At 39.5% G+C, this 72,089-nt stretch overlaps 4 protein-coding genes across 5 annotated transcripts in view; all 4 read left to right on the plus strand.

Moving 5' to 3' along the window:
* Positions 1 to 11,536: 11,536 nt before the first annotated feature.
* LOC122035179 (ethylene-responsive transcription factor 8-like) lies at positions 11,537 to 13,045 on the plus strand. The gene has a single exon (XM_042594584.1). The coding sequence runs from the start codon at positions 12,182 to 12,184 to the stop codon at positions 12,863 to 12,865; it is 684 nt and encodes a 227-aa protein (XP_042450518.1). The 5' UTR covers positions 11,537 to 12,181; the 3' UTR covers positions 12,866 to 13,045.
* A 45,343-nt stretch (positions 13,046 to 58,388) lies between these two features.
* LOC122033460 (elongation factor 1-gamma-like) lies at positions 58,389 to 64,837 on the plus strand. 2 transcript variants are annotated; one of them, XM_042592482.1, is made up of 8 exons: positions 58,389 to 58,489; positions 58,627 to 58,676; positions 60,115 to 60,261; positions 60,345 to 60,405; positions 63,091 to 63,143; positions 63,218 to 63,319; positions 63,407 to 63,914; positions 64,285 to 64,837. In XM_042592482.1, the coding sequence occupies exons 2-8, from the start codon at positions 58,668 to 58,670 to the stop codon at positions 64,662 to 64,664; spliced, it is 1,260 nt and encodes a 419-aa protein (XP_042448416.1). In that variant the 5' UTR covers positions 58,389 to 58,489; positions 58,627 to 58,667; the 3' UTR covers positions 64,665 to 64,837. The 2 variants fall into 2 exon arrangements, with proteins under 2 accessions (XP_042448416.1, XP_042448418.1); XM_042592484.1 differs by having other exon boundaries at positions 58,408 to 58,489; positions 58,630 to 58,676.
* Positions 64,838 to 66,006: 1,169 nt separating this feature from the next.
* LOC122034670 (uncharacterized protein PHLOEM PROTEIN 2-LIKE A4-like) lies at positions 66,007 to 67,129 on the plus strand. The gene is made up of 3 exons (XM_042593990.1): positions 66,007 to 66,182; positions 66,290 to 66,408; positions 66,519 to 67,129. The coding sequence occupies exons 1-3, from the start codon at positions 66,045 to 66,047 to the stop codon at positions 66,883 to 66,885; spliced, it is 624 nt and encodes a 207-aa protein (XP_042449924.1). The 5' UTR covers positions 66,007 to 66,044; the 3' UTR covers positions 66,886 to 67,129.
* A 4,904-nt stretch (positions 67,130 to 72,033) lies between these two features.
* LOC122035229 overlaps positions 72,034 to 72,089 on the plus strand; it is a 1,209-nt gene continuing 1,153 nt past the window's right edge. Inside the window, exon 1 of the mRNA XM_042594648.1 lies at positions 72,034 to 72,089. This exon is cut by the window's right edge and continues 77 nt beyond it. Coding sequence (XP_042450582.1) covers positions 72,041 to 72,089 — 49 coding nt within the window. The 5' untranslated portion in view covers positions 72,034 to 72,040.

Raw genomic sequence — 72,089 nt, forward strand, 5'->3', positions numbered from 1 at the left:
TACCCGACTGGGTAACCAAACTTAATCTACCCGGAATGGGTAAACAAGAATAGTCTACCCGGCAGGGTAATTAAGGTTAGATAAAATGGACTAGGTTTAACTTGAGTCACGGTACTGGTGAAGTTTTTGGATGATAGTACGTTAGGGAAGCTTGGGCATCGCATGTCTAGGAAGATATGGCTTCGACCTGGTGCATTTGGCCAAGTGGAACTGACCGAAGCTACCCTTAAATGGATCCTAACTAGTTAGACCAAGGTTTAGTATTAAGTTTAATGGGTATGACTATTTGGAAAACCTCGAAGGCATGGTTACTTTAATGAGTTCCTTGTGACTCACCATAGCCCAGAAGTTTATCCAAAGAATGCTTACTTGTTGAACCCAAAGCTAAACCTGAATCTAACACAAAGTTAAACATAATTCTAAAATTGAACCTCAATTCATCTCACAAAAATTATAGGAGTCCCTGATTGAAAATTTAGATCGGGTGAGATGACTAAGGAATTCATTAATTCAAAATTAAATATTTTTCAAAATTAACTTAAATATTTTTTCAAAAATTAACTTAAATATTTTTCAGAATTAACTTAAATATTTTTCAAAATTAACTTAAATTAACTTAAATATTTTTTCAAAAATTAACTTTAATATTTTTTCAAAAATTAACTTAAATATTTTTTCAAAAATTAACTTTAATATTTTTTAAAAAATTAACTTAAATATTTTTCAAAATTAACTTAAATATTTTTTCAAAATTAACTTTAATATTTTTTCAAAAATTAACTTTAATATTTTTCAAAATTAACTTAAATTAACTTAAATATTTTTCATAATTAACTTAAATTAACTATTTTTTCAAAAATTAACTTAAATATTTTTTCAAAAAAAAAATTAACTTAAATATTTTTCTTAAATATTTTTTCAAAAAATTAACTTAAATATTTTTTCAAATTAAAATTAACCTAAATGCTTTTCATTAAAAATTAACTTAAAATATTCTCCAAACTTAACATTTTTCAAAAATACTTCAATCAAACTGTCTTTTGATCCATCAACTACTTTATGTGTAGGAATTAGATCAATGAATGTTGGACAGTGGATGCTCCAGACATATGACTGGAGATAGGTTAAAGTTTACTAAGCTAAAACTAAAGAACCTAGGATCAGTTGCATTCGGCAACGATGGAAAACTGAAAATAATCGGAAAAGGTAATATCGAACTTAATTCCGACTTTATTATTCGAAAAGTATTATTAGTTGAAAATTTTAATTTCAATTTATTAAGTATAAGCCAATTATGCGATACTGGTTATTCAGTTAATTTTACCAAATCCGAATGTATAGTCAAACATATTGACAATCCAAAAATCATACTTAAGGGCACTAGGAAAGATAATGTCTACACCATTTATCTACCAACACCCTCAATAAAGTATTTTCTAACACAACAAGAGGAAACTGAGTTGTGGCACAGGAGATTGGGTCGCACTCACACAAGACTCATTTCAAAAATGAGTCAAAATGGACTAGTTAGAGGATTGCCCAAATTAAAAGTTATTGAAAATTCAGTCTGTAATGCGTGTCAACAAGGAAAACAAACCAAGTCAACCTACAAGTCAACCAATCTAGCTAGAACTACTTGTTTACTTGAGCTCCTTCACCTAGACCTATTTGATTCACACAGAGCCAAGTCACTAAGCAAGAACCAGTATTGCTTAGTTATAATAGATGACTTCTCCAGGTTCACCTGGGTAAAATTTCTAAAAACAAAAGATGAAACCTTTGAAATATTTAGTAATTTTTGTAAATTAACAAAAAATGAAAAAGACACTAAAATTAAAAGAATAAGAAGTGACCATGGAGGAGAATTTGAGAATCACAACTTTACTGAATTTTATGAAATAAATGGATACAAACATGAATACTCCTGCCCTAGAACCCCTCAACAAAATGGTTTAGTAGAACGCAAAAACAGAACCCTACAAGAAGCTGCTAGAACCATGTTAAACGAATATAAACTATCTAATCAATTCTGGGCTGAAGCAGTTAGTACAGCATGTTACATTCAAAATAGGATTTTAATTAACAAAATTCAAAATAAAACACCCTATGAAATTTATTATAATAAAATTCCCAACTTAAACTATTTAAAAGTATTTGGATGTAAAGTCTTCATTTTGAACACTAAAGGTTACTTAGGGAAATTTACATCAAAAATAACCCCGGGAATATTTTTAGGATATTCAACAACTAGTAGAGCATATAGAGTGTATAACAAAAATACCCTAAAGGTAGAAGAAACAATAAATATAATATTTGATGAAGAAAATAAGTTACCCAACACAATAAATGAAACTGAAAAGATAGAAAATATTAACCCAATAAACAGAGAAGATGACGAAATTCAATCTGAACCTATTGAATCTGAAGAACAAATCACTAACTCAAATGATATGCGACCAACTAGAACAAGCATAAATCACCCATCTGACCAAATTTTGGGTGACCCAACTGTAGGAGTCAGAACTAGATCATCTTATAGAAACCAAAGCCAAATAGCTTTGATTTCAAAAATTGAACCCAAAACCATAGAAGAAGCCCTACCAGACCCAGATTGGACTCTAGCAATGCAAGAAGAATTGGCCCAATTTGAAAGAAATCAGGTCTGGAAATTAGTGCCGAAACCCGTTAACAAATCCATAATTGACACTAAATGGGTTTTTAGAAACAAATTAAACGATCAAGGTGAAATAGTTAGAAACAAAGCTAGGTTAGTAGCTAAAGGATTCAGTCAAGTAGAAGGGTTAGATTATGACGAGACCTATGCTCCAGTAGCAAGACTTGAATCCATTAGGATGTTGCTAGCCTATGCAGCACATAAAGGATTCAAGCTATTTCAAATGGACGTAAAATCAGCATTTTTAAACGGATTTATTAAAGAAGTGTATGTAGGGCAACCCCCAGGATTTGAAGATTTAGAACAACCAAATTATGTCTTTAAATTAAAAAAGGCCCTATATGGACTAAAACAAGCACCTAGGGCTTGGTATGAATGTCTGTCCAATTACTTAATATCAAAAGGATTTAACCAAGGTCAAATAGACCCAACCCTTTTCGTAAAGACCTTAGAAAATGATATTTTTATAGCCCAAATTTACGTTGACGATATTATTTTCGGTTCCACAAACTCTAAATTTCTAAAAGAATTCACCCAACTTATGGAAAATGAATTCGAAATGAGTCTGTTAGGAGAACTTAATTTCTTCTTAGGTTTACAGATTAAGCAAACTAAAGATGGAATTTACATTTATCAAACTAAATATGCTAAGGAATTAATTAGAAAATTTGGCATGAAAAACTCAAAAATAATCAATACACCAATGGCTACAAATGCTAAAATTGACTCAGACTTAGAAGGTAAATCAGTAGACTTGAAATACTATCAGAGTGCGATAGGAAGTCTACTGTACCTAACTGCAAGTCGACCAGACATTATTTTTGCAGTAGGTATATGTGCATGATACCAATCTTGTGCAAAAGAGTCTCACTTAACCCTTGTTAAAAGAATCCTTAGGTATGTTAAGGGAACCCTAAATGTAGAACTATGGTACCTTAGATCTGGCACCCTTGACCTAAACGGCTACTCTGACTCAGACTATGCCGGATGCAAGCTAGATAGTAAAAGCACAAGTGGTAGCTGTCAATTTCTAGGGCAATGCCTAGTAAGTTGGTCAAGTAGAAAGCAACACTGTGTTGCTTTATCTACCACTGAAGCTGAATATATAGCCTTAGGTGAATGCACATCTCAGTTGCTGTGGATGATGCATACCCTTAAAGACTATCAACTGGAGTATCATAAAACTAAAATCTCAATTGATAATATAAGCTCAATAAATCTAACAAAAAACTCAATTCATCACTCAAGGACTAAACATATAGAAGTGAAACACCACTTTGTAAGGGATCACGTAGCTAAGGGTGATATTGAACTCAACTATGTTGAGTCAAAATCAAACATAGTTGATATCTCCACAAAGCCCTTACCTGAACTTGAGTTCAGCTCACTTAGAAGGCAAATAGGAATGTGCTGGGTAGAATATATATTAATTTTTCAAAACTCACTGTCTTACTTCAAAACTCGTTCTTTTATTCTTTTCAAAACCTAGGAAAAATAATGATTTTAAAATCTCATTTTCTTAGAATTTTCAAAAATATGACATAGCCTAGGATCTACCGGTACCTAGAAATCTTGTTCCCCTAGATTTTAGCTAGAGCATCTCACAAACACCTAGGTATACGTTGCTTGTGTTTGTAAAAATAGAATGATGTGAGATGCATAGGGTACAACCTGGACTCAAGAATACTTATTACTGTGCATCAATATGAGTCTGGGCGTTAAATACTTTATTAACAGTAATTAAGTCAAGTCTTCCAGCCTTAGTCAAATCTAACTGGACTAAATGACTTTACTTGACTAATCAAGTGAAAGCTGTTGCCCTCTAGGCAATCAGCAAGTAGCTAACGGTTAGACAGTTGGTGAAGGAAATGTTAAGCTTAAGTTTGCTTACACTTTAGGGCTCTGATACCTGACCAAAATAATTTAAATAATTTAACAACTATTTAACATGACTCATGCTTAGACTATAAGACCCTAAGAATTTATTAAGACATTAATCAAGGGGGAGTGAATTTTTCTTTTCAAGCTTGTTTTCCTTTAAAATAAAAATTACCTTTGACTTGGTTTTAAAAATTATTTTTGACTTGCTATAAAAATTATGTTTGACTCAGCCTTAAAATAGAACTAACAGTATTTTTAAAGGCTTGGATTTTTAGATAATCAATTTTCAAAACTAAGCACTAAAATTATCCAAATCCTTTACTAAGTTCTTTTCAAAAAACAGTTTCTCAAAGCTAAGTACTTAAGTTAAGCTTTTATGAAAATCCTTTTAAAGTTAAGCAAAGTTTTTACCTTTAAGTGTTTGTCAAAATTAGTTTTTGCTGAAAATGAGTTATGTATTTTCAAAACAATTTCAAATTGAGCTAAGTGTTTTTCAAAGTAATGATTTTCAAAATACTAAATTTTGCTAAGTTTTTGTTGGAAACTACTTAGTGTTTTCAAGGCATTTCCTAACTTATGCAAAATAATTCTTTTTGAAACACTAAGACACTAAATAAATGGCTACTCTTCAGGGGGAGCTTAAAATAATTATTCTTTTCTCTTCCTGATATTCTTTTTGATTTATGTCAAAGGGGGAGAGAAAAGTCAAAGTTAAAGAATAGTTAAAGAAATTAACAATTAAGAATTTAAACATAAAGAGCAGCGTAAGTTTCAAATTGTCATACATTCATGTTTAAATTTCTTAATAATTTTGTCATACTTTTACTTAACTTTGAACTGTGTTGTCATAATAAAAAATGGGGAGATTGTTGGTGCAGGAAGCATCCGACGATCGAACCGATGTTTTGATTATGTCAAAGAGTTCAAGTTAAGTTGTTTTGTTATCTAATGAGCTTAAACAAGTGTGCAGGAAAGTCCTAACTGCGGTTAGGCAGGTGGAAAATCCTAAGGGGCGGTAACCTTAGGTCCTAGGGGGTGGTAACCCTAGGTGGAGGAAAACCCTAAAGGGCGGAAACCTTAGGTCCTAGGGGGTGGTAATCCTAGGTGGAGAAAAACCCTAGGCGGAAAGTCCAGTCGGTCTGGAGGACCGGACTGACATCAGGTAAATCTCCTGAGTGGAGTAGGTGAGGATGCGTTCCCCGTAGAGGGAACAGTAGGCGTCGGGTCGATCTAGGGTTTCTGGTTGGATGCCCGAAGTCAAATTCGGTCAGTCCGATGACTGACAATTTTATTTATCATATTATCTTTTTGTGTTCTAACTCTGTTTTGCAGGTAACTAACAGTTTTATGCAGGGTTAGAACTGACCAGGATCGGTCGACCGAACCTTGGGATCGGTCGACCGAACCTCCAAGCTACCAGATCAGATCTCCAGAAGTTGGACCAGACTCGACCAGGGATCGGTCGACCGAACCTTGGGATCGGTCGACCGAACCTTGGGATCGGTCGACCGAACCTGGGATAGGTGTCGACTGGATCAAGCTGAGGTGTGCGGGTCAGAGGAGACTGATCGGTCGACCGAACCTTGGGATCGGTCGACCGAACCCAGGGATAAAGTTTGACCAGATCGAAGCGGAGCGACGGATGGACGAATTAGATGCGGTGGAGGTCATCTGATCGGTCGACCGAACGTGTGGATCGGTCGACCGATCCGCTTCAGGTCAAAGCTGATCCCGAGACTTGGGGATCTGGATCAGACCTTGCAGAGCTATAAAAGGAGGCCTTGAGGTGCAGCTCAGATCATCGAATTCCGAACGAGAAAACTGAGCTCTTCTGTGTACTGCTGCTAACGCCTCAACAACGCTCTGCTACTCCAACGAATCAACTCCAAAGTTCACTATTCTTCTTGTTCGTTGGTATAGTTTCTTTATTGTACTCCAGTTTGTAATCATTCCGATATTATAGTTGTTGCCCACCGAAAGCGGTCAAGGACCGCGGGCCTTCGAGTAGGAGTCGCTATAGGCTCCGAACGAAGTAAAACACTTGCGTCTCTGTGTGTTTGCTTTAACTTTCCGCTGCATTTCAACTCTGTATTTAAATCGCGAAAAATAGCCACGAGCGCTATTCACCCCCCTCCCCCTCTAGCGCTTTCGATCCATCAAAGAATTCCATACCAACCCCCCAGAAGGTATAACAATCATCTACGAAGCTGAATTCAGCAATAAACTAAGTTGTCAGAAACTCACCAAAAACTGTGTTGACTCAATTAGATATGGATGTCAATGCCAACTACTATATTCTTTCAAAAAAGCCAACATTGACTTTGAAAAATATGTCCCAACAAACTATAGCGGATGACTTATTACCCCATTTACTTTAATGGATTATGAACTTCTATCTAGACTCTTGGGTACGTGACCCAGACTCCGTTACAGATTTCCCAAAGAAATTGGGTGACATAATAGCTCAAGTACTCGAAAAAGAGAAAACATTTGTGATATGCACTTTTGAAAGTTCGCCACTAGAATGGCTAAATTTGAAGATAGAACCAGCCAAATACTTGATCAAGATAGATGTTCATGACATAATTGGTCTTCAGGTAGACCTTGAAGAATATCCTTCTGATCCTGATCTGGAATGGGCAGCACATTCAACACCAGCAGATCAATTTAAACACTGGCGAGCTTCTATTCACGGACCTCCTTTCTTTTCACGGAACTAACAACTCATATCCTCTTTCATTCTCCATGAAGTAACCTTCTAGCCTCTTCCTTCACATCCTCTTTCTATAAATACCTACTTCATGCCTCCAGCAAGATGCAAGAAGAAGCAAGTGTGATAGTGTGCGCTAGTGTGATTTAGTGTAAGTGTACTGTAAGTATCTCCTATAAATTTCCTATGTAAGTTTATACCTTTTTTATATAATTTCCTTATGTAAGTCTATAACTAGCTAAATATGCTTTCAATTTCTTAGTTTGTATATTTTTCTAAAAAATTTCTAAGATAATTTAATAAAAAGGCTTTGTTTTCATCTTATTGTCTTCAAGAGTTAGGATTTATCTCGTGATTTATACTTGTAAAACCTGTGCTGACTAAGTTGGGTAGCAAGAGCTACTGAAAGCTCATTATAAGAGCTACAGAAGTCGAGATGAAGCTTGAACAATAAAACATAATTGATGAGAAGCAATAATAAAAATATTCTTCCAAAATACCTAGATTTAGAAATCCTTGCTTGAAATTGCTGTTAACTTTTTTACTATTCACAAATCTTAAAAATCTTTGAAAAACATAACTTTGACACAAAGCACGTAAAAATCTGGTAACACTAAATATGGGATGACTGGTGCAACTCTATAAAAAAAAATTTCATTGAAGGTTAAATTAGAAAGTACTCATAGTGAATAATCCCGCATAATTACATGTCCCATTTGATATAAATTTTTTTACAAATACACTGTACTTTAATCGAACCACGGTGAGCAATTAGCAATTCTAAAAACATGCAATCGGCTGGGCTTAATTAGCCCACTAAGTTTTTTTTTCCAAAATTTTTACAAAAACTTGAATTTGGTTCAATTTGCTGATAGGTAGGGGTGTAATCGAGCCGAGCTGAGCCGAATTCTTGAATGTTTGAGCTTGACTTTTTTATAATCGAGTCAAGCTCAAGCTTTATTTAACGAATATATTCATGACTCACGAGCTTATTCGAGCTTTTATCGAGCCTAAATGAGTTTAATAAATATAAAATTTAAATTTAAATATTTATTAAAAACTAAATTATATATTTAGAGAAAATTATAATATTCTTATTAAAATTTATAATTTTATTCTAATAAATAAGTTTAATATATTTATCTATATTTTTCAATAGAGAGTAAAATCTATAAATTCAATATCAAAACTATTATCTTTTTATTTAAAAGTTGATTCATGAGCTTAATAAACGTGTTCACGAGCTAACGAACCGAGTATTGCAAAACTTGAGCTTGGTTTATTTATCTGAATGAGCTTCATTAAACGAGCTCAAACAAGCTTTTATCAAATCGAACTTCGAATAGCTCACTAACGGCTTGGTTCATTTACACCTCTACTAATAGGTCGAAAAATAGAAGCAAATGTAAAATATTTAAAGACGAGGACAAAATCCTCGCGACTTAGAGCATCCACATCAACTACCTTATCGAAAAATTTTATCCTAAATTTTAGATATGGTAGCTAAAAAATCTTTACATCAGCTACCCTATCTATTTTCTAAATTTAGATTTGATGAATAGTAATTTTCTAAATTTAGGGAATGAAATCTCTATCCTAAAAATAAAATAATATTTTTTTAATCTCTCTTCTTTCACTCAATATTTTCAATCTCTTTCCTTCTACTCATTCCATAAATATAATAATAAAAAATAGAAGAAAGAGAAGAAAATAATAAAAAAGATTAAGAATAATAAAAATTTTAGGATAATTGATAAAATATGTAGTGAAAAATGACTTTCTAAATTTAATAAAATAGGTCATTTATCTTAAATTTTAAATATAGTAATAAGAAAACTGAAGTTGATGCTCTTTACTACCTCGTCCTCTGGTCTCCTCTTTCCGGGATCCGTCGTCTTCTTTAGCAAGTCCGGTGTGTCTCTTCCCAAGGGCGGAATCAGGTTATGGTTTATCCGGGCTGTAGCCCGGAGGCCGACGATGCCGAATCTCAAATTTACAGGGGAAAACAAATGGAAAACACGAGAAAAAGATGAATTAGTCTGGGGCGACGGCGTTGGAATTGGCAGCCATTGCGCACAACCTGGAATCAGCCCGGGTAGATCACCCGGGCTGGCTCCGCCATTGTCTCTTCCTTTGTGCGCTTGCCTTTCTCTTAGCTTCTTTTGCTGCAGTTTGAGGATTTGTGTGTAGGTCTAAAGCAGTGTGACCCTGACGGAGTGCAGGCGAAAGTTCTGGAGGAGGTGGTCGCGGGGATTCATGTCATGAAGCGCGGCAAGTACATTATGTGGATTATGCCTTCTCTTTGATTGACGTAGCTCAGTTTGTTGTTGAATTTGGTGTGTGAATTAGGTCGCTGTAATTTGCTACGTTGTTCTGTTCAATTGTTTTTGTTTCAATTTCAATTTATTGTTTTAGTTTAACCTAGTTTGTTCGCTTGGTTTTGAAGTGATTAACTTTATCTGTTTGATGAAATGTGTGTAAGAAATATAATTTTGAGCATTGTTATGGAATTGTTAATTATTTTCACAAAATGTATTGCCAGCTGTTATGTTTGTTAATTTCTCAACTCTCGTTTTTGAGTCTGCAATTGTTTTCTTAAACAACTGGTCTTTATGATCTCTGCAGCCTGGAGGAGTTCAATTCTTGGTTTTATTTCTCTTTTCTTTTCCTTGTTTGTAAATACAATGATACTAGTACTTTATGGATTGGTTAGTGAAATTTAAAAGGTCTAATTTCCTGATTGAAGTGCTGTTTTATATATGAAAAGAAGAATCTGTTCTGCCTGCATCGTTGCTGAAAGGAATTTTTTCCAGTTCATTACATTGAATCATCTTTTCGCATTTGGTCCTAGCATGCCAATCATATGAAGACGTCTATATGAGAAAAATTACACTAGATATCATTTAGATTTTTCTTCATAATTAACAATGCACTAGTGCTATGCTGGAACCCTTAATCGAGCTTGATATTCTAGAGGTAATGAAGCCATCTGAAACAGCCGAAGTCATAGAAAGTTCGTCTGTCCAGCCTCACTTCTTGTCATGGTAGGAATCCTTTTGACTTCCAGTACCTGTTCTTTCACCTTTTACATATCATACATGTTAATATTGTTCCTGTATCAGGTGGGAGATTGAGTTTTCACTGATGTGGTATATGGGAACAGACATGGTTTTCTTACCATTTTAACTGAGCCACTTAGCCTTTCTGGAGAGCCTTTTATGGTTAAGCAGGTTTTTCTACTGAACGTTTTGTTTCGATTAATGTTAGGCTTAAGGGAAAAGTTAATGGATAGGTTTTTCTACTGAAGGTTTTGTTGTCAAATTTCCCATGTAATTAAATCTAGCTTTTAATTCCAATTCTTTGTCATTGTAAGTGTGAGGTGCATGTCTTAACAATGACTACTGTAAATGATATGACTCAACTATTTGAGATAGACTCTGTAATCTAATCTTGCAATTGGCTTCTTTTTAACATTATCTTGAGTACTAGCCAAATCATCTAGATCTATTTTGATTGTGTTAAGTAAATTTTCCCCACTTACTCCTTTAAATATAATTAACTGTCTAAATATGCACTGTAGATCTTCTTTAAAATTTCAATTGTCAATTAGGGTCATTCCTATACATCAGTGGTTGGTAAACATTTTTTTTTTCTCTCATAATAATCTCTCATCCATTTCAACATTCTTATATTTTACTTTTTCCTTAACCTTAATTCAATGGCCATAAGCATGATTGGTAGTGCCACTCTTTCATACTATCCTTGTGATCTACAGGGCATATATTAGAAATTATGTTCCTTCGAGGTTTATTTTATTGATCTCTCCTTGTTGAATAATATATACAGGGCATTCAGGATCGTGCAGCTCCTAGTACTACTTAAATTTCACGCATTCAACTTTTGGTTTCTGCTCAAGTCCTTTTGTTTCCAAAGCTTATCATCAATTGACGGATCATCTACAAATAACATACACCATAATGATTTTTTAGCGAGCTCATCTAGTATCAACATAAAAATTACAAGAGGAGCTAACTCGCGATCAACTTGCAGTTGAAGAATTCATTTATGATGCTATTTCTGTTAATTTTCAAGATGGATGGAACATGAGTGGAACTTTCAAACTTTTGCAGAAATATAATGGCAGTGCTTTCTTCATTGAACTTGTGAGCTTGAAGTGGTTTACATGCTTATGGAAACGAAGTAGATTCAGTGCCCACCTATATTTCTTTCTGCATTTGTTTTAATCTCAAATGGATTGAATATAATTGAAGATGAAAATAAATGTTGAGACTTTCTTCCTAAAACTAGCTACTATTTTTTCTTACTATCTTCAAAGGTCATATAGCTCACCCAAGCATTTCTCTCCCACAACGAGATAAAATTTTTGTGGGAAAACATTTAATAAATTTCATGGGAATCTACCTTTATCCAATAAAATAATTATGTTAATTAAGTACTAAAAAATTATACGGGCCGCAGAGAATTACGTGTCGGCCGCCGGTGGGCTAAATCACATTCAATCTGCGCCGACTGTCCCATGCCACGCGTCGCTCTATTTATGGTCATCCTCTCTTCCGTGTGTTTGGCAGCGTTGACGGCGACTCTCCGTTATCTTCCCCGAAAGGGCTACGCTGCTTCCGCGTGGGCGGCCGCGTGTCAAGACATGGCGTGCTAACTAAACTGCTTATGGAGTCTGTTCGGTCCTCTAAACTTGATTAGCCTTCAATTTTTTATGGGGCCCGCTAGGCTATCGACGGGTCTCCTAATGAGTGCGTCGATGAAGAGCACGGCAAGCCTCCTTTCAATCCACGCCGTCCGTCATCTCACTCCGCGTTATTTATGGAACGCGCTCTTGCGCCACAGGAACAGCGACGGCTTAGCGAGTCTTTCCTTTTCGGAGAGTGTCAAGCAGGCGAATGGGCGAGAAGATCGTTACGGAGGCGAAAGGGAAGCTCACTTCCGCAGTCGGGAGCGGCGGAGAAGGCGGCGAGATGCATTTCCGCGGGGTGAGGAAGCGGCCCTGGGGGCGCTATGCGGCGGAGATACGCGACCCCGTCAAGAAGAGCCGCGTGTGGCTGGGCACATTCGATACGGCCGAGGCGGCGGCGAAGGCCTACGACGCTGCCGCTCGCGAGTTCCGAGGGACCAAGGCCAAGACCAACTTCCCCCGCACCGCCGACGCCTGCGGTAGCCCCAGCAGCCAGAGCAGCACCGTCGTCGAGTGCTCTGGAAACGATGCCGCGCCGCGGCCGCTCCCCTCCCAGCTCGACGTCAACCTCGTCTACAGCGGCGGCGGCGCTTGCGCATCCGGCGGCACGCCGTTTGCCTTCCAACCATTTTCGCTCTTCTACTTTGACCAAATCGCCAGATCCGGGACGATGCCGGCGTCAGCGGTGCGTCATATGCCGCCTCTATGCCGGCCGATGGTCGTCGCCTGCTTCAAGCCGCCGCGCGAAGTAACCGCCCGTAGCGACTCAGATTCCTCCTCCGTCGTGGATCCACAACAACCGGACCGCTGGTCACCGGCGCCGCAGCCACTTTCCAAGACGTCACGTCTCGAACTGGATCTCAACCTCCCGCCGCCAGAGACGGTGGAGTGATCTTCACAGGAGCCACACCGTCGTATCCCTTGTCAAGTTTCTTCATTTTTTTAATTTTCAAAAGAAAAAAAGGAAAAAAAAAAACCCGTCGGCGACATGTAATTTAATTGCCTCCTTCCATTGTCATAAATCATTTAACAATATGCGCGACTTCGTTAGCCGGCAGGCGTTTTGTCTTCATCCGCTTATTTAATTCATAAATCCCTTTCTGGCACTGACTTTATGACGTCGTGACTCGCGCGTGTTGACGACGTCTGCCTCGCGTCCCGCATACGAAGTCCAAAACTATGGTCCCGCCTTCTGCGTCCGACGCGTGTACCTAAGCACCGTCACGCTTTAACGGCGGCACGTTGGCGGTGGGGCGCGGAGTCGCGTACGAATCTAATACGGGCGACGAAGTTTACGCGCACGTGACCTCGTGGAGCCCCATACACAGTGAGTGGGGTGGTGGCCGTGGTGGACGCGGTCGCACGCGGGGGCAAGTTTGTCGGGATCCCGGCGCGATGGCCAAACATCATCCACAGAATTAAGCCACCGGATGACGTAATGATTACTTTGGAGGAGGCCACGTGATGATCCGTTGGCGTGGAAGGGACGGCGGTACGCCGCTGTCCCTGTGGGGACCGCATGGGGGGCTGCCGCGCGCAGTTAGGCGGCCGGCTTTTTATTATTTTCGGAATCGGGATGCCACGTGCTGCTGGGCAGTATGCCGTCAGCGATACGTGGGAGCATCTTGACGGATGTTGATCCGTAAGGTAAGTAAAAGTTCAGTTTAACGTACAGAATTTAAAAATTAAATTTGTTTTATTTAAAAAATTATTTTTTAAAAAAAATCAATTAATTCGATCGGATTTGATTTTAAATTTTTTTATTTGATTAAATCAAATAAATCAAAATTTTGAATTCAATAATTTTTTTAATCATAAATTTAAGAATGAACGGAATTTTTATTAAATCAAATTAATATTTTTTTTAAAAAAAATAATTTATTCAGTTTATTTATTCGATTTTATTAAAAATTTAATTGGATTCGATTCCATTTTTATCAAAAAAAAATTGATTCAGTTTAATTTATTTGAAAAAAAATAATTTAATTTAATTATTTTAATTGGATTCAATTTTAATCGAATACTCTCTATCTCCTCTGTCTATTGACGCACCACAATCTGGGATTTGCGATATCCAGTGGCGTCAGCCAGTAGATTTGGATCGCCGTTTCATTCACTCAGGGTTTATATAAGAAAGAAATTGCATTGAAAATACGGTGTTGTCGCAGGAAGGCAGCGGCCAGGATGGCCAAGGCCACGTGGCAGATGATGACTCGATTAACGTAGAGCTCGGTCGGTCCACATGGCAAATTAAGGACTCGATTAAAGAAGATTGAATCGGTCCACTTGGGCAGAGCTTGGTCGACTCGAAATTTACAAAATTTACGGTGCGGTTTTTACTTTTATGTGGAACCGAAATGATTAGTTTGATTTTTTTTTTATTTGTCTCAATTTGAAAGCTTAATTTCACTTATATTAATAAGTGAATAACAATAAAAAAAACAAACTTTTTCATATTCATAGCTTGTTATCTCATGAGTAAGGCTAATCCCCTCATATGATTATTAACTTTAATTTCCTAATTTACACGATTAATCATATGGAACAATCATAGATCACGACTTTTATTGCAAACAATTGTTCCTTTTACTCTGAACGGTTTCAATGTTTCATCTGGTAAGGCATTGCTCTTACCTCAGTAGGATAATCTTAATTATTAGAGTAAGAGAAGTTCTTCCCTTGATTAAACCTTCTCCCCTTTAATTTTATTAGGGTAAAGATCAAGGATTTATATAAAGGTTAAGAAAATGGCAAATTAATTAACCATCCATTTGTCTGGAATGTAGGGATTGAGCCCATCTATGGACTTGTGTTTCGACACTTATAAGGTGATAATTTGTTTGGCATCTAAAAGCATGTATTGAGAGCATGTGCTCCAATGCCTCTCATTGATCTAAAATATAAGATGGCAAACCTAAGGAGCTCGAATGCACTTATTCAAATGGTCTTATTTTGAAATATTTTAATTTTAAAGATATCATTTCTTGAAAGATTTTGATTTTGATTATCTTTTAATTTTTGCTGGATTTATTTATTTTGTCCCAGAAACCTTTTTGCCAATGGCTTACGTTCGAAGGGCTTTTCCCTTAAAGTTAAAGGTATTCTGTTCTTTAATTCAAACTCTTTCTCTTACGTTAGAAGGTCAAAAGATGAATCTACTTTAGTCAAAAGGTCATTTACTAGTCTAGCCATTAAAAATGGTTTAATATTTGTCAATTGGCATATTGGATTTTGATGCCTCTCTTTTTTTTGTTCGCGCGTGTGTTTCTCGTTCTCAATCAGTCCTCTTCTCTCATATTGTCTGATGGATTTGAAAAAATAATATGGATTAGAGTCGGGTCGGCTCCTCCTAATTACTGATTGATAAAGAGAAAAAAAATAAAAGAAGAACTTAAAGAATAAAGAGTGGTCTCTACTAGTTAGAAATAGAGCCATCATACTTAGAAAAAAAAAAAAGATAGATTCACTACTTTAACAATCTTAGTACTAGTCCCATGGATATAGAGAAAGATAAATGTAGGTATATAAGTGTTAAGTGCATGGTGGAGTAAATCACAGGTCGTCAGTTTTTAAGAAACTACCCCTGACAATTACACTAGAGATGTCATGCACGTCCACCGTCTACGCTACATCCTAGGGACAGACCATCATAATTAGAAGTTATCATCTGAGATACTTATATAGTTGTTAAAAGAAAATTTTCACATCACCTGTCTTCATGCCTTTTTTACTTCTTCCCAATCCTCACTTTCTGATGATCCGTTACTGAACTTCCAATCCTTGACTACCACGTAAACTGAAGAAGGCTTGTAGGGAACCACTCCTGACAACTATTACTCATCCGTCATTCACTGGTTGTCACGTATTATGAAGAAGGAATCAAGGGAACCGTCTTTGATATCCATCACTTGTTTTTCTAATCATCAAATGCTACGTGTTGGCAACCAGAAGCTTCCTGACGAAAGACTCACTCAGTAGTATTGCTCTATGTGCCCTAATATAATTACCCTACGAAAACTTAACAATTTTGCTTGGTGAACTGCAATTATGGCACTTTATGAAACTGGGTGTTATTACTCAATAGAGCTTTGATGTCACTCTATGGACACTTAACATTATTGTTCAGCAGACCTTTATGTTGTTGTTCTGTGAGACTAAGTATTATTACTCGATAGGGCTTTGATGTTACTCTGCATACACTTAACATTATTGCTTGGCAGACCTCAATGATATCACTTTGTGGAATTAAGCCTTATTGCTCAGCGTAGCTTTGATGTTACTGTTAGAGTGTATACTAAAAGTCTAGCTTTTGTAAATATTTATTTGTTGAAATAAAAGAATCATATTGGTCAATATCTGTATTTATTTGTTAAATGTATTTGTTCAATTAATTTATATAGTAGATAACATGGAGTGTGTTATTTTGAAATATTTTAATTTTAAAGATATCATTTCTTGAAATATTTTGATTTTGATTATCTTTTAATTTTTGCTGGATTTATTTATTTTGCCCCATAAACCTTTTTGCCCATGGCTTACGTTCGAAGGGCTTTTCCCTTAAAGTTAAAGGTATTGTGTTCTTTAATTCAAACTCTTTCTCTTACGTTAGAAGGTCAAAAGATGAATCTACTTTAGTCAAAAGGTCATTTACTAGTCTAGCCATTAAAAATGGTTTAATATTTGTCAATTGGCATATTGGATTTTGATGCCTCTCTTTTTTTGATTCGCGCGTGTGTTTCTCCTTCTCAATAAGTCCTCTTCTCTCATATTATCTGATGGATTTGAAAAAATAATATGGATTAGAGTCGGGTCGACTCCTCCTAAGCCGAGGTGGCCCCTCCGATGCTTAAATAACTGATTGATGTAGAGAAAAAAAATAAAAGAAGAACTTAAAGAATAAAGAGTTGTCTCCACTAGTTAAAAATAGAAGATCATCATACTTAAAAAAAAAAAAAATAGATCCACTACTTTAACAACCCTAGTGCTAGCCCCATGGATATAGAGAAAGATAAATGTAGGTACACAAGTGTTAAGTGCATGATGGAGTAAATCACAGGTCGTCAATTTTTAAGAAACGACCCCTGACAATTACACTAAAGATGTCATGCACGTCCACCGTCTACGCTACATCCTAAGGCCAGACCATCATAATTAGAAGCTATCATCTGAGATACTTATATAGTTGTTAAAAGAGAATTTTCACATCACCTGCCTTCGTGCCTTTTTTACTTCTTCCCAATCCTCACTTTCTGATGATCCGTTACTGAACTTCCAATCCTTGACTGCCACGTAAACTGAAGAAGGCTTGTAGGGAACCACTCCTGACAACTATTACTCATCCGTCATTCACTGGTTGTCACGTATTATGAAGAAGGAATCAAGGGAACTGTCTTTGATATCCATCACTTGTTTTTCTAATCATCAAATGCTACATGTTGGCAACCAGAAGCTTCCTGACGAAAGACTCACTCAGTAGTATTGCTCTATGTGCCCTAATATAATTACCCTGCGAAAACTTAACAATTTTGCTTGGTGAACTACAATTATGGCACTTTATGAAACTGGGTGTTATTAATCAATAGAGCTTTGATGTTACTCTATGGACGCTTAACATTATTGTTCGGCGGACCTTTATGTTGTTGTTCTGTGAGACTAAGTATTATTACTCGATAGGGCTTTGATGTTACTCTGCATACACTTAACATTATTGCTTGGCATACCTCAATGATGTCACTTCGTGGAATTAAGCCTTATTGCTCAGCGTAGCTTTGATGTTACTATATGGACACTTAACATTATTGCTTGACAGACATCAATGATGTCACTTTGTGGAACTAAGCATTATTGCTCAGCATAGTTTTGATGTTACTCTGCGGACACTTAACATTATTGCTCGGTAAACCTTTATGTTATCGCTCTATGAGACTGAGCGTTATTACTCAGTGGAGCTTTGACATTGCTCTGTACAACTAAGTAACATTGCCCTACGAAACTTTAATGGTATTGTTTGGTGGACCTTCGGTAATATCACCCGACTAAAACTCTATCATTTTGCTCTATAGAACTTAGTAATATTGTCCTACGGGGCTTTAATAATATTATTCAGTAATATTTATTCAGCCCACAAGGAGGAACTCAATTATATTGATCAGAAGAACTTAGTATAGCCCTCAGGGTAAATCCAGCTTTGGAAAAATTATATTCTCAAGTAGTAGCGGCTTTAGGGGATTGTGCTTCAATGGGAAAAGGTGGTACTACAAGATCTTGATATGTTGCAAAGTTCAGGCATTCCAAACCATTCTTCCGCATTCACTTCTTAGTGGTCTGATTATTCACATCCCTTTTACACTCAACTTGTTTACTTGTTTGTCCGGATGACACAAAATCAATTAGGAGATCGGATGAAAGCTCCAGATGTGCAACACCTTAGGGTAGCCGAAAGATAAGACTTTTTGAGAGGGGTGTCAAAATGCCCTTGCCTTCAGAGGAGTCCTCTGAGGATTCTAACCACACTTTTCTTACTTCAGTGGATTCCTCAAATTTGGGAACTTATTCGGCTTTTCGGTGACATCTTACTACCTTCTTCTTTGTTATTTAAGCAATTTGTTCTGTTCATAACACGCACACTTGTTTCCTGAATTTTATGCTCAACCCATATGTATCAAATGAAATAGAATCTTCGAAGAAAATTCTGAACAAGAGGTGGATTCTCCTCTTATAAGGATCTTAAAGCAGCAAAGAGACCAGACACGAAACGAACTGAATGTTGCCCTCTGTAAAGAGAGAGTGATCAAAGCAAAATTTGATTTGTTGAACCAACACTTGCATGAGATTGATATGACACTAGAAGATGTCATTAACGGTAGAACTAGGAGCAAGCAATGAAAGGAAAATCATCGTTGAGCATCTTCCCATGGAGTCTTTCATTAACAACTTTATAAACTTTTACAAAGATACATCCCTTGAAAATTAATATTTATCTTGTATTAAAAAATTGTCATCTTATATCTCGAAATAATATGAATATTTCTCCATCTTATTTTGAATCTATTTAGTGAGTTGTTCAGCCTTGAAGATTTCGTGATGCCCTTACTGTAGTGTTTTCACCTCTTCATTCATGTCAAAATCATTATGCATTGAACACACTCTGAATACTTTTATGAATTTCAATCTTGATAGGCTTCTTCATGGATATCTCCTTTGACATGATTTTCTCGTTTTATATTTATTAGCACATCCTCTGAGCGATATGGGAAAATCATATGAGTGGTCAAAACATTCAGAAAGTGACTCGAGGAATAAATATATCCATATCCTTGTTTTTGGCAAAAACTTGAAACGAAATGATCTTGAGTTTGCTTCACCGTTTTGCGGATCAATGGAGGAAATTATTTCATCTCCGTCATTACTTGGTTTGGAGATTCACACCTTTCTAATAAAAGACTTTTTCCTATAAATGAGAAGTGTTTTCCTCTACTTTCTGAATTGTCATCGTTTAGTCCTTTTTAACCCTAAATCCTTTTCGTCTTCCCTGTGTCTGTGTTTCTACCTCATCATCATTGTCCTCCTCTGTTAATCTTCGTTTTTCCCCGTCAGTAAGTATCCTTCCTTCTCTTTTGTGATTACAACATCTTCATGACTACTTTTTCATTGCATTTATACTAAAAACCCTTCAATCATTCTACGCACATGGTATGAAACATTAGAGTATAATATGTCTCTCTCATCCCTTCGTTCATTATAACCATGAATATTTGGCTGGGAGTTTACCTATGATGTATCCTTTGTCCTCTCAATGTCCTCATTAGCCACCTTCGAACTTTGTTATCTTTTTGTAGATCAATTTGAAGGAGGCTTATGATTTTTGATACCCCTAGTGTACATGAATATTTTCTCTTTCTTGCGGATCCCTTTAAATCAATTAGCTCCAAACTCCTGCAGAATTTTAGCTGGTACTGTTTAGTCTTCCAGCATCATCAGATTCCCCTACTCCTCTACTATTTTATTGCTTCTATTATTTAAATCCACTGAACCTAGTGTCTTCCATTTCATGACCCATAAGAATTGCAATTTCTTAATTGACCTTCCCTCATCCTTGAAATGATGAAAAGAATTATTCATTTATACCACTATGAACTTTTTTCCTTCCTATTCTAGGTCATGGCTACTTGATTTTCCTGATTTGCTAGACATCAATGAAGCTCAAACACATTAAACACATTGTCCTTTCTCCGAAGTGCGGTAAGAATTATGGGATAAACATTACAGCATATCTCATTTATTAGATAATCATCTCCTGTCCCATTTTGACTTATCCCCTTTTAAGACCCCTAGCTTTCAACCCATAGGTGATTGATCACTTATGAATGATTTATCTGTTGACATTTTATGTTTAAATTTTCCTTGTTGTTTCAGTTATCCTCAAGAAGTTCTTATTATCAGAAATTCGGAAGAAGTAGAAGAAATTTACAGAAGTATTTAAAGCATTTAGGTCCAGCAAACACCCAACTTCTGTAGATACATCATCCACAATCTCTACCGGTTCTCGAGATGAGTCTCTTGCATTGCCTTAACCAATTCCTAAGCCTACTGCTATCACAGTTTCTGATGTAAACCCTAGCCCATCCTCTGAGGGACCTCCTCAAGCAATGATAGATCCAATTTATACTTCCCCTCCATTGAGTTCCCAGCTAGCCATGGATGAAAATACTCCATTGAGTATACTTTATCCCAAGATTAATATTGTTAGGACACTTTGGGAGCTAGAGGGGGTGATTAGCTCCGATCACTTCGTTAATGATTTGTTGTAGTGGAAACTTGAAGCAATCGCTAACTCATTAGATTTTACTTGGTATCCACCTTCTTTAGGTGACTAATCCAACGGTCCACCCTCCTCACTCACAGATGCACTATGAAAATCTCCTTCTTAGAAGTGGAGAAGCTTCGTACAAGCAAATACAAGAAATACAATAAGAAACGCACAAGCAAATACAAATGAAATAAAAAATGATTTAGAATACTTGAATTTTGCTTAGCTTGTTTTTTTCTTATTTGGAAAATTCCTCTTGATGTCTAGAAAGTACAACACTTATCTTCAAGAGCTCAAGAATCGACAGTCAAGAAATTGTTGGTGCAATCGACCTCTAGGGTTTTGATGTTTGATAATATACTTAAGTTGGTCAATTTGACCAAGGGTTGTCCAAACAGGACTTGATGTTTGAGAGAGAGAAGTCTAGTCAATACTAAATGACTAGCAAAGGTAAGTCCTAACCAAAGGTTAGGCAAAGTGGAAGTCCTGGTGAGTGAAGTCGGACCCTAGTGAGTGAAGCTAGGTAGTAGAAGTCCTGGTGAGTGAAGCCAGACCCTAGTGAGTGAAGCTAGGAGGTGGAAGTCCTAGTGAGTGAAGTTAGACCCTAGTGAATGAAGCTAGGCCCCCTAGTGAATGAAGCTAGGTGGTGGAAGTCCTAGTGAATGAAGTCGAGCCCTAGTGAGTGAAGTTAGGTAGTGGAAGTCCTGGTGAGTGAAGTCGGGCCCCAGTAAGTGAAGCTAGATAGTGGAAGTCCTGGTGAGTGAAGTCAAGCCCTAGTGAGTGAAGTTAGGTGGTGGAAGTTCTGGTGAGTGAAGTCGGACCATAGTGAGTGAAGATAGGTGGAGGAAGTCCTGGTGAGTGAAGTCAGACAATGAAAGTCCTAGTAAGTGAAGGTAGATAACCCTAGGGGGAGAAAACCCTAGGTTATACTTAAATTCTGTTAATACTATTTTACCTTACCATTTTATCTATTGTGCTAACTCAGTGTTGCAGGGAAGTTCAGTTAAGTCGACGAGCTGACCGGATATCTGGTAGGAAGTCCAGACAGGTTGACCGACTGACCGGATGTTTGATAAACAGTAAGTGAAGGCAAGTCATTGGAGTAGAGTGACTATGAGGGTGCGTCCTAGTTGAGGGACAGTAAGCGTCGGTCCAATTAGATCCATTTGGAATCCCTAAACTGAGACCTTGACTAGTTCCTGAGTTTTGGAGGACAGGAACTAATTACTCTATTTATTATATTTGTGACAACACTTGTCTTGTAGGGTATTTGGACTAACACATTTGTTGTAGGGCAAGAAAGCAAGTAAGTAAAGAAGCTGCTTTCGGGTGAACAGTACTCGAGGACGCCCTCCATGGCTATGGAAGATGCATCAGTATTGCTCATGGAAGGCGCCTTCCATGGCTAAGGAAGGCACCATCCGCGGATAAAATTTGACTTCATTACAGATAAGTGCCAAGGAAATTAGGATAGCTTTTGCCTCATTGGAGGCGCCTTCCATGGCTATGGGAGGCGTCCTCCAAACCTTTTATAAGGCAGTCTCGAGTAAGTACTTAAACAAGAACTACATATGAGCTACTGCACGTTCATTCAAGCTTCCGACTGCTCCCGATTGCTGCTACGACTCTACTACGAAACTGCTAAGTCCGACGACTGATTTGAGGAGTTTTGGTCGTGCCCGGCTGACAGAAATCAACACAAGAAAAGCTCTTATTTCGATCCATAAGAGTGTTGGTAACTTTATCTTTGTACTTAATTACTATAAAAGGGCAAGTGTAGTGTGTTGCACTTGACCTAACCTTTTTGTACTCGATTCTCTCTTCCGGGGTACTAGAAGAGATTTCTAGTGGATTGCTCATCAATAGGTCCGTGGGGCCTGGGCCTTGGAGTAGGAGTCGTCGAAAACTCCAAACCACGTAAAAACCGCCTGTGTTTTCTTGTGTCTTGGTTTTTTGCTTTCTCATTTTCGTTTTCTGCTGCGTACTCTGCTTTCAATTTTTAAAAGAAAACAAGTTTTAAAAACCATGTGATTCACCCTCCCCTCTCACGTGAGTCACGATCCAACAGAAGTGTTCGAGATTTATCTTCTAAATATCCATGAAAACTCTTTTCTATGGTTCTTCGATGCCTTCCAATCGATTAGCTTCCCCCCTAATCGATTGGCACATAGGATATGCTCGTTCTATAGAGCGGGTCTTTTTCAAACTCTTAATCAATTGGTGACTTATCCCAATCAATTCAGAAGCTTCTAATAGATTGCTCCAATCGATTTCCTAATCTTCTGTTCCTTCACGACATTGGCCAATCAATTTCGCCAATCGATTGTCTTGGGCTGAATCGATCAGCCAATTGATTCCCCAACTTTTTGTTTCTTTTGCGAAGTGCCTTAATCAATTATCTCAATCGATTAAGAATGTCTAAATCGATTGCCTCAATCAATTCAACTCTTCTCTCTCATGAAGAAAACATATTCAATCGATTCCTCTAATCGATTAATACTGTCTAATCGATTGACCGAATCAATTCAGCAACTTTTTGTGTTCTCGTGATTTTGGCTCTGCGAAGCTCCTAATTGATTAGGAATCCATCCTAATCGATTGGAGCATATCCCAATCAATTACTCTAATTAATTGTCCAATCCTAACTCACTTGATCTGAGTCTATAGTTCTCCTTGCCTAACATCTAATCAACTGTGACATGTTGGGTCTTCTCCACCAAGTGTTCGGTCAAGCCTTGACCCACTTGAACTTTCTCTTTGCCAACCTCTTGCTGGACTTCCAATTACCAAGTGCGGTCCTCCTTAATCCACTTGGATTTTCCTATTACGTAACCTCAATTAGAGCTCGTCATTCAATAGACATCCACACCTGCATAACCTTAGTTAGGGTTTTCCCTTGCTTAACCGCAGTTAGGACTTTCCTTTGCTAATGCGTGGTCCTTCTTGACTCACTTGGACTTTCCTTTGCCTAACTTTCTGTTAGGACTTCCCAGTCAAATATCCGATCCTCCATGACCTACTTGACTTTTATCTCACATATTATCAAGTATCTGATCAACCTTAACCTACTTGACTTCTTCTCACATATTATTCAAACATCAAAATGCAAGCTCGAATCCACTCAAGTTTAATCAAACTGGTTGATACGGGTTATGTTAGATGAGCCGAGCAAGCGAAGGAGGGATTTGTTAGAGTGTATACTAAAAGCCTAGCTTTTGTAAACATTATTTGTTGAAATAAAAGAATCACATTGGTCAATATCTACATTTATTTGTTAAATGTAATTGTTCAATTAATTTATATAGTAGACAACATGGTGTGTGGTGTCACACATAGAATATCATATTGTCGGTTCTTTATAAATTATAAACAGTTGCTCACGACTAAGATGGAAAGGAACAAACCATCGGAATAGTCGTAGTGTAATTAAGTATTAGTTTATCTTGCTTAATAAATTACACTGGTACACTCTAAGTGTATTGAGTAGGACCATTTTAAGTAAGTTCTTTTTGTACTGACTTAATAAAAGAACTATACCTTAATTATTATGGAAGTGTGTACTCTTAATCCTAATATAATAACAAGCAAATATATTTAATATTTATTTCTTTGACTTATCAAAGGGTGAGGTTTAACTCGATAAATCAATATGCCCGATAAGTTGGGAAATGATATTACTTATAGTGTGTGTTATTGATTATAGAAGGAATCTGTGTCCTAGTTATCTAGGTTGAGAATGTCCCCAAGAGGAGCTCATAAGGATTGTCATGTTAAACCCTGCAGGTGGACTTAGTCCGACATGACAATAAGGTTAAGTGGTACTACTCTTGGACTGAGATATTAATTAAGTGAGTTGTCAGTAACTTACTTAATTAGTGGACATTCGTTATCTTAAACACAGGGAGACTAACACACTCATGATAAGAAGGAGCCCATAATGTAATTTGGGATTAGTGCGGTAGTGCGATAATAACTCTCTAGTGGAATGAGTTATTATCGATGAACTTGAGTTGTGTGTTCGGGGTGAACACGGGATACTCAAGCTCATCGGAAGGCCAAAATCAATTTCTCCTCTAGGTCCCTGTCATAGCCTCATTAAAGCATCAAGTTCATCCAAATATAAGCCCATCTTGGTATTCAAGAAGGGGGCCAGTCCAATGCTTGGTGACCAAGCAAGGGCCGGCCACATCCTCTTCCAATAGGGGTCGACCCTATTGTTTGATGAACAATTTAGTAGGGGCCGGTCACATTAATCAAACAAGGAGGGTTGTTTTGAATTTTTAAAATCTTCTCTTTGTAGAAAACTATAAGTTTTAAAAGAGAGATTTTAGTTTTAAAAACTTTCCTTATTTGAATTAGGTCACATGTTTTGAAAGAAGGTTTAAAAGATTTTAAAACTTTCCTTTTTTAGCCATCCTCATGGTTTAAAAAAAAGGAAGATAAGTTTTAAAATTTAAAATTTCTGTCATCATGTTAAAAAAAGAAATTTTATAATAGAAGTTTTAAGTTTTAAAACATGGTTTTAATTTTTAGAACTTTCCTTTTTTAACTCCTACTTTAGGAAAGAGAGCTTGTAAAATTTTATAAGAGTTTTTCTTCTTGTAAAATTTTATAAAAAATATATTTCCTTCCTCTTTAAGGGGGTCGGCCACCCTTGATTGGTGCCCAAGCAATGTGGCCGGCAAAATTGAAAAATAAAATCATCAAATTAATTTTTGGTGATTGATTCAATCAAAAGGAAAGAAAAGGAAAAATTAAAAGGGAAAAGGAAAATTAGAAGAAGATTTTAATTTTTGTAAAAATTCTTCCCTTATTTGCCTTGGGCAAGTATTATAAAAGAAGGGGAGAGGAGGCTTCATGAGACACAACTCTTATTCTCTTGCTTGGAGAATCTCTTGGTGGTCGGCCCTTTCTCTTCTCCCTTTCCCTTTGCTCTCTTCTCCATGGTGGTGGTGGTTGGCCGGATTTTAGAGGAAGAGGAAGAAAACTTTTGGGTGGTGTTCATCTTGGAGGATCGTCGCCCACACGACGTCCAAGGCGAGGCGAGGAATAAGGCAGAAGATCTCGAGGTCATTAGTTTACAAAGAGAAGGTATAATTAGCAATTGTTTTCCGCATCATGCTAGTTATTTCTTTTTGTAAGAATTCCAAACACAAGAGGCATTAGATCTACTTTTTCGAATTAGTTTTTCGAGTTTGTGTTTTCTTCTTTTTCGAATTTGTGATTCAATTGTTCTTTTTGGTTAACCTAGAGTTATTTAAGGAAATTAAATATTAGCTTTCCTTAAAAGGCTTTGTCTAGGCAGTGGTGGTTGCTCTCATATCCAAGAAGGTCATGTGCCTCGCCATGCAGTTCTGGAAGTCAATTTTGGAAATTAATATTTAATAGAATTAATAACATAGGTGGATTTGAATCAATAGTGTTAAGTTCCGCTTGCGATTCAAATTTAAACCATTAAGAACAAATAAATTAAATTTGGAATCAATGATGTTAAGTTCCGTCTGTGATTCCTAATTTAACTTCTAAAGAACACAATAGGTTATTTAAGGAAATGTTCGACACTTGTACAAAAATTTTTGTACAGTGGAACCGGTACGTTTTCCTAGGACTAACCAACAGGATTTAAGTCCAGAAAGATAAGAAAGGTATATCGTCGGTCGAATAAAGGTCAAGTGAGCACCTTCGTGCTCATATATGCTTGGCCGGGCGAAGCCCGCTCGAGCATAAAGGCGTTTAGCCTTGTATATAACTCTCAGCATATAACCGGTCGATCGCAGGCTGAGCAAGCGCCCACATGCTCATATATGCTCGGTCGGGCATAGTCCACTCGAGCATTAAGACATTTAGCCTTATGTAAGATTCTCAGCATATTATCGGTCGATCGCAGGTTGAGTAAGCGCCCATGTGCTCTTATATGCTCGGTCGGGTAAAGCTCGCCCGAGCATAAAGGCATTTAGTCTTGCATATAACTCTCAGCACATTATCGGCCGACCGTAAGTCAAGCGAACACCCACTTGCTGGTATATGCTCAACCGGGCAAAGCCCGTCCGAGCATAAAGGCATTTAGCCTTGTATATAACTCTTAGCATATTACCAGTCAATCGCAGGCTGAGCAAGCACCCACATACTCGTATATGCTCGGTCGGGCAAAGTTCACTCGAGCATAAAGGCATTTAGCCTTGTATATAACTCTCAGTATATTACCGGCCAATCGCAGACCTAGTGAACACCCACGTGCTTATATATGCTCGGTCGGGTAAAAGCTCGCCCAAGCATAAAGGCATTTAGTCTAATATATATAACTCTCAACGTCTTACCGATCGATCGCAGACCGAGCGAGCACTCGCGTGCTCATATATGCTCGGTTGGGCAAAGCCCGCCCAAGAATAAAGGTATTTATCCTTATATAAGATTCTCAGCACATTATCGGTCGATCGCAGGTTAAGCGAGCGTCCACGTGCTCATATATGCTCAGTCGGGCAAAACTCTCTCAAGCATAAAAGTATTTATCCTTACATATAAATTTCAGTATATTACCGGTCAATTGCAGGCCGAGTGAGCACCTACGTAATCATAAATGCTCGGTCGGGCAAAAGCCCACCCGAGTATAAAAGACAGGTTCAATAGGAAGCATTCTTAACAGTATATACAACCGACTTGAATGACCGGCCAAAACATATTCAACAAGAGGTAGTTGGAACAGTATATACGACCGACTTAAACGATCGACCGAGATATATTCAACAGGAGGTATTCTCAACAATATATACGATCGACTTAAATAGCCGGCCGGGACATGCTTAGCAGAATATTTGGCGGGAAATATCTTCTAGAAGCTTCTTCAATTATGATGACGTGCCTCCATTATCAATACAAGTTATAAACGACAAAATGAGTACATTTGGGGTACAAAAAGATTCCTTAAATGATTATTGCAGAAAGTATAGCAGATAACTTCATCTCTTAACAAACTCTAACGAACCGGGGACCACCTCACGACTACGGAGATTCCTAATTTAACTTCTAAAAAACGCAATAGGTTATTTAAGGAAAGGTTCGACACTTGTACAAAAAATTTTGTACAGTGGAACCGGTACGTTTTCCTAAGACTAACCAACAGGATTTAAGTCCAGAAAGATAAGAAAGGTATATCGTCGGTCGAATAAAGGTCAAGTGAGCGCCTTCGTGCTCAAATATGCTCGACCGAGCGAAGCCCGCTCGAGCATAAAGGCATTTAGCCTTGTATATAACTCTCAGCATATAACCGGTCGATCGTAGGCCGAGTAAACACCCACGTACTCATATATGCTAGGTCGAGCATAGTCCACTCGAGCATAAAGACATTTAGCCTTATGTAAGATTCTCAGCATATTATCGGTCGATCGTAGGTTGAGTAAGCGCCCATGTGCTCATATATGCTCGGTCGGGCAAAGCTCGCCCGAGCATAAAGGCATTTAGTCTTGCATATAACTCTCAGCACATTACCGGCCGACCGTAAGTCGAGCGAACACCCACTTGCTGGTATATGCTCGACCGGGCAAAGCTCGTCCGAGCATAAAGGCATTTAGCCTTGTATATAACTCTCAGCATATTACCGGCCAATCGCAGGTCGAGCAAGCCCCCACATACTCGTATATGCTCGGTCAGGCAAAGTTCGCTCGAGCATAAAGGCATTTAGCCTTGTATATATCTCTCAGTATATTACTGGCCAATCGCAAACTGAGTGAACACCCATGTGCTTATATATGCTCGGTCGGGCAAAAGTTCGCCCAAGCATAAAGACATTTAGTCTTATATATATAACTCTCAATGTCTTACCGGTCGATCGCAGACCGAGCGAGCACCCACGTGCTCATATATGCTCGGTCGGGCAAAGCCCGCCCAAGAATAAAGGTATTTATCCTTATATAAGATTCTCAGCACATTATCGGTCGATCGCAGGTTAAGCGAGCGCCCACGTGCTCATATATGCTCAGTCGGGCAAAACTCTCTCAAGCATAAAAGTATTTACCCTTACATATAAATTTCAGCATATTACCGGTCAATCGCAGGCCGAGTGAGCACCTACGTAATCATATATGCTCGGCCGGGCAAAAGCCCACCCGAGCATAAAAGACAGGTTCAATAGGAAGCATTCTTAATAGTATATACAACCGACTTGAATGACCGGCCAAAACATATTCAACAAGAGGTAGTTGGAACAGTATATACGACCGGCTTAAACGATCGACCGAGATATATTCAACAGGAGGTATTCTCAACAATATATACGACCGACTTAAATAGCCGGTCGGGACATGCTTAGCAGAATATTTGGCGGGAAATATCTTCTAGAAGCTTTTTTTAATTATGATGACGTGTCTCCATTATCAATACAAGTTATAAACGACAAAATGAGTACATTTGGGGTACAAAAAGGTTCCTTAAATGATTATTGCAGAAAGTATAGCAGATGACTTCATCTCTTAACAAACTCTAACGAACCAGGGACCAACTCACGACTACGGAGGTCACGTGAGGTAGTATAAAAGGGGATCTTCTCCGTTGGCAAGGTATGCAAGTCCTAATATCTAAACTCTGCTTCACTTCAGTTACTGTTTTTCTTCTTCTATTTGTGAGATGAACTGACTTGAGCGTCGGAGGGCCTAGTCAGGGATCCCCACCCCGATTTTAGGTCACTAACACTTTGTTGGCTCGTCTCACTGTTCTATCTCCACATAACAGCTATGCAATAACCAAGTGATAAAATTGTATCCACTTTTGGGCACCCGGACTGCTGTTGACATGGACCCAAAGTTGATCCACTACGTCGAGACGCCCTTTCAGCACCAAAGTGGTCTGGGCACCCAGACCGACACCCGAAGTTGGTCCGGGCACCCGGATCGATCAGGTTTTAGGGCCAGGTTATGTAGATGATCGCATAAGGGAGGCGTCGTCCCTTAACTGACCACACGAGTGAAACTCCCCATTTGTGTCGACAATTGTTAATCTATATTGTCGACCTTGTTTGATTACCATTCCGATGTCACTTTCTCAGTCCTCAGCCCAAGTTATTCAAGCCTCTTTGGGCGGGGAAGAAGATTAATTGAGGGGAGTGGATCAGGAGGCTCAGGACTCGGTCAGGTTTACCCTGGTGGCATCACTCACAATGGATTGGGGACAACGACCGCCTACTAGGTGAGACTAAAATAGAGAAGGAAGAATGAGGATCCGTTCGCTAAAATAAATAGAATAGAGAGATTAGAGATGGATGGATGGAGAAGAGGGGAGAGGAAAAGAGATTAGAAGTTTATAATGCCAAAACTAAATAGAGACTACTTTTATTCTTTTAGCCAAAATATAAAGAGGGTCAACGAACGCTATGCCCATAATTTGCTTGACAAAATCTCTACTACACAGAGGACACAAATTTCATAGCCAAATTCCAATTTCGTGACAATGTCTTTCTAATTTCATTTGTGAAAAACTACATAGAGGACACAAAATGACTTCGCTCGAGCCATTCCTTGAGGTATTCGCTAGGGAATCCATAGCCACATGACATCATCTACAACATTGAAGTCACATCAAAATTGTCGATGAAAATGGCCAATGCACTCTCTCGGCGACCCATCACTTTTGCTTCTTGATCTCGAAACATGACTCTGTTGCGGTGCGAAGCAAACCCATGCTTGTTCTCGAGACCCTACTTCGGCACCGCCACCCCAACCCTTAGCGACACCATGAAGTGGTTCAATCATACAAACAAGAGCGACGATGCTAATGTCGGGATGGTGTCAATTAGCATCTCGGCTGTGAGATGAAGAATGGGACATAATTCGCTCCATTCAGAGACTCAACAGAATGTGAATTGTGACCATGTATTTTGCACTTACTCAAACACCTTTGTTCTTTTGGTCTCTATTGATGACTACTAGCCTCTAATAGTTTAGATTTTGTTAGATTATGGAAATAATTTGTGTATAATCTTTTATTATTAGAATGTAAATAACCACCTTATTAGATTATGGAAATAATCTTTATATAATCTTTTATTATGTAAATAACCACCTTAATTGTATCCTAATAACACTCATGTACTCTTGTATATATTTTACCAAGATGAATAAGAATATTATGCAGGATTTCTTACATGGTGTTAGAGTTTAGTTGCAACCCTAGCCGTGTCAACACCCTAGCCATACCAACATAGCCATACCAACAACCTCCTTCCTCCTCCACCTTCTCTCTCCTTCTCCTCATATCAATGGCTGAACAATCCAAATTTCGTCCTGCTCTGGCTTTTAATAATGTCAAGAACTTCATCTCCATTACTCTATAGATGGAAAAGGGATGATACTCTTCATGGGCAGAGTTGTTTAAAATCCATTGTCGAGCATACCAAATTATTGATCATTTTATCCTACTGAAATCGAAGCCAACTGAGATGGAACAAGAAGAGGTTATCGTGACTGAGAAAGCATTATGGTCGTGCTTGGATGCAATGGTCCTTAAATGAATTTATGGTATGATCTCCACTGATCTCTTGCACACCATCTTGGAACTGGATTTAACTGCACAACAAGCATGAGAATGATTGCAAAATATGACAAATGTCCTCCAATATGCCGCCAACGGATCACTGTCCTCCAATATGTCGTCAATGGATCAAGCCGTCGCATTTATCTCGCTTCCTTCTCTGTCGCACCTCTGGTTCTCAAAATAGCACCATGCATAGCAAGGATACAGGTTGCAACAAAAAAAATTTACATTTATCGATCCTATATTCCACAAAGGAATTTACATGTAATCTAGATCGAACAAAATGTAAAAAAATAATACGATAATCGGCCGTATTTTAATTATTACAATCATGCACACACAAACAATCTCGACATGCTCGAGGGTTCAAATCATACAAAAACACACAAAGTCATAATAGTTGGACTTAGGACGCCTGCAACCACATAGTTAATCTATCTTGCACATCCTACTATTATCCGACCTAGATTTATATATGAGCAGTGCATAATTTAACTAAAAACTAATCACACAAAACTAGAAACTATGCTCTGATACCATTTGAAGGCACTGAAATTCCGTTTTGTTTAAATTTCCCTGTACAAAAATTGTACAAGAATAGAACTTTTCCTAACAACCTGATTGTTCGATCAAACATGTGTTTGATCAATCAAGCAAGTTCTTGAATGATCAAAGTACACCTTGATCGAAGTACAAGATCGTTGGCTTCTTGTGTTGGTATTCAAAATCGATACAAAGAAAATAAAACTAGATACGCAACGAAATTAAAAAACTAGTTGTACCTTTTCTTTATAACTAAAGATCTCTTGATCTTCTGTCGTATTCCTCTCCTCTTCTTGGATGTCGTGTGGGCGATGATCTACCAAGACAACACCACCCTCCTTCTCTTCTTGATTTGTAAACCGCCGACTATAAAAGGAGACTCTATGATGAGGCATCTTCTAATCTTCTTCTTCTTCTTCTTCTTCTTCTTCTTCAAGCCGCCGCCCACCAAGGGAGAAGGGGCACCGGCCCTAAGCAAAGAGGAGGGGGCCGACCCTAGGTGGAGAAGGTGGCACCGACCACCAAAGAGGGAGGAGATGAGGGGCGCCGACCCTAGGCAAGGCGAAAGGGTCGTCGGCCACAAGGAGGAGAAGAGGTGAGGGAAAATTAGAAAATTAGGTTTTAGGAGCCACCACCTACTCCTTTTTTATATGCTTGTGTTAGGATGTATACTAAAAGTCTAGCTTTTTATATGAACATTTATTTTGAAATGAGAATCGCATTGGTCAAATGTCTGCATTTAGTAAAATACAGTTGTCTATTTAATTTATATTGTAGATAACATGATGTGTGGTGTCACATAGAAGATCATGTTATCAGTTCCTTATAAATTATAAATAGTAGCTCACAACCAAGATGGATTTGGACAAACCATTGAAATGATTGTAGTGTAATTTAGTACTAGTTTATCTTGACTATAAAATTATACTAGTACATTATGTGTGTATTGAGCAGGACCATTTGATGTTGTTCTTTTTATACTGACTGCATAAAAGAAATGCCGATATAATGGTTGTGTGTACTCTTAATTCCGATATAATAGTTGTGCGTACTATAAAATTACACTAGTACACTGTTATTATGGATGCGCGTACTCTTAATCCCGATATAATAATAAGCACAAATACTTAGTATTTATTTATTTAATTTATCAATGAGTGAGATTTATTTCGTTAAATTAATAGGCCCGATAAGTTGGGAAATAATATTATTTATATGGTGTGTTATTGATTATAGAAGGAAATTGTGTCATAGTTATCTAGGTTGATGATGTCCCCTTGAGTAGCTCATAAGGATTGTCATGTAAACCCTGCGGGTGGACTTAGTCTGACATGACAATGAAGTTGAGTAATACTACTCTTGGAGCTAGATATTAATTAAGTGAGTTGTCAGTAACTCTTTTAATTAATGGACATTCGATATCTTAAACACAAGGAGATTAACGTACTCATGATAAGAAAGAGCACATAATATAATATGGGATTGGTATGATAGTTCAATAATAACTCTTTAGTGGTATGAGTTATTATTGATGAACTTGAGTTGGGTGTTCGGGTCGAACACAGGAAGCTCAAGTTCATCAGGAGGTCAAAACCAATTCCTCCTCTCGGTCCCTACTGTAACCTTTATAAAGACTTATGTTCACCCATTTTGATTTTCCTTCTTACCCAAATGAGGGGTCGACCGCATCCTTGCTTGGTGCCCAAGCAAGGGGCCGACCAAGTCCTCTTAGTGCCCAAGATGTGGGTGGGCCAAGCCATGCTTGGTGCCCAACATGGGGTCGGCCATACAAGAAGAGAAAAGGAAGTTTTGTTGAAAACAAAATTTTGTTAAAATCTTTCCTTTTATAGCTTTCTCAATGGATTAAAAGAGAAATTTTAATTTTGTTAAAATCTTTCCTTTTTTGTAGTTATCTACAATTGTTAAAAGAGATATTTTAATTTTATTAAAATCTTTCCTTTTTTGTAGTTATCTACAATGGTTAAAAGAGATATTTTAATTTTTATTAAAATCTTTCTTTTTTTGTAGTTATCTACAATGGTTAAAAGAGAGATTTTAATTTTGTTAAAATCTTTCCTTTTTGTAACCAACCATTATAGAAATAAAAGGAAAATTTTGTTTAAAATAAAATTTTGTTATAATATTTCCTTTTATAGCTATTTACAATGGTTTAAAAGAGAGATTTTAATTTTGTTAAAATCTTTCCTTCTTTTTTGTAACCATTTACAATAGCAAATAAAAGGAAATTTTATTAAAAACTTTCCTTATTAGCCGCTAGCAAAGATTATAAAAGAGGAGGAGGGGATGCTCTCTAACAACACAACCTAAGGCTCCTCTTCTAATATTCTTGTGGCCGGTTCTTCCCTCTTTTCCCTTTCCTCTTCATAAGGGCCGGCAGCACTTGGAGAAGGACCTTCACCTTGTGGTCGGTTGCTTGGAGAATAAGAAGGAGGAGGAGGAGGCCTCTTCACTTTAATTTGTATTCTTTGGTGGCCGAAAGCTAGGAAAAGAAGGAGAAGGTTGGGTGTATTCATCTTGGTAGATCGTCGCCCACACGACGTCCAAGAAGAGGAGAGGAATACAACAGAAGATCAAGAGGTCTTTAGCCGCAAAGAAAGGTATAACTAATTATTTGTTTCCGCTGCATAATTAGTTTGTGTTCTTTGTATGGATCCTGAAATACCAACACAAGAGACTATCGATTTTGTGTTTCTATTGTGGTCTCTATAGTTAAACCTAAGGTTACTGTAAGAAGTTTAAATATTCAATTTCTTTGAAAGACTTTGTCTAGGAAGTGGTGGATGGTCTCATACCCAAGAAGGCCGAGTGTCTCGCCATGTTTAACCTGGAAGTCAATCTTTGAAATAAATATTTAATCAACTTCTGAAGAACACATGAGTTGAACTTGGAGTAAAAATATTAAGTTTCGTTTCTAATCCAAGTTTAACTTCTGAAGAACAACTTGGATTAATAATGTTAAGTTTCATTTGCAATCCAAGTTTAACTTCTGTAGAGCACATGGGCTGCTAGGAAAAGTTCTGTTCTTGTACAAATTTTATGCAAAGGAAACATAACAGAATTCCGAGTAGCACCCAACAACTTGTCGTCGGTTACAAAGAAAAAAAAATGACAGAATTCCGTTAAGAAAAAATCTCTCTTTCTATAACCGAATTCTGTTTAGAAAAAATCTCTCTTTCTATAACCGAATTCTGTTTAGAAAAAATCTCTCTTTCTATAACCAAGTTAAACCAAACCAAGTTAAACTAAACCAAGTTAAGTTAAACCAAACAAAGTTAAATTAAACCAAACCAAGTTAAGTTAAACTAAATCAAGTTAAACCAAACCCAGTTAAACCAAACCAAGTTATGGATGGGTGGATGCAAGACTTTATATAGAGGCTACAATAAGGACCTAGAAGAGGAATTGATTTAGGCCTCCTGATGGGCTTGGGCTTCCTGTGTTCGACCGAACACCCAACCTAAGTCCATCAATAATAACTCATACCACTAAAGGGTTATTATTGAACTATCGCACCAATCCCATATTACAATATGGGCTCACTCTTATTATAAGTGCGTTAATCTCTCCGTGTTTAAGATATCGTATATCCGTTAATTAAATGAGTTATTGACAACTCAATTAATTAACATCTGATTCCAAGAGTAGTATCACTCAACTTTATTATCATGCCAGACTAAGTCCACCTGCAGGATTTACATGATAATCCTTATGAGCTCCTCAAGGGGACATCATCAGCCTAAATAATTAGGATACAATTTCCTTCTATAATCAACAACACACCATATAAATAATATTATTTCCCAACTTATCGGGCCTATTGATTTAATAAATAAATATCACCCATTGATAAGTTAAAGAAATAAATACTAAGTATACGTGCTTGTTATTATATAGGGATTAAGAGGACGCTCATCCATAATAACAAAGGTTCTGTTCTTTTATGTAGTCAGTATAAATCGAACAACCTCAAATGGTCCTGCTTAATATACACATAGTGTACTAATGTAATTTTATAGCTAAGACAGACTAATACCAAATTACACTACAATCGTTCCAATGGTTTGTCCCAATCCATCTTGGTTGTGAGCTACTATTTATAATTTATAAGGAACTGATAACATGATCTTCTGTGTGGTACCACACACCATGTTATATATAATATAAATTAAATGGACAACTGCATTGACACATATATAAATGTAAAATACAGACATTTGACCAAAGTGATTCTCATTTCAAAATATTTCAAAACAAATGTTCATACAAAAGCTAAGCTTATAGTATATGATCCAGTGGTAAGAGCCCGGGACCTCCTAACGAGGGGTCAGCGCCACGTGGAGGTCAAAGGGCCAAGTGGTCCGCCGGAGAAGGGTGAGCCGACCGGACTTGGAAGAAAAGGATAAGACCGATCGGCCGACCAATGGACATTCGATAGTAAAAGGCGCCTTGACCGGGTCGGGGTTCCGACGCTATGTCGAAACAGTAGTTAAGAGCCGAGCGGTAGAACCAGGAGAAAATGACACTGCTAACAGTCCCTACATAGCACCTACTGGAAATTTCCCCAGTGCATCAATGTCAACGGCAAGCCGGACGCGAGGTGAGTGCCGTCCAGCCAGCGCGTAAAAGGAGGAGGGGCCGGCCGGACGGACTCTCTGTCCAGCCAATCGGACGCCCTGGATTATGAGCAGTAAAGAAGGGGGAACATCTTCTGACAACCGTCAAGTCGTATGGCTAGGCCATACTCCTAGTCTGACAACGGAGTGTCCTGTTGTCCCATCGAAGGCGCGATGGGACTGTTGCAGTATGGCGTTAGGTAAGCTTTCTGACAGGTGCATACCGAGATATGGGCTGCGGACACGTATGTGCCTCGGTGGACGTGCATTGGTTCTTTCACCGCTCTATATAAAGAGCCTCTTATTTCGCCGGAGGTACGCATTCTAGGAGCTTCGAAGCCACTTTTTCCACTTGCTTACCTGACTTGAGCGTCGGAGGGTCGCCGCCGGGAACCCCTTCCCGGCCCGACTTCTGTGCAGGATCGCCGGAGGTTCGTGCGACCAGACGGAGGCCCACGCCATCGACTAGGAGCGCGCCATATGCCCAGCGTCCTTTGGTTCAGCGATTCGGGTTTTCCTACATGATCATTTGGGTAAGTTTGACAACACGGCAACCCTACATCAATACACAAATGGGGTGAAGTGTCGGGTTTTCCTCACCACCCTCTCCGGGTCGGCTCAACGGTGGTTTCGGAGGCTGCCGGACGGATCCATCACGAGCTTCAAGGATTTCCGAACGGCCTTCCTCCACCATTTTGCGAGCAGCCAACGCTACCAGAAAACGAGCGTGAGCCTGTTCACCATCAAGCAAGAAGCCCGTGAATCGCTTCGAGGTTACATCCAGCGATTCAACCAAGTGGCGATGGACATTCCAACGGCCACCTCGGAAACTATGATGAATGCCTTCACACAAGGCCTAGTGGATGGAGATTTCTTCCGATCGCTCATCCGAAAGCCGCCCCGGGATTATGATCACATGCTACACCGGGCTAACGAGTACATCAACGTGGAAGAAGATCAAGCGGCCAGGAAAAAAGAAACTCCAGCCGAGCGGCCCCCTTCGTCCGAGCGGAAACAACATGCCGCTCATCAGCCGCCCAGAGGACTGAGGGTTGAAGCAATCCGAGCCCCCCATGTCCGATCCCACGTGCAAGAGGTAGCTGCCGCTCGGCCAAAGCCGAAGAAGAAATGGACCCCGATGTTCTGCTCCTTCCACCGGACGGATACGCACAATACAAGGGATTGTCGAAGTTTTCCCTTCGTGGCTCATCCCGTGCCCCGGAATGCCGGACGACGGTCTCCCTCAGTCGACAGGCGGCAGAGAATTCATGACGTCGAACGGACACGAACCGATAGGCCACAGCAACAGGCTCCCGATCGGCATCGTTCTCCAAGGCAGGAGAATCGCCGAGCGTCCAGAGAACGGTCTCGACCGTCCGCTCGGGAAGAGGAAAATAGAAGCAATACTTCCCGAGGCGAGATCAACGTTATTGCTGGCGGGCCGACCGGAGGAGACTCCAATCGAGCTAGAAAGGCAAGCGTTCGGCAGCTCCAAATTCATGCGGTCGACTGCAACTAAGAGCGGGCGAACGGACCGGAAATCAGTTTCGGGCTAAGGGACTTGGAAGGAGTTGAAGTACCCCATGACGATGCTCTGCTCATCAAAGCAGTAATAGCCAATTACACTATTCACCGCGTATTTGTTGACACAGGGAGCTCAGTCAACATCTTATTCAAGAAGACGTTCGATCGAGCCGAGCTGTTACCCATGACAACTCCGCTCTACGGGTTTACGGGTAACGAAGTTCAGCCGGTCGGACAGATCCGGCTGGCTACCTCGCTGGGAGAAGAGCCGCTCAGGAGGACAAGGACAACAAACTTTGTGGTGGTCGACTCTCCCTCGTCCTACAACGTCATTTTGGGACGACCGGCGCTCAGCGAATTCCGAGCGGTCGTCTCAACCTTCCATCAGAAGATCAAGTTCCCCGTGGAGGACAAAGTGGGAGAAGTATGGGGAGATCAGCTAGCAGCTCGACGATGCTACATCGAGATGGTCCAAGCAGAATCCAATTCCGCTCGGAAGGCGCCCCGGATCGAGGTAAACGCCATCGCTGAAAAGCCACCATCTTTAATTTATGAAGAAAAAGAGGAAGTGTAGATTCACCCAACCTGATCGGAGGCAACGACCTTTATTACGTCCGATCTGGAGGAGAAGCAGAAAGGAGAGCTGATCCAATGCCTCCGAAGAAATCATGATGTCTTCGTCTGGTCGACACATGAGCTGCCCGGAATTTCGCCGAGCATAGCGCAGCACGAGTTACATGTCCGACCGGACGCTCGGCCGGTAAAGCAGAGAAAAAGAGATTTCAGCGCCGAGCAGAATGCCATCATCCGGGCGGAGGTGGAGAAGCTTCTAGAAGCCGGCCATATACGCGAGGTGCAGTTCCCGAGCTGGTTGGCTAAAGACTTTTATCCCCTGCCCCGGATAGATCAGCTGGTGGACTCTACGGCCGGCTGCGAATTAATATGTATGCTTGACGCTTACCAAGGCTATCATCAAGTGCCGCTCGCCCGTGAAGATCAAGAAAAAGTCAGCTTTGTGACGGCCGACGGCACCTATTGCTATAAGGTGATGCCGTTCGGATTGAAAAATGCGGGAGCCACTTATCAGCGCTTGATGAACAAAGTGTTCAGAGAGCAGATCGGGCGGAATCTAGAGGTATATGTGGACGACATTCTCATCAAATCCGTCCGAGCGGCCGATCTCCTGGAGGACATGGAGGAGACTTTCCGAACACTGAGGAGGTATGGCGTCAAACTAAATCCCCAGAAGTGTCTGTTCGGAGCGAAAGGAGGACGTTTCTTGGGTTACATCGTGACCGAGCGGGGTATTGAAGCAAATCCCAGCAAGGTGAAAGCTCTGCAAGACATGCCGCCACCGAGAAGCACGAGGGAAGTGCAGCGTTTGACCGGTCGGATAACGGCTCTCTCCAGGTTCATCTCCAAAACTGCCGACCGGAGCCTCCCTTTCTTCAAAATATTGCGCAAGGCCACTAAGTTTCACTGGGATGAAGAATGCGATCGGGCGTTCGAAGACTTGAAGGCCTATCTGAACTCTCTCCCAGTATTAGCCAAGCCGACTGCTGGTGAGCCACTTTATATGTACTTATCTTCAACCGAGCATGCAATCGGCTCGGCTTTAGTGAGGACGAGCGGAGAAGAGCCCGTGTATTTCCTTAGTCATATTTTAAAAGATGTTGAATCTCGCTACACTGGGCTCGAGAAGCTGGCTTTCGCTGCCCGGCGCCTACGCCCTTATTTTCCCTCACATACTATCATCGTGTTAACCAACAACATGCTTGGCCGAGTTCTCCTCAATCCAAAGGCATTCGGACGACTAATTAAATGGACAACAGAATTGAGTGAATTTGATATACAATACCAGCCTCACTTGTCCATCAAGGCACAAACCTTAGCCGATTTTGTGATAAAAATACAGAATCTTGAGCCGGATGAAACGTGGAGAATCTATGTGGATGAATCGTCCATTTGGCGGGGTAGTAGAGTGGGGATACTCTTGATATCACTATGCAAAAATATGATGCAGTTGTCCGTCCAGCTAGACTATCAGGCCACCAATAATGAGGTAAAATATGAAGCTCAGATAGTCGGCCTACAAGTAGCTAAGCATGTGGGAGCTACTCAGGTTTTTATTTATTTTGATTTGTAGCTAGCGGCCCAACAACTCGCATGCAACTTCAAAATAAATAATGTGAGGTTGAAATTATATGCCAAGGCATTCGAGAAATTAAAGTCAGGATATCAAGAGGTAATTAGCCAAACTCGCGAGCTCAATAACGCCGGTCGCCATTCAGCAGCCAATTGAAAAAGTACTGTTGGTAGCGCACGTCGACCGGATGGAAGGCCTCACATTTCCAAGCGACTGGCGGGCGCCCATCATAGAGTTCCTCCGCTCAGGCGCCACACCATCCAATGAGTATGAAGCCCAGCTGCTAAGGAGGAGAGCCGGTCGGTTCACACTCATCGGCGATCAGCTTTATAAAAAAGCTTTCTCATGCCCGTTGTTGAAATGCGTGAGCTCGGAGGACTCGACTTACATCCTCCAAGAAGTACATCAAGGATCGTGCGGAGGACATCCGGGCGGACGAGCACTAGCTAAGAAGATCCTGCTAGCTGGATACTTTTGGCCGACTTTACAAGCAGATGCCGCTCGGACAGTGTCGACGTGCCTTTCATGCCAAAAATACCATAACTTCAACCACAGACCGGCAGAAGAAATGAAGGCATCAACAGTTTCATGTCCGTTCGATCAATGGGGAATGGATATTGTTGGTCCATTCCCGATGGCGATCGGGCAGCGGAAATTTTTGCTAGTGGCGGTTGATTATTTCTCCAAGTGGGTGGAGGCCGAGCCGCTAGCCAAGATCACCGAACAGATGGTCAAAAAAAATTATCTGGCAACACATCATCTGTCGGTTCGGCATCCCTCGCCGATTGGTCTCAGACAATGGGCGCCAATTCATAGGGAAGATGCTAGAGGATTGGTGCAAAAGCTATGGCATCGAGGAACACTTCACGTCCGTGGTTTATCCCCAAAGCAATGGTCAAGCCGAAGTGGCCAATCGGGAAATTCTTCGTATTTTGCGCGCTCGGCTTGACCATTTGGGAGGAAGTTGGCCAGATGAAGTGTCGGGCGTCTTATGGGCCATCCGAACAGCTCCAAAGGAAGGGACGGGCGTCACGCCTTCCCACTTGGTGTATGGCGGCGAAGCGGTCATTCTTGTTGAAGTCGGAGTCAAATCCGCTAGGATCCAAAGCTATGATGAGGGCAACGCCGAGCGGAGGAACACAGAGCTGGATCTGGTCGAAGAGGAAAGAGCCAAGGCGTCCATTCGGCTGATGGTGTACCGGCAACGGATGAAGCAAAATTACAATCGCCACGTAATCCCCAGATCATTCCAGGTCGGCGATCTTGTCTGGAAGAAAGTCAAGCCGGTCGGCGACGTCGGCAAATTGGAGGCACCGTGGGCGGGCCCCTTCAAGGTTATTGAAAAGCTCCGCTCAGGCGCATATTATTTGGAGGATGGAGCCGGACGGTAGCTGGATCGACCGTGGAGTGCAAATCATCTCCAGCCTTATCGAGCTGGATGAAAGGTGCACGAATGTAATTCATTTTTGTGTATATGCTAGTCGCCTATGTCCTTGTAATGCAGGAAGCAAAAAGATGAAAACGTATTGAGCATTATCCGCCGAACGGCCTACTGCGTGAAGACCCCGTGCCGTTCGGACGGGGCGTACAAATATACGAGCCAAACGCTCGATGACATAAACCCCGCGCCGTTCGACAGTGCGAATTGTATCCGAGCCAAAGGCTTAATATCGAAGGCCCCGGACCGTTCGGCCGGAGGTATATTAAACGAGCTGCACGCTCGATAACGAGGACCCCTCGCCCCTCGGCAGGGCATATATAATCAGTTAAAAGTTAGCCGTGAAGACCGTCGAGCTCCGACGTTAAATATCGAGAGACGAGCCGGCGTCTATAAACGTCCGAGCGGAAGACCGTCGAGCTCCGACGTTAAATATCGAGAGACGAGCCGGCGTCTATAAACGTCCGAGCGGAAGACCGTCGAGCTCCGACGTTAAATATCGAGAGACGAGCCGACGTCTATAAACATTCGAGAGGAAGACCGTCGAGCTCAGACGATTAATATCGAGAGACGAGCCGACGTCTATAAACGTCCGACGGTAAAGGAGCTCGATGAGCCAAGTCCCGTTCCGCGCGACGGTATGTCGGCGATTGTCGTGATCTCGACCCCGCCAGTAATATCGAGGCAGTCGAACGCCGCACGTACGAGACGGTGCTCGATCTAATCGCAAATTTAGAGATGGTTAATTAGAATTAAAAATGTGAGCAAGTGAACGAATGACGTTCGCGCGCCGAGCGGCTACCTAGTTGCATGGCGAAAGATGTTATTGAAGGCAAGCGGCTTGAGTCCACGTTATAGCGTAAAGCCGAGCGGAGGAGTTATAAAGAACACTTAAAATGTGACGAAAGAAAAATTTCTTGCCAAAACAGAAGTTGAAGGAACAGAAAAGATTATCTATTATGCACGGGGTGAACCAAAAAAGTTACTACAAAAATAAGTGGGGCCGAACGGCTGTAATACAAAAAAGTTCAAAAAACGCATATCACGCGTCAAAATAAAAAAGAGTGTCTGGGATGGCACCCATCACTGTCGCGAGGTCCTCGGGGGGGATGGCCAGCTCGGCCAGTAGGTGGCCCTTGGTCTTCAGATAATCCACCGCCGCCTTGATTGCTTCTTCGAAAGTGAGGGATATCTTGTCGGTAAACTTCTCTCCGAAATCTTCCGAGCGGAGATACGCCTTCCTCACTTCGTCAGAACGGGCCGACTCCCCCTCTTGATATTCTTTGAGCGCGGCGTGGGCAGCGTCGCTGGCGGCTTGGAGATCCTTCAAGTCTCCATCAAACCTTTGGAGATCGGTCGGCGGCTCTCCTTCTCGGTGGCGAGCAGAGCATCCAGATCGTTGCTAGCCCTCCGATCTCCACCTTCATCCGGTCCATGTCATCGATGGCTTGGCTCCGAGTGGTCGCCGTCTTGATCTCCTTATCTCGTTGTTTGACCATCGTTTCAAGCCGAACGACCTTGCTCGTCAGATCGGAAGCCCGTTTCCGTTCGGCATCCAGTAGTTTTTTGGCCTTCTCCAGAGCAGCCGTCGACTGCCCGGTGCCCCCCGCAGCTTTTTGTTTTTTCAACTCGTCCTCCAGTTCGGCCAATCGATCGCTAATGGCGATCTGCTCCACCCAGTTCTGCTAGCAAATGTGAACAGGTTAAAAACATAATTCAAATACGCAAACAAAGAAAAAGAGCATACCCCAGTGGCCTGTTGTAGGTTGCTGTCGTCGAGCTGCCCGGGAGTCATCTTGGCTATTCGACGTCGAGCGTCCACCCAAGCTTGGGCAAGAGGGCCCGTCAAGGTGATCTGCTGCTCAGGGACCATTGGTCGATCAGCAGCAGCCATGTACGTCTCCGAAGGAAGGCGCAGAACGGTTTTAATTAAATTCTGGCCGCTCGGCTCGCTCTGAGAAGCGTCGGCCTTACCGGACGGGCCACCGGTGGACGAGGAGGGAAGCTCGCCCAAACGCCTGATACGGCGCAGAGTCCTGGAAGGGCTGGACGGTGGCGCCTCAAAGCTGGCCCTCGGAGAGTCATGTGGGGTCGATGTACTCTTTAAGGAAACCGTCCCGGACGGCACCGGAGTTGAGGTAGAGGCGGATTCCGGTCGTCGCCGCTTCCGTGTAAGTAGCGGAGCATCATCGCCCGAACGGCTCTCTACCTCGGCTTGAGCCGAGGGTTCTATGTCGCCCACGGCCTCGTCGTGAGAAGCAGGGGCGTCTAAGGCTTCGGGGACAGTTGGAGTCCCCTCACCTTCTTTGCCGGCCGGATCCGCTGGAGCAAGGCCCCGCTCGGCGACCTCCTTGTTCTTCACCGCCTCAATCTAAGCGGCTTTCAGCTTGAGCTTTTCGGTTGCCTTGGCGCGCCACATGACTTTAGCTGCAGAAGCAAAAAATAAATCAGTTAGAACAAAACAAATGGGAAGATAAGGGAACTTACTCATGCTGCAGGGCAGATCGGCTGGGGTAGAGGACAAGCCGAATATGTACATTACTCCCGGGAGAAGTAGCTTGTCGATGTGATATCGTTGGCCGACCAGCCGTTCGGCTGCATGAAGGTAGGCCGCGTCACCTCTAAATTTGCCGAGCTCCGGTGGCGCCGGCATCGCCGTCTGCCACTTGGTACGAAAAGTTGGCCGCTCGGGAAAACGTATATAGAAAAATGCTCCTTCCAGTGTTTGTTGGAGCTCGGCATGTTATCGAAAAGGACGAAACCTATCCTAGACTGGAAAATAAAGGTGCCCCACTCGGCTTGCTTGGGATAAAAAAAGTAATGGAAAATCTTAGGGTCGAGGGGGATGTCGTTCAGTTTAAAGAGAACTATCACCCCGCTCAGCAGCCTAATGGAGTTGGGAACTATCTGGCCGAGCGGGATGCGGAAGTAATTGCAGACTTGCAAGATGAACTTGTGGGGTGGGAAGCGTAGCCCGGCCAAAAATTGGTCTCGGAAAAAAAAGAATTGTGCCGAGCGGCGGTTCATGAGGCCGATCGGTCGGTGTGGCTAATACTAGTTGGTGGTCGGAAGGAAGGTCGTAAGTCCGAGCGAGACGCAATGCGTCTTCCTCATCAAAACGACTCTCCATGGTCGTATACCATAGACCCGGAGCGCCACCGGTTGACTGCGAGGTACTAGTCATGGTCGAAAGACAAGAATGCGGGACCAAAAGGGAAGGTTCAAGTGAGGAATGGAAGAAAACCGACTTAAGGAAACGATTAACAGAAGGAAGAAAGCGTTGGGAGCGAGAAAGAGGGTCTTACAAGCAAAGGAGATGATCGACGGGGGCCTGGGGGTTGCCGGAGAGTTGGGGGGCAAGATCGCTGGAGAAGAAAACGAGCAGAGGGGTGCCGGAGGAGGATGAAGTAACAAGGCGGCGGAAACGAAGTCGGGGGCTTTATAACGCCGCCTGGGAGCAACCTCCGCCGTCCGATCCAGGTCGCCGATATCGAGGGTGTCATCTAGCCGTCCATTTCAAACGACGGCTGTCCCATCGGAAGTGACGCCACCGCCATACGCTGACAAATGCACGATCGCCACATGTCAGCAGGATACTGGCCGCATTTAATGAGCTCCCCTTACCGTGCGCAGAGCACGTGATGGGTAGCATGGGAGAGCATCGGACATGGATTCCAAGAGAACACAAAGACACGGACAAGATATCGCCGAACGGAGGAGTATCCCTATGCCTGACCGAGCGGCCTGATGCAGTGATCATCGCTCGGTCAGATCGGCAGTCCAGTCAGTCGGACTTCGCCTCTTTCGACTAGACTCGAGGGGAAGGCAAGTGTGTTGGAGTGTATACTAAAAGCCTAGCTTTTGGTATAAACATTTATCTAGAAATAAGAATCACATTGGTCGAATGTCTACATTTATGATAAATGTAGTTGTTCAATTAATTTATATTGTAGATGACATGGTGTGTGGTGTCACACACAGAAGATCATGTTATCAGTAGCTTATAAATTATAAACAGTAGCTCACGACCATGATGGAAAGGAACAAACCATTGGAAGGTCGTAGTGTAATTAGGTATTAGTTTATCTTGACTATATAATTACACTAGTACACTCAGAGTGTATTGAGTAGGACCATTTGAGGTCGTTTCTTTTATACTGACTTTATAAAGAAACAAAGACCTCGGTTATTATGGAAGTGTGTGCTCTTAATCCTAATGTAATAACAAGCACATATATTTGATATTTATTTCTTTAATTTATCAATGGGTGAGATTTAGTTCGTTGAATCAATAAACCCGATAAGTTGGGAAATGGTATCACTTATAGTGTGTGTTATTGATTATAGAAGGAAACTGTGTCCTAGAGATACTAGGTTGATAATGTCCTCAAGAGGAGCTCATAAAGATTGTCATGTTAAACCCTGCAGGTGGACTTAGTCCGACATGATAATAAGGTTGAGTGGTACTACTCTTGGACTTAGATATTAATTAAATGAGTTGTCAGTAACTCACTTAATTAGTGGACATTCGATATCTTAAACACAGGGAGACTAACACACTCATAATAAGAAGGAGCCCAAAAATGTAATTTGGGATTGGTGCGGTAGTTCAATGATAGTTCTCTAGTGGAATGAATTATCATTGATAAAATTAAGTTGTGTGTTCGGGGCGAACACGGGATGCTTAATTTTATCGGGAGACCAAAACCAATTCCTCCTCTCGGTCCCTATCGTAGCCTCTTATTTGTAGAAGTTTAATACCCACCTATACCCACCTTCATACCCACTAATGGGGTAGGCCAAGCTAGCTTGGGAACCAAGCTAGGTGCCTAGGTATATATTGGGTGGCCGGCCTAAGCTTGAACCCAAGCTAGTGGGGCCAAATTAAATTAAAAAGAAATTTAATTTTAATTTTTATTATGTGGAAGATATAATTTAAAGAGAATTAAAATTAAAATATCTCTCTTGTAAAAGATCTACAAAAGATTAAAGAAAGAGATTAGATCTCTTTCCTTATTTGTAGATTGGAGAGATGTTTTATTTTCTCTTTAAAATTATTCACATGTTAATAAAATTAAAGTTATAGAAATTTCCTTTTATTAACCATAAAGAGATTTTAAAGAGAAATTTTATTTTTTAAAATTTTCGGAAACAAATTAGGAAGTTTTAATTTGTTGATTGAAACTCTCCTAATTTGCTCCTTTTGATTGTGGCCGGCCATTACAAGTTGATTGGGAAATTTTATTTTATTTTTCTCAATTAATTCATGTCAAGGAAAATTAAGGAAATTTTATTGTAATTAAATTTCCTAATTTGCCTAGGCCAAGGAATATAAAAGAAGGGGTGAGGGTGCCTTCATGAGACACAACATCTATTATTCCTCTCCCTCTTTTGTTCCTTGGTGTGGCCGGCCAACCTCTCCCTCTCTTCCTCTTGTGGTGGCCGAACCCTACCCTTCTATTGGAGCTCTTGTGGTGGCCGGATACTACTCGGAGAAGAAGAAGAAGAAGGAGAGAAAGCTAGCATCTCTTGGAGCTTGGTTAGTATTTTGTTTTCTTCCTTGGTGAAGCTTCCTCTTTGTTGGCGAACCTAGCTAGGAGGAGAAGAAGGTGATTGGTGGTTTCTCGTCTCGGAAGATCGTTGCCCACACAACGTCCGAGGTTAGAAGAGGAATACGGTAAAAGATCAAGAGGTTTTTCTACAAGGTATAACTAGTAAATTTTATTTCCGCATCATGCTAGTTATTTATGAAAATAATACCAAATACAAGAGGCTTACGTTCTAGAATTTCGAATATGTTTTTTCGAAGTTGTGTTCTTTTGTTTCTTTCTTTTCCTTGTGATTTGATTGTTCTCTTTGGTTAACCTAAAGTTATTTTAGGAAATTAAATATTAGCTTTCTATTAAAGGTTTTGTCTAGTCGGTGGTGGTTGCTCCCATATCCAAGAAGGCCATGTGCCTCGCCACGTCAGTACTGGGAACCTTTTATGGAAATTAATATTTAATGGAATTAATAACTTAAGAAGACTTGGGTCGAACGTGTTAAGTTCCGCAGGAGATCCAAGTCAAAACCTAAAAGAACAAATAGATTAAGTTTTGAATCAAACGTGTTAAGTTCCGCAGGCGATCCAAAATTTAATTTAAAAGAACACATGGTAGCTAGGAAAAGGTTCAGACCTTTGTACAAAATTTTTGTACAGTGGAACCTATAGGTTTTCCGAGTAGCAACCAACAATTGGTATCAGAGCTAGGGTTTTGCCTCTGTGTATATGGTATTTAGTTTAATTATGCACATGTCATACATAATTTAGGCAGGATAATAGTAGGATGTGCTAACTTTGTGGATGCAGGATCCAACTATTATGGCTTTTAGTTAATTATGTGTGTGATTGGACCCTTGGACATGTCAAGGGCAATTTATTTGTGTGTGCATGATTGTATTAAAATACACTGTATTTAGTTTTATTAGGATTTTATTTTTGATCTAAATACATGTACATTCCTTTTATGGAATATAGGATCAAAATGTAAAATTCTATTTATGTCATGGATCGAATCTTGCAAAGCGTGGAACCTTCTAAGGACCAGAGGCGCAGTGAAACTAGGAGCAAGATGGATGCGACAGCTAGATCCGGTGGCCAAATATGGCAGCAGCTTGGGATGACAACACACGGAGGACAACTAGAGATAAAAGCCATAATAGTTGAAAATAGATTTTCTATTTATTGCTTTTATATTGTCGTGTGTGCATGTTAGTATACATGACTAGTAGGCTAGCATAGTTAAAATTCCTCGTTTATAAATAACTAAGTGGGAGAGGGATTTTTAAATAAATCCCATGGTCTCCATTACTGGTTTGTAAGTGATGCAAACAAGCTTGCGCGTTGGCTCTGAGTGCCTTCCTCCATAACGGATGAGCTTGTTTGTGGATCACTAGAACAGACTTCCATTTTTGGATGACTATAGGAAGTTAATTAAGAGCATGTGATCTTCCCCAACGGAAGGGACATAATCTTATTAATGGACTTAGTGTCAAGTAATGGTATACACTTAGACACATCTAATAGTATCCTCCCCATCGGAGTCACTGCTATTATTTGTGTGACCAAATGAAACCAACTATTAATTTGTCATAAAATTAGGTTGACAAGATAATAAAATTAAAGGGTTAAAACCCCTCTTACAAATGATTGATTTTGTATACGTCCACACTAACGTGGCATACAAAATTAACGGTGTTTGAGATAATTTTATTTGTCATAAAGATACGTTGACAAGATAGTTAATGGGTAAAATCCTCCTTTTACAAATGTTGAATTTGTATACGTCCACACTAACGTGGCATGCAAAATTCACGGTGTTTGAGGTGTTGGTAAATTTAAATAATATTGTTTGAGGAATCAATGTTATTTTAAATTCAAAGAGTTTTGACCAAATATTTGATCAAAGACAGATCAACTATTAATTTTATTTGTCATAAAGTAAAGTTGACGAGATAATAAAATTAATGAATAAAATCTCCTCTTCGATTTTGTATACACAAAATTCATGGAGATTTTAAGGAGTTGATCTTGACCAAATGTTTTTGTGATTCTTAGGATGTTTGTCAATCCCTAGTAGTCATACTATAGAAAAAGACTTAGTAGTCCCAATTGTAATGATTGGAAATAGGACTTGGACATTAAGGTAGACTGTCTTCTTAGAACTAAGAACAATTTAGGTGTATTTAATTCATTAGTTGAAACATGTCTAGTGGTGTTATCTACCAGAACCTGGAGTGTAGATACAAGATGTCATTAATCATGTCTGCAATTCATTGCAGGGTTCCAGGAAACCCGACAACTAAATGAAAGGTAAATCACCGTCCACATGGGCACTACTGTAAAAGTGGTAGCTATTGCAGTGGGAGATGTTTATCCTTTGATAAGAATAAAATATGGATTTTAAGTAATTGTCTTTACGTACCAAGTTTAGAAAGAACCTGATTTCAGTTTCTAAACTATTATAGATATTGTGTCTATTTTGATAACAAAGTTGTTAACAAGAAAAATACGAAAGTTATCTATTCTGGTATGATGGTTGTCAATTTATAATCCAAGAACTCCCACGATGCAACAAACGGAAATTAGTAACACATCTTCTAATTTTAAGAGAAAGCAACCTTGAAATGAACCAATTATATCTTTGGCATCTAAAGCTAGGTTATACTTGAGTAGGATTCATTGGTAGTTGATGAACTTTTGGGTTCATTGGTAGTGGAAATCTTTCCAACCTGCGAGTCTTACTTGGAAGGAAAATAACCAAGAAGCTTTTAAGTCCAAGGGTATGGAGTCAAAGATATGTTGAAATCGGTTCATTCTGATTTGTGTGATCCTATGACTATCCAGACAAGAGGTAGTATTGAATATATTGTCTAATTTATAGACAACTATTCAAGATACAAATAAATTTACTTAATGTACCGCAAGACTAAGTACTTTGATTAGTTCAAAGAGTACAAGGTTGAAGCGGAGAAATAAAGTAAAAAGTCACTATGGAAGATCGTAGTGGCAAGTACCTCTTGAGAGATTTTAGGAGTCACTTATCAGAAGTTGGATTTCAATCCCAACTAACTGCATCTGGTACACCCCAACAGAATGGTGTAGTAGAAAGAAGGTAAAGAACTCTTATGGAATAATTAGATAGATGATGAGTTATTCAGAAAATTACCAAATTTGTTTTAAGGATAAACTCTGAAAATGAAAGTGAACATAGTGTCTTCCAAGTCATAACTCTCTACTCATATAGAATTGCTGAATAGGCGTAAGCCTATTTTGAAGCATATTCGGATTCGGGTAATCTAGCACATATGTTAAAGAGAGATAATGATAAGTTGGATAGGAGTTCACTTGTTTGTAAGTTATCCTAGATTAAAAAATAAAAAAAATAGGTTTATAGTCTTAAAAATCAGAAGGTCATTGTTAGCATCAATGACTGATTTTTAGAAAAGGACTATATAATAAACCAGGTGCTCATAAGTAAATTTGTTCTTAAAGAAATAATAAAGAACATGTCTAACCTAGTACCAACTGTACAAGATGAGATACCACAAGAAAACTGCAACACGTATCACATATGATACACAATTGCAGAAAATGTCTTGTCGTAGTGGGAGGGTCGTTAGGCAACCTAAATAGGTTCATGTTTTGGGAGAGTTTTTGGATTCGATCCCTGGAGGACATGAACCTGATCTCCGGTCATATGAAGAAGTACTCCAAGATAAAGATGCAGCATCTTGGCAAAGAGTAATGAATAACAGAATTAGAATATATGTATTCTAATAAAATCTGGAAGCTTATAGAATCACCAAATGGTGTAAAAGCCGTTGGGTGTAAAAAGGTATATAATAGGAAAAGAGGGATAGACAGGAAGTGGTAACTTTCAAAGCAAGACTTGAATGAAAAAGAAAACTTTTTCACTGGTATCCATGCTTAATTCTATCCGGATTCTTTTATCTATTTGGCAAGTGGATGTCAAGACAACATTTCTTAATGAAAGTCTTGAAGAAAGCATCCATATAAAGCAACCAGAAGGGTTCATTGCAAAGGGCTAAGAGCATCTTGTGTAAAGCTCAATCAGTCTATGGACTGAGGCAAAGCTTCAAGGTCTTGGAACCTCCGATTTATCAAAGTAATTCAGATCTATGGATTTATTGAGTAAACGGATAAAGTTTTGTGTATACAAAAGATGTGATGGAAACGTGGTGGTATTTCTTGTACTATACGTAGATAACATTTTTGGTAGTTGGAAACAATATCAAAATGTTGTCAGAAGTAGGGGTATGGTTGTCCAAATAATTCGATATAAAGGACTTGGGAGAATGTATATATTTTTAAGATCAAAGTAATAAGGGATCACAAGAAAAAATATATTTATTCCAAGCTTGATACATCGGAAAAATCCTTGCTCGTTTTAAGCATGCAAAACTCCTCAAAAGGTTTCTTACCTTTTAAGCATGGAGTGTCTTTATCTAAAGAGATGTCTCCGATGACATTAAAGGAGATTGAGGACATGTAGGCAGTTCTTTATGCTTCGGCAGTTAGACAACCTAATGTATGCTATGCACGAGATCTGAAATTTGTTTTGCCAAGGGCATAGTTAGCAGATATCAAAGTAACCCTTGACAAGGACATTGGACTGCAGTAAAGCATATATTAAAGTACCTTAGAGGCGCTAGAGATTATATGCTAGCTTACAAGGCAATTAATTTGGTCCTAATGGGTTGCATGGATTTTGGCTTCCAATCGGATAGGGACAATAATAAGTCAACCTCAGGGTTTTTGTGTTTATTTTAGGAGGTAAAGTCATAACTATGGAAGAGTGATAAGCATAGGTGTTTTTCTGGACTCCACCATAGAAGCTTAGTATATGGCAAGCCTCTGAGGTAGCCATTAAAAGCTGTATGACTCAATAACCTCAAGATAGACTTAGATATGATTTCTGGTTTGTCCAAAGATTATTACAATTTATTGTAATAATGTTGGTGCAGTAGCAAACTCGAAGAAACCATAAGTCTATAAGGCAAGTAAACACAATAGAGCGCAAGTACCACCCAATACGAGAAATCGTATAAACGAGGAGAAGTTGTTGCCGCCTAGATTGCATCAGGTGATGACCTATTGATCCTTCCACTGAGGTCCTTAAGGCAAGAGCTTTTGATGGGCATGTTGAAGGGTTAGGAATCAGATGTATGGCAGCAGATATAGCAGCTTAGTCTTTTAGTATAAGTGGGAGATTGTTGGAGTGTATACTAAAAGCCTAGCTTTTGGTATAAACATTTATCTAGAAATAAGAATCACATTGGTCGAATGTCTACATTTATGATAAATGTAGTTGTTCAATTAATTTATATTGTAGATGACATGGTGTGTGGTGTCACACACGGAAGATCATGTTATCAGAGCTTATAAATTATAAACATGAGCTCACGACCATGATGGAAAGGAACAAACCATTGGAAGGTCGTAGTGTAATTAGGTATTAGTTTATCTTGACTATATAATTACACTAGTACACTCAGAGTGTATTGAGTAGGACCATTTGAGGTCGTTTCTTTTATACTGACTTTATAAAGAAACAAAGACCTCGGTTATTATGGAAGTGTGTGCTCTTAATCCTAATGTAATAACAAGCACATATATTTGATATTTATTTCTTTAATTTATCAATGGGTGAGATTTAGTTCGTTGAATCAATAAACCCGATAAGTTGGGAAATGGTATCACTTATAGTGTGTGTTGTTGATTATAGAAGGAAACTGTGTCCTAGAGATACTAGGTTGATAATGTCCTCAAGAGGAGCTCATAAAGATTGTCATGTTAAACCCTGCAGGTGGACTTAGTCCGACATGATAATAAGGTTGAGTGGTACTACTCTTGGACTTAAATATTAATTAAATGAGTTGTCAGTAACTCACTTAATTAGTGGACATTTGATATCTTAAACACAGGGAGACTAACACACTCATAATAAGAAGGAGCCCAAAAATGTAATTTGGGATTGGTGCGGTAGTTCAATGATAATTCTCTAGTGGAATGAATTATCATTGATAAAATTAAGTTGTGTGTTCGGGGCGAACACGGGATGCTTAATTTTATCGGGAGACCAAAACCAATTCCTCCTCTCGGTCCCTATCGTAGCCTCTTATTTGTAGAAGTTTAATACCCACCTATACCCACCTTCTATACCCACTAATAAGGGGCCGGCCAAGCTAGCTTGGGAACCAAGCTAGGGCCGGCCTAGCTTGAACCCAAGCTAGTGGGGCCGGCCAAATTAAATTAAAAAAGAAATTTAATTTTAATTTTTATTATTATGTGGAAGATATAATTTAAAAAGAATTAAAATTAAAATATCTCTCTTGTAAAAGATCTACAAAAGATTAAAGAAAGAGATTAGATCTCTTTCCTTATTTGTAGATTGGAGAGATGTTTTATTTTCTCTTTAAAATTATTCACATGTTAATAAAATTAAAGTTATAGAAATTTCCTTTTATTAACCATGAAGAGATTTTAAAGAGAAATTTTATTTTTTAAAATTTCCAGAAACAAATTAGGAAGTTTTAATTTGTTGATTGAAACTCTCCTAATTTGCTCCTTTTGATTGTGGCCGGCCATTACAAGTTGATTGGGAAATTTTATTTTATTTTTCTCAATTAATTCATGTCAAGGAAAATTAAGGAAATTTTATTGTAATTAAATTTCCTAATTTGCCTAGGCCAAGGAATATAAAAGAAGGGGTGAGGGTGCCTTCACAAGACACAACATCTATTATTCCTCTCCCTCTTTTGTTCCTTGGTGTGGCCGGCCAACCTCTTCCTCTCTTCCTCTTGTGGTGGCCGAACCCTACCCTTCTATTGGAGCTCTTGTGGTGGCCGGATACTACTCGGAGAAGAAGAAGAAGAAGGAGAGAAAGCTAGCATCTCTTGGAGCTTGGTTAGTATTTTGTTTTTCTTCCTTGGTGAAGCTTCCTCTTTGTTGGCCGAACCTAGCTAGGAGGAGAAGAAGGTGATTGGTGGTTTCTCGTCTCGGAAGATCGTTGCCCACACAACGTCCGAGGTTAGAAGAGGAATACGGTAGAAGATCAAGAGGTTTTTCTACAAGGTATAACTAGTAAATTTTATTTCCGCATCATGCTAGTTATTTATGGAAATAATACCAAATACAAGAGGCTTACGTTCTAGAATTTCGAATATGTTTTTCGAAGTTGTGTTCTTTGTTTCTTTCTTTTCCTTGTGATTTGATTGTTCTCTTTGGTTAACCTAAAGTTATTTTAGGAAATTAAATATTAGCTTTCTATTAAAGGTTTTGTCTAGTCGGTGGTGGTTGCTCCCATATCCAAGAAGGCCATGTGCCTCGCCACGTCAGTACTGGGAACCTTTTATGGAAATTAATATTTAATGGAATTAATAACTTAAGGAGACTTGGGTCGAACGTGTTAAGTTCCGCAGGAGATCCAAGTCAAAACCTAAAAGAACAAATAGATTAAGTTTTGAATCAAACGTGTTAAGTTCCGCAGGCGATCCAAAATTTAATTTAAAAGAACACATGGTAGCTAGGAAAAGGTTCAGACCTTTGTACAAAATTTTTGTACAGTGGAACCTATAGGTTTTCCGAGTAGCAACCAACAAAGTGATCCGGTGGTAAGAGCCCGGGACCTCCTAACGAGGGGTCAGCGCCACGTGGAGGTCAAAGGGCCAAGTGGTCCGCCGAAGAAGGGTGAGCCGACCGGACTTGGAAGAAAAGGATAAGACCGGTCGGTCGACCAATGGACATTCGGTAGTAAAAGGCGCCCTGACCGGGTCGGGGTTCCGACGCTCTGTCGAAACAGTAGTTAAGAGCCGAGCCGAAGAACCAGGAGAAAATGACACTGCTAACAGTCCCTACATAGCACCTACTGGAAATTTCCCCAGTGCATCAATGTCAACGGCAGGCCGGACGCGAGGTGAGTGCCGTCCGGCCGGACGCGAGGTGAGTGTCGTCCGGCCAGCGCGTAAAAGGAGGAGGGGCCGGCCGGACGGACTCCCTGTCCAGCCGGTCGGACGCCCTGGATTATGAGCAGTAAAGAAGGGGGAACATCTTCTGACAGCCGTCAAGTCGTATCGCTAGGCCATACTCCTAGTCTGACAACGGGGTGTCCTGTTGTCTCATCGAAGGCGCGATGGGACTGTTGTAGTATGGCGTCAGGTAAGCTTTCTGACAGGTGCATATCGAGGTATGGGCTGCGGACACGTATGCGCCTCGGTGGACGTGCATTGGTTCTTTCACCGCTCTATATAAGGAGCCTCTTATTTCGCCGGAGGTACGCATTCTAGGAGGTTCGAAGCCACTTTTTCCACTTGCTTACCTGACTTGAGCGTCGGAGGGTCGCCGCCGGGAACCCCTTCCCGACCCGACTTCTGTGCAGGATCGCCGGAGGTTCGTGCGACCAGACGGAGGCCCACGCCATCGACTAGGAGCGCGCCACGTGCCCAGCGTCCTTTGGTTCAGCGATTCGGATAGGACCAGTATACATCCCAACACAGAAGTCAATTCAATTTGATATCATCGATTACACCATCCCCTATTCCCTGTAACCCAAAAGCTACCTTGTTCGACCCAAATTGGAAAGCGACCATGTCAGACGAATATGATGCTCTTATTAACAATAAGACGTGGGAGTTGGTGCCTCGTCCTTCTAATGTTAATATTATTCGTTTAATGTGGTTTTTTGGATATAAAAAAAATTTGATAGTTATTTTGAAAGGCACAAAGCCCATCTTGTTGGTCATGGCAGGTCTCAATGGATTGGTGTGGATTGTGATGAAATATTTAGCCCCATGATGAAACCAGCTACTATTCAGACTGTTCTCAGTATGTTTTTATCAAAATTTTGGCCCATTTATCAGCTGGATGTTAAAACACACATTCTTGCATGATCAGCTACATGAAATTGTCTACATGCATCAACCACTGAGTTTCAAAGACCTTGTCCATCTAGAGTATGTGTGCCTATTGAAGAAATTTCTATACGGACTCAAATAGACCCCTTGTGCTTGGTATCAATGGTTTGCTGAATTTGTCTTTACTATTAGTTTTTCCCATAGCAAATCTGATCACTCTCTATTTATTTTTCAACAAGCAAATAACAGGGCATACATTCTTTTTTATGCTGATGACATCATTCTCATAATATCATTTGACGCTCTTTGTCAGTCTATTATGCCCTTTCTTACTACTGAATTTACTATAAAGGACTTGGACCCTCTAAGCTATTTCTTAGGCATTATAGTTACACAACATACGGGTGGGTTATTTTTTTGTCAACACAAATATGTTGAGGAGATTATTGAACAAGCTGATATGACCTCTTGTAAACTTGCAACCACACCGATGGATACTAAAGCTAAACTGAGTGTCTCTTCGAGATCTCCCTACGAAGATCCAACATATTATCATAGTTTAGCAAGAGCATTGCAATATCTTATATTTATGAGAACGGATATATCCTATGTTTTGCAACAGGTTTGTTTACACATGCATGACCAAAGGGTGAACATATGAATGCTCTTAAACGAATTCTACGATACATTTAGGGCACTCTTGACTATGGTTTACATCTTTACAAGTCTTCAATTTTTGGTCTTATCTCTTACGCTGATACTGATTGGGGTGGATGCCTCGATACCAGATGCTCTACCTTTGGATACTCTATTTTTATTGGAGACGACTTGATCTCTTGGTCCTCTAAACGTCAACCTACTTTGTCTCGGTCTAGTGCTGAAGCTGAGTATAGAGGGGTAGCTAATGTTGTCTCCGAATCCTGCTAGATTTGAAATCTTCTCTTGGAACTATATTGTCCAGTCCACAATGTCATATTAGTTTATAATGATAATGTTAGTGTGATCTATCTCAGGTAATCTCGTTCAACATCAGCTCACTAAACATATTGAAATGGATATCCACTTCGTATGTAAGAAAGTTTCCTGTGGACAGGTTCATGTTTTTCATGTTTCGTCCCATTATCAGATTGTCAACATCTTCACCAAAGGACTTCCGTGCATACTCTTTGATGACTTTTGAGATAGCCTTAACGTACGACAACCTCCCGCTTCAATTGTGGAGGTGTGTTAGATTATGAAAATAATCTCTATATAATCTTTTATTATTAGAATATAAATAACCATCTTGTTAGGTTATGGAAATAATCTCTTTATAATATTTTATTATGTAAACAACCGCCTTAATTGTAGCCTAATAACACTCATATATTCCTGTATATATTTCACCCAGATGAATAAGAATATACCACAAAATTTCTTATAGATTTGTCTTCGTTCATCCAATAGAACTATATTTTTTCCCTCTAAGATTGTCTTTCTAAAAAATATCCATATGCATAAAATTCTTTGGTAGAACAAATAAAATCAACAAAATTGGAACCTTATCATTTGACCAATAAAGAGGTAAAGGAGGCCCCCCTGCCCCACTAGGTGGGACAGGAGAATATTAAGTTATCATCTAAGTACTCACAGTTTGATCCCCAATTACGATATATTTATAAAGATTTTTCCTCCAAATGATGCGTGTAACCATGGAATACTGGGGCTTTTGGGCCGGTAGCCATGAGTGCTTCTTGGGTCGATGAAAAACTTTCGTGGGATCAGATTGATCACCCCAAGTTTAGTGTTACTAGTTCAATATTTTTTACTTAAGTGTTAAAGGAGTATCACGGGTACCAAGTTGGCCAGAGAGGGATAGATTTACTATAATAGATTATGATCAATTCTCGATGAGTATCCCAAGTTTAGTGTTATTGGTTCAATATTTTTTACTTAGGTGTTAAAGGAATCTGACAAGTACCCAGTTGGTCAGAGAGGGATAGATTTACTATAATAGATCATGATTAATTCTCGATGAGTGGATATTCGCAAGGAAAAACTTTTCTATTTAATGGTCATTATAAATCTTTCTGTAATTTATCTTCCTAGGTATTATCTAAGAATATATTATGAAAAACATTTAGAAGGAGCATAATCACTATTTTCCTTCCTTCTTATAATCTAAGAATGTACTGTGAGAAGTATTTAGGAGCATAATCATCTTTTTCCTAATATAAAGGGTTAAACTAACTGCTAAGTCTGCAATTAAGTCTACTAAAGGACGCAGTAATCACGGCCTTAGATTCCTTTTGTATTTGATAAATTAATATGGGAGTTAGGCAATTAAATGGATCGGATCCATTTGGCGACAGAAAGTGCATCCGAACCGTTATCCAGATCGCGATGCCCTAGATTGAGCAGGCCGCTCCCCTATATATATAATCAGCGGAGGCTCCATCTTCAGCGACTCCTCTATTGCCAGCGCCGTCGTCATCTCTCTGCACTCTGTAAGTCATTTGCACCTCACACTGAATAGAGATCTCCTTGATTTTCCTGCTTTACTGTTTTTTTCAGCCTCGCCTTGTTCTTGTAGAATCGATCTTGAAGTATTGATTTTATGTTTTTTTAAAATTTGTGTGATTAGTAGATCTCGGAGCTAAGGCGGTCACTGATTAGTAAGATTCGATGGCGCTGGTGAGTTCTTAGCTTTGGTCGTGCGTGAGTGATTTGCAAGTTCTTTTTTTCTATTCGTTTCTTGCAATGTTTTGGTAACTTTAATGTGATTTGTGCTCCTGAATCTATTTACCTTTTCCAAGCTAGTTGATACGGTCGTTTCCTGAGTAATTTTGCACCATAGGGATCTGCAACAAAAGAGGGCTGTTGGGGTTAAATCGTTCTGATGGTCTTCTCGTGTACGGAATGCAAATAAGAGAATGGATGTGTACCTTGGACCATGCTAATTTCAAATATGATATTTTTTATGCATTCTAGCGTGTTGGATCCAGATGATTTGACCAAATTTTGATGGCTTTCTTGTGTCTTAAATACAAAAATAAGTGTATGAACATATTTCTAGGACACCATGATTCTAATTGTAGTTCTACTCCTGCACTCTGACATTGTTAGGATGGCTCTTACCCATTGGTGGGAAATTGGTTGGTATCTAAAAGAAAAAAAAGGTGTTCTCTTTAGGAATTTCTGAAATCTTGTGGATCTAGTAGGAAATTCTCACCTTTGGGCGTACCATTTAGGAAATTTGTAAAGGTCTTCACATTTCAAATATTTTTCAATGAATTCTCTCCATGTTGTAGTGTGAACAATGGAGCACTATACTGGCCTCCTAGTTGCTCACAGTTAGTTTCAGTCTGTCACCTACATATTGTATAATACGGATGCTAATGTATGTGTGTATTTTTATTGGGATATCTCATATGTATACTGAGATTTTATGCCTGCTATCCAAAAAGTTTAATTTCTTCCATTTCATAAGTCATAATGGAACAAATTTTCAGTATCTGTGATCATGACAGTTTCACTTTTATTAAAATTCAACTGTTTTTATTTTTTTTATTCAATTTAAGCTAAGTCAATTATATTACCTAAGCCGGAGGTAGGGATGGTTATGCACAAATATGACATGGAAAGGGTAGAATAAGAGTAAAAAGAAGTGCTTGTAAAGACTAATTGGAAACATCAGGTTTGCCTAAAATGTATTGACCTTTACTCATTGTTTCAAGTGTTTAATGCAGTTACGTGTGCCCACATATGCCTCTACAATATTTCACCTTAAGCACACACCATGTACCTGCATATACATGTGGTTTCATGTGCTTCATTCATCAATTGTCTTTGATGTCAAGCCAGTTGTTAGTTTACCGTAAATTTATATGAAATCCTTCATAATAAGACTATATAAGAAGAGAATGAACGTTTTTTCTATGTTAGTGTTAAAACAATAAGAATCAATAAATGAGAAGGGAAGAAATTGTTAGTCCCCCCCAAAAGTTGTTGTCCGGAAGAAAAATCGCTTCATAAAAGTTGATGATGAGTTGTCTCAAATTCTCACTACAATCGTACATCCTGAACCTTCTTCCTTTTTCCTTGACACCATTATCTGATATTGGTTACTCAGGTTTTACATTCTACAAGTAACAAGAATGCATTCAAGACACTTATTGCTGCTGAGTACACTGGAGTCCAAGTTGAGTTGGCTAAGAATTTTGAAATGGGTGTAACTAATAAAAGTCCTGAATTTCTTAAGTTGAACCCCATAGGGAAGGTAAGCACTTTTTTTGTCCAAATATTACCATGTTTACTAGATGTTTGATCCTTACTTTAAATTCTGGTTATGCGTGAGCTCAGGTGCCTGTGTTGGAGACACCTGATGGTTCCATTTTTGAGAGCAATGCTATAGCTCGATATGGTATGAGTGAATCTCCGTCCATTGTTTTGTAGTCTTGGTTCTTGCAATATTTGATATGTTCTTTTGGTCCACTATCATAATACCATAAGTTACTGGAATTCTGAGCCTGACTCGTTAGGTTTAATTTTACTTATGCCTATCAAAAGATGAAAATTGTATTGACTGTTGTCAGATATCCATAGTTACAATTTTCAGTATAAGGTGGTATATTTTCTAATATGGAGGCCACCCTCAGTTCAAACTGAACTAGATAAAAAGTTATTATTGCTCTTCTTTAAATAAACCAAACTAAACCAAAAAGAAGCAATGAGTTTCCAAAGGAATTATGTTGTGTTTATTATCCTTAATGTTTCAGATACTTGTAGAGGCTGAACTGAATTCCTTTAGAACTGATTTGTTTGGTTCAAATGAATACTTATAATTTTTATTTTTTTAATTAGTATTAGTTTTAAATGTGATGATGATAACTACATGATGACAGCTAGTCTGGAGTAAAATCACTCTGAGGTAGTCATTTGGTTATTAATCAAGGATATCCTCTGAAATTTTTAAGAAATGCGAGATCATATATTGTTTCATATGCACTTGTCCTTAAATTTAAAATTTTATATGGGATTGTGTAATCTGAACCAGAGTTAGTTGTTTCTTAAATGAATTGTGAGTCAAATTGCACAATGCAAAACCCAATTTTGTAGTTCAATATTGCCATCTTTAATGTTATCAGCTCATCATCTTCTCTCTTTATGAATATTTATGTTATTTCTCTTGTAACATGAGGCTTTCTCCATTTTTGGTGTAAATAACAATTTATTGTTCTTGGACCTTGTGGGCAAGAGGTGTATGCTTGAAGAGAGAACTCTACAAAAATTGTATAACAGATGCCTTTTTACCACAAACCATTAGTCTAACAATTTGGAGTCTTATGCATGGCTATTTCACTATTATCACACCACCTTTATTTAACTTTGAATTATGTTAAAATGAACTTTTTTGTCTCCCTCTATCACTCATTTTGTTACTTTCAACATGTGTATGAACCTTAGGCTTTGTTTACTTGGGAGGAGGGAAATAAAAACTGTGGAAAGATTTCCATGGTGGAAAACTTTCCCTTATTTACTAATGGATTATTTTCTTTTCTTTTGTTTACCTAATGGGTAGATGGATTTAGAAATCTATCCTTTTTGTTTACTTAATAGACAGACGGATTTATAATCCATCCATGAATCAATTTTTGATCATTTTTTCTTCCACTCAAATTGGGTGGAAAATAATTTTCTTCCTTTGACTTTGCCTTCAAAACCAAATTTCTACACTCCCCACCACAAACCCTTGCAACCACCATCGTCTAGTTCCCGTTCCTCTCTCTCTCTCCATCCTAGGCCTTAATCCCACATTGCCGGCGAGAGAAGGAAGTGGAGGCACCCCTACGACACGTGGAACAAACCGTAGAAATAACGCAGTGCATGGTGGGATCACCATGTACCAAGGTGATAGTGTCGGTTGGTGTCCTCCAGATGGAGGAGAGTCTTGCCTAATGGAAGTCTCAACAAGGAGCAAGAGGAGGTGTTCACAGGTCCCTCGAGGGCGAACGCGAGATCTCTCACGATCTGCAGCGACTCCGTTGCAATCCTATCGTACTATTCCCCAAGCCTCCTCACCCTCATCCTCTTCTTCCCGGCAGGTCCGGTAGAGGACTGAACACCTCTCCCGGCATTGCTATCCTTCTAAGGCTTCTCTACCGCCACCTCTCCCTCATTTCTCTCCGATGGGTTAGAGTCGAGGCGTGAAAGATCTTGCCTGCAGTGGCTTTGGGCTTCAAGATCTTTGACTTTGTTGGCATGATGGGAGGAGAAGAGACAGTCCGCCACGAGATCTTCTCTTGCTTAGCGAGGAGCTTCTTGATGGAGCCCTTAATGCAGCCCTGGAGGCGATGGCGACTGAAGCTCAGGCCGCCCATGGACCAGTGCGCCTCGTTGGTCCACGAGAGGAGGGGTCCAAGACGGGTGTTGGTGGATCGACCCACTCATCATCTGTGAAGAAGTGGAGGTTATCGCGGTTGGAGGTAACGTGATTTTCTTCTTCTTTTTTTTTTCCCTTTTCCATCTTTCTCTTCCTTTCGCAGATATTTTTCTTTTCTCTCTCCAAATTCATTTCTTTTCTCTTTCCTTTCTCTTACCCTTCCCTATGGTTTTTTTTCCATCATCAATTCTTGTCCTTTTCCTTTCCATCTTTGGAAAAACATAGCCTTAATTTGTTTCCTCATTTTATCTATTGCAATACACCTGATTGCTCTCTGACACCGGTAGTTTTATTTTTTTCTATCAACCCCACCAATCTCATAACATTGGTATGTCATTTATATTTAAAAATGCAAGTGGTGAAAATTTTACATTGTAGTACATCGTATTTCTTTTATATTTAAAAATGACAGTAAATGTAAGAAAACTCCCTGTAAAATTAACTGATTGGTGAAAGTCTTAGCATCACCTGGAAGTGGAAGCCAACTTGATCATCATCTTTGAACTGTGTTTATCCTATCTATTTTGCCCGTTACATGGCTCTTATTTACAGACGCAAGCTTGTGCATACTTAAATTTTAAATATAGTTTTTTTACTCCCATAAATGATAAATTTGCAAAAGGATTTTTGAGATGTGTGTACTTATTGCATTTTCCCCTCCTTCAGTTACTCGTTTGAAGGAGAACAATCCTCTTTTGGGCTCTTCTCTCATTGAATATGTAAGTTTTCTGTCTCAATGTCTCAATTTGTTGTGCAGTTGAACCAATTGTTTTTCTTGGTTTGTATTTGGTAGGGTCACATTGAACAGTGGATTGATTTTGCAACATTGGAAATTGACACGAATGTTTTAAGATGGTATGTTCCACGAGCTGGATGGGTGCCTTACCTTGCACCTGTAAGTATTATATTTCCATCACCTGCCCACATCATATTGAAAGCTTGGTTGGACTCATTTATTTACATGAATTGTGTGCTTTTGTAGGCTGAGGAACTAGCGATAACTAGTTTGAAGAGGGCTGTCGGGGTATTGAATACCCACCTTGCCTCAAACACATACCTTGTTGGGCATTCAGTTACATTAGCTGATATTATTATGACATGCAACTTATATTTGGGATTTTCAATAATATTGATTAAGAGTTTTACATCAGAGTTCCCTCATGTGGAAAGGTACTTCTGGACTTTAGTTAATCAGCCTGAGTTTCGTAAGGTGTTAGGCGAGGTCAAGCAGACAGAATCTGTTCCACCAATTTCCTCCCAAAAGAAACCTGCTCAACCTAAAGAACCAGCTAAACCTAAGGAAGTTAAAAAAGAACAAAAGAAGGAACCTGCAAAACCAAAAGTACCGGAAGTGGAAGAAGAGGAAGAAGCACCCAAACCGAAGCCAAAAAATCCTCTAGACCTACTTCCTCCTAGCAAAATGATATTGGATGAGTGGAAGAGGCTCTATTCCAATACAAAAACCAATTTCCGTGAGATTGCTATCAAAGGTATTGTTCCACCTATTTGCTACAAAATAAGTATTTTGCTTGATATTCTTTGCTTTTATTAATTTTTTTGTTATCTATTGCTACTTTACCAAATAATCTACAGGTTGCCTTAATTTGTGATTTAGTGGATATTAACTGAAGGATATTACTTTCTACTCTCTGTATCAGACATTCTCAAATGTTATTTTCTTTGCGCTTGGATGATACATAATGTGTTCAACAAATATTAGATGTGTGTGCTGTAAATTTGGTACTTGGGTATTGGCTCCATTAATTAATGTGCCCTTATTGTATATGTTGAGCCTCTTCTATTTCTTGCACTATGATTGTTTACTTTATTTATTCATCATCCTGTGAATCATGGTTTCAGGTTTCTGGGACATGTACGATCCTGAGGGTTACTCCCTATGGTTCTGTGACTACAAATACAATGATGAGAACACTGTTTCATTTGTCACCTTGAACAAGGTGGGTGGCTTTTTGCAACGCATGGACCTGACTCGGAAATATGCATTTGGAAAAATGCTCGTTATTGGTTCCGAGCCCCCATTCAAGGTAAAGGGGCTGTGGCTTTTCCGGGGGCAAGAGATTCCAAAGTTTGTGCTCGATGAGGTGTACGACATGGAGCTTTATGACTGGGTGAAGGTTGATATCTCTGATGAAGCACAGAAGGAGAGAGTGAATGCCATGATTGAGGATCAGGAGCCTTTTGAGGGCGAAGCTTTACTGGATGCCAAATGTTTCAAATAGATTCCATATGTTTAGCGTTGATGGTGTTATTTCTAGTATTTAAGTTATAAGGAGTGCCAACTAGATGAAATTTTGTGGAACGGTAATTTTAGTGTTTCTAAGCCTCTGAAAAACCTTGGTATTCTGGTGGTGTTTTAAAATTTTATGAAATGTTCAATTTGTGCTTGTGCCTATTTTCCCCCCGAGTTCATTAGTAAAGAAAGCTTGGTGCAAAGAATAATTAGATGATAGTGAAATCTCAATTGATAAACTTGTTGATTGCTAAAAAAAAAGTTTTAAGATTAATTTCACACTGCTAGTTTATATCACAAGAGATTTAAAGCCTGAAGCTTCCCAGAAATATCCAAGTTAAGTTTCTGAAAGTTCATGTGTATAGTTGGAATAGATTAATATCATAAAGAAGGATATAGAAATTAAATACCTGAGAATTGTGAAGAAGAATGAACCAAAAAATGGTGGATTATTTTACTGAGATTTTGAACTTTGATTCCCTTGGAACAAATTAAGCTAAAGTTATTCCATATTGCTCGCACCAAGAACTTTATCTTCCACCTCTTTTCTTTGCAGTTGATGACTTTAGAGATTCCTCCGCTATAAGAAAAAAAAAATAGATCCGTTATTTTAACGGCTTTCTTTGTATCAATTTCATGAATATAGAGGGAGGTTTATACAGGTACACATACCATAGATGTATGATGTGATAAATCTCAGATCGTCATTGAATCGAGCCGAATATATAGAAAAATGTAAGGCTCGAATTCGACTCGAAATAGGTATATTCGAATTCGAGCTCGATTCGAAGTTCGAAAAATTTAAAATGTCTAGTTCGAGTTCGGTTTGAATTAGGGCTAAGTTCGAGTTCGGCTCGAAATATTCGAACATATTCGCGAACTATTCAAATTATTGCTCGAAAATAGGTTCGAAAGACTCAAAATTTATTTATTTAATATATATTTAACTTATATTAATAAATATTAAGGCTCGCGAACGGCTCGAATAATATAATTTGGACTCGAGTTCGGCTCGAAAAAAAGTTTGAACATGTTCGAGTTCGGCTCGAATTCGATAAATTCGAATACGAATCGAATATTTTTCGAGCCGGCTCGAAAAGCTCGCGAGCCGGTTCGATTCGTTTGCAGCCCTAATTACGCCAGAGATGTCATACTCCCACCGTCTGTGCTACGTCCTGGGAACGATTCCTCCACTATAAAGCATTGGAAGAAAATTACACGAGGAAGATAATTGAGGAGTATTTGGTTTCAATAAAGTAGATAATACATGACTTTTTTGTCATGGGAATCAAGTTCATGAACAAAAGCTGCTCCAAGAAGCATCTATAAAAGTTCATAGTGGCAAAGGAATGTTAAAATAAGAAGCCAAATGGGTTCAGCACCATCTCAAGAACCCAAGAACAATGAGTATGGCCAGAACACAACCGAGGTGCCGATCGATCGAGTGCAGCGATTGGAACCCATAACAAGGTCAGATCCTAACAAGAGCAAAGCCAGCGTTTGGAAGGTTAGCCGTTAGGTCTCCTTGAACAATACATATCCTCTCTAAATCATGTTTAAAGTATATATTATCGAGGCAAAATAATGTTTTCTTTTGCTTGACTTGTGATGTAGAGGCATTGGCTGGATGATGAAAGCAAAATCCATTGCTTTGCTTTGTTTGCGAGAGACTTATCAATAACTTGGGGTGATGATCAAAGATATTGGCAATGGACTGTTTGTAAAGGAGAAGAGTATAATGTTTTCCTCCTAAAATACTTTTTTCCCCTTGTATTCTTCTCCAAAATTCGATCGTCAAACTAGTTAATCATCCTTCTCTCATCGTAAATACGCCTACTGACAGGGATTCAGAGTTTGAAACAGCAGTGCTTAAAGCAGTTTGTTGGTTGGACATCTTTGGAAAATTCGATACGTCCAATCTCACACCCAAAGTTAAGTACGAGGTTGTCTTTGTAGTCATGATGAGCAAAAATAGTTATGGATGGGAAGTACCTGTTACTTTGAGGGTCAAATTTCCTGATGAAAGAGCTGAGGAGCACAGTGAGAGACTAGAAGACAAACCGAAAGGGCAGTGGATTGAGCTCAAAGTGTGTGAATTCGTGACGCCCCCAAAACCCAATGGAGATGTTGAGGTATCATTGTTTAGGCGTGGTGGAGCCTGGAAGTGCGGGCTTATGGTTAAAGGTGCAGTCATACGCCCTAAAAAGTGATCAAGCCATGCCGATGATGATAATCATCAAGAGTTCATCTATTTGAAGACAGCTACATTAGGATTGTGTTTGGCAAGGCATGTCGTTGTGAACTACTGTCATCCAGTGATGGTAAACAGTAGTGATCCCATGCTAGCTGCAATAGTACTTATTAATATAATTTTGAAGGTTGAGTAATTCATCCGTGCGGCCCAAAATTTGTTTCATTATGAATTCAATCAAACTAATTATTATTAATGTTTAAGATTTGGATTCCCCTCTGTTTGGAGCAACATTTTTATATCGAGTCATAGCACACGATGATTGAAGGATTCGTATATATCTGACGAAGAAGCTGTTTGTGGGCAACTTACCCTTCGTGTTGCAAGAGCAATCAACGAAAATTCATGTGGTCGAAACCGCTTCGAGATCAAATTCAAATGATAAAAACATTAAGATCAAAATAAATTGAACGGTGATGATACAATGTGTTGTGAATGAACTAGAGATAATAAAATATCAATGATCAAGAAGATGTGACAGTCAAAGTTAGGATAATATGATGATTAAAGTCCTAGTGAGGTGACAATCAAACTCAGTCTATGTAGTTGGACAAGCCATCCTTGTCCGGGCTCATCTCCTCATTCCTCAGTGCTCTGCTTCAATATCAAAAACACCCAGCATATAGCCGGTCAACACTATAGCCGAGCAAACTTAAATGACTCAACTCTCCATTCTACAAGCACAAGTCCGTCAATATATAGTCGGTCGACCTAAGCGCTGGTTGGACTAGAGAGACCTAACGTTCCATTGAATACCAAAACACAGAATAAACTCGGTCGGACAAAGGTCTAGTCGAATGTATTGGGCCTAGCCCTCATCCTTCAGAGGTATTCTCTCAACACACAGCAAAAGTTGTCTCCCAGTATATAGAGTAAGTCGATCCAAGAGCAGGTTGGACTTACAAGACATAGTTCACTATTTCTCAGTGTCATGACACTTAGTATATGGTTGCTTGACCTAAAGGGTCAAACATATCTATGGGACTAAGCTCCCCATTTCTCATGTGTCAGTCCCACATCATATAGTCGATCGGATCATATAAGTTCGGTCGTATTACTTCCAACTGAGGACAACATTATCAGAGAATTGTAACAATTTAATAGAAAAAATAACTACTTGTCAGGGAATATTCTGTTATATATGCAATGGAACCTTCATATGATCATGGCTATACATTTTCACGCATCTGATAGCAAACATTTTCGGCCATCTCATTTATTGAAAAGATTAGAAAATGTTGTTCATATACAAGTAACAAAAGATTCCTTGGAGGATGACTGCATAATCCTCTAGATCGTACATCTTCCATTACCCGACATATTCTGACATCATATATTCCTTGTCACCTTATTATTGCGAAGGTTATGAGAGGCAGCATAAAAAAGGGGATTCTCTCCGTTGGCTAGGGGCGTTTTTAACATTTTAACATGGTAACACTTTACACTACTTGTGTGCATCTACTATTCATCATTTTCTCTACTTTTTGCTCAACCATCATACTGATTTGAGGGTTGAAGTGTCTGCATCAGGGACCTCCTCCCTGATTCTCGCTCTAACGTTTTGTTTGCTCTCTATGGTGTGTATAGAAGGGAGTGTCAGGCATCACCTCTTCCTCATCTTGAAGTCTTCTCCTAGTCAACGACAGAGCCACCTGCTCAGCACGCCATGTCTATTGCCTTCAGTCAGGATCAGATAAAAATAATATATGGAAGAGAAGCTTTCTGTTACTTTGAAAATTTTATAGTCAAATTTGAGATCCAATGTCATCAATCAAACATATTTTGCTCACCATAAGACGAATAATGCGAATCGGGTTTTGGGTTTTCCAACACCCCATAGAAGTTGCGGTGGCGGCGCTACATATGTGGTGCATCCCTCAGCCAGTAGGGAACTAGGTCGGACCCATGGCGAGATCTTGGAATAAGAAAGGACGTCACCCTCAAATGAGAACGGTTGATACCTCCTCCATCCCTTTCCTATGTTGGTCCACTTGTAGAGTTATAAATTTAAACATGACATTAATATTTTTCAAATCATTTTTTTTATTTTACAAATAAAAAAATATTAATATCATTATATTTATATATTAATTAATTAAAAACACATTAATCTTATTAAATTGATTTAATTTTTTTTACCCTAAACCTAAACTATCTCTCTCTTAAGTAAAGAACTTTGTTTAAAAGCAAGTGTTTTTTTTTTCTGTTTGGTGAAAAAGAAGCAAGGCTGTGACGCGGCCATTTGCGTTGCCTGGTGAGCACATGGCATCCTCCCGAGCAGTTGCTACCCCACCAAGCAACGACTATGATGTAGTCCTGCCCCAGCAGATAGGCCCACCCACAGGCCGGGTCCTAACCGAACACAGCCCGGGCCTATAATCGGGCTATGGGTCTAGGCTAGTTACAAAATAATTGTAAACGCCAGTTAAATGTGGCCGATGTCATCTTCCACAGCCTCCACCAGTCCACCACCCTTTTTCTTCCTCGTCGCTTCCCTCTCCTCTTCCTCTCCCAGTGCAACTGCATTGGCACCCTCCAGTCCTCCCTCTCACGACGACGCCACACTAGCGCCCTCTGATCCGACTCTAACCAAAATCGTAATCCTTCGCCTATGGGCCACGGCCACGGGCCACCTACAGCGGGCAGTGACCTTGCGCGACGAGTCCGCCACCCGTAGCAGAGGAAGTGGTGAAGGCTTCCTCCCCGATGAGGCGAGTAGTGGAGGAGGCTTCCTCCTAGGGAGGACTCCATGCCATTGAGAGAGGATGGAAGGGGTGGAGAGGGTGTTGATCAAATCTCGCATCCATTGCGATTGAGGTCAGATGTGAGGGAAAGGGAGGAGAATCAAGTGGCCAGAGAAAGAGACGACAAAGCGGGGGCTTCGCTTCCTTTAACAGCGGGAGGACCTCCATCGGCAGGTTTCGTTACTGCATGGTCTACATCCTATAAATCAAAAACATAATGAATACATCCATTATATCAATTCATTGAATTCGTCCATAATGATAAATTCATTTGTTATAATATCTAAATTCATCGAATAAAAAAATAAAAGCAGCCAGGCCCTCTCAGATCACTCTCTGTTTTGGGTGGCAATCCCACGAGAGCAGAAGATCCGATACCCCGATTATTCTGCCAGATTGTTTCTGATTTTTTTTAATCCCATGAAAGAGATATTGTAATGGTAAACGTTAATGGATGGCACAATCAACCTTTCCATATGCGTACGGCGCAAGGTTTCTGATATATTTATTTATGGATTCTTGACTTCTTGCTGCTGGTCGGAGTATGTTACTAAGCAAAAAATCATTAGAATCCTGATTTGTAATATAACAATCTTGCAAAATATCGTTCAAATCTATGTATCTATATGTATTTATGTGCATTTTCTACTTGCAACAAAGTAAGCATTTAGGCTGCATTTACTTGAATTGAATAAATAAGAGAGAAGGAAATGTGAAATGAAATGTGTAGGAAAAAAACTTTCCTATTTTCACTGTTCATATAAGAAATAAAAGGCAAAAATATAGTCTTATTGAATGCTTTGACAATTGCCAAGGTCATCAATATTTTAGCAAAACGTTACCATGGTGTTTTTCAATGATTTTATATTGCTTTTATGGTAGAAATAAGAGATGCATTTGGAAAATTTGTCAATAATCAATCTTATCTGAGAAGTGTCTTAATTAATAAATGTGAAGGTTAAAATTATCTTGTGCACCTCTTCCAAGATATCGATGTTATTATTTTACCTTGGCAATAATTTTTTAATATGTTTTACTAATTTTAGTCACTCAATTTCTAAAATTAATTACTGATATATATTTTTTTTTCAAAAAGAAATGTAAGCAATTTAAAATAATAATTTCATTAAATCTCTATGAATTACTTGTTAAATTTAACACTTAATTGAAGGTTACGACATTAATTAATAAATATTTGAAGCCCATATAAATAAGAGATAAAGGTTATAGACAAGTACTAGCTACGTTTTAACAGGTGTGTTATTTTACATAAAATAAAGAATTGAAATAAAAAAAATTCATTTAATTAATTTTATTTATTTATTTTTTAAAATTATAAACCTCAATCCTGCGAATTGGTCATGATATCCATTTTTTTTCTCTTAATTAATTGTTTTTTATATCATTTATCTGTTTTTACCGGAACAGTTTGGAACTGATTCAAGCAGCGAAAAATGCCAAGTCAAGGAATCGTAATTCCGGCGACAGCCATTAAAAGGCCGCGAGGAGGCCGCCGGATCACGAGGAGCATGAGATCACGCACACCAACGTCTCGATTTATACAAAAACTCTCCGTATTTAAGATTAACGCAGAGCTCGAACAAAACTGCTGTTTTTTTGCATGGTAATCGAACGCTATGCCTCTAGATGAGAAGAAGAGCTTTCAAGCCTCCCACGATCGCTTCACATATATATGTTTTTTCTCCTTTTCTTCAGATTTTTTAATGTGTTTAGTTCGATAAATTCGCCTTCGTTTTTCTTCTTTGCAGCCGCAACTGCCGCTCCTCTGATTTCAATTAATTGCTTGGGTTATCTTCTTCCTTCCACCTCCGCTTCTCCTCTTCCAACCAAAGATGTTTGGTGATTTGCTGCTTGGAAAATTCTCCAAGAAATGGTGAGAATTTCGATCTGAATTATTAGTTTAAAACTGGATTTGCCTTCATGGTGTTTCGTCCATGGCAGCAAGCAGGCCGTGCGGTGCATAAAGTTGAGGGCGGAACGGATCAAGAAGAAGAAGCGGGTGGTGGTGCGGATCTTGAAGAAAGACGTCGCCGACCTCATCGCCGCCGGCCATGAATCCAACGCCTTCGGAAGGGTAAGAAGACACCTCGAAAAAAGATTGCATTTTTATTAGCTTCAACTCGTAAAGTTCTAATTTTTCCGATCCTGTGAAGATGGACGCATTGGTTGTGGAGATGAACCGGGTGTTCTGCTACGAAATGATCGAAAAATTCTGCGAATGTATCTCGAATCAGCTTCCGACTCTACAGAAGCAGAGGTATTCCTGTTACTTAGGATTCAGTAAGCTTTTCATAAATTCCTATCTGCTTAATTCGATGTCCTTTCGGCAGAGAATGTCCTGAAGAATCCATGGAAGCGATATCGACTCTAATTTATGCAGCAGCGAGATTCTCAGACT

This window comes from Zingiber officinale, chromosome 11B (assembly GCF_018446385.1).
Source record: "Zingiber officinale cultivar Zhangliang chromosome 11B, Zo_v1.1, whole genome shotgun sequence".
Lineage (NCBI taxonomy): Eukaryota > Viridiplantae > Streptophyta > Magnoliopsida > Zingiberales > Zingiberaceae > Zingiber > Zingiber officinale.

Coding starts and splice junctions, on each gene's coding strand:
- LOC122035179 (XM_042594584.1), top strand. CDS start 12,182: ATGGGCGAGAAGATCGTTACGGAGGCGAAAGGGAAGCTCACTTCCGCA.
- LOC122033460 (XM_042592482.1), top strand. Junction 63,144..63,217: donor GCTCTTCTCTCATTGAATAT/GTAAGTTTTCTG, acceptor TGTATTTGGTAG/GGTCACATTGAACAGTGGAT. Junction 63,915..64,284: donor CCGTGAGATTGCTATCAAAG/GTATTGTTCCAC, acceptor TCATGGTTTCAG/GTTTCTGGGACATGTACGAT.
- LOC122034670 (XM_042593990.1), top strand. CDS start 66,045: ATGGGTTCAGCACCATCTCAAGAACCCAAGAACAATGAGTATGGCCAG. Junction 66,183..66,289: donor GCAAAGCCAGCGTTTGGAAG/GTTAGCCGTTAG, acceptor CTTGTGATGTAG/AGGCATTGGCTGGATGATGA. Junction 66,409..66,518: donor ACTGTTTGTAAAGGAGAAGA/GTATAATGTTTT, acceptor GCCTACTGACAG/GGATTCAGAGTTTGAAACAG.